Below are 72,089 nucleotides of genomic sequence, written 5' to 3'. Positions count from 1 at the left end.
GGACTTCTGGCTGTCCAGAAATAAGGCTGATTGTCCCTCGCTCTTTCCTTCGAGCTCGTGAACGCTTTTTTCCCCAGCACCCTGGAGGTCTCAGATGCATCGTTTACGTTTTACTGGCCCCCAAAGAAAAACGGCGAGCATCTGTGTCCTTATTAAACCCTGTCGCCACTAGCACCGCCATTATTATAAGCTTCTCAGTAAAAAAACAATGGCAGTGGCAGATTCCTAGGGCCAGATGTCCCTTGTTTTAAGGGCTGCCCCTGTGTTTCCGCTCTTAGTCCAGAACTTTGGTGCTCCATCATAGAAAGGGCGCCCTAATCAGGACACCCTCATCCCAGTGTGATGTGGGGGGAACCCAAGGGCTGTCATCGGACAATAAATCTCTATGGGGCCCTGGTCTACATCAGAATATACTGTAGTGCACAGCTCCTGTTAACACAGAACAGGGATTAGTATTCAAAAAACACCACCACCACCACCAACAACAACAATAATTTTAATAATAATAATTTATTATTTATACCCCGCCCATCTGGCTGGGTTTCCCCAGCCACTCTGGGCGGCTTCCAACTGAATATTATAAACAGTACAGCATCAAACATTAAAAACTTCCCTAAACAGGGCCACCTTCAGTTGTCTTTTAAAAGTAAAATAGTTACTTATTGCCTTGACATCTGGTGGGAGGGCGTTCCACAGGGCGGGTGCCACTACCGAGAAGGCCCTCTGTCTGGTTCCCTGTAACCTCACTTCTTGCAATGAGGGAACCGCCAGAAGGCCCTCGGTGCTGGATCTCAGTGTCCGGGCTGAATGGTGGGGGTGGAGACGCTCCTTCAGGTATACAGGACCAAGGCCGTTTAGGGCTTTAAAGGTCAGTACCAACACTTTGAATTGTGCTCGGAAACGTACTGGGAGCCAGTGTAGATCTCTCAGGACCAATGTTACATGGTCCCAGCGGCCACTCCCAGTCACTAGTCTAGCTGCCACTATCTGGATTAATTGCAGTTTCTGGGTCACCTTCAAAGGTAGCCCCACGTAGAGCGCATTGCAGTAGTCCAAGCAGGAGATAACCAGAGCATGCACCACTCTGGCGAGACAGTCTGCGGGCAGGTAGGGTCTCAGCCTGCGTACCAGATGGAGCTGGTAGACAGCCGCCCTGGACACAGAATTAACCTGTGCTTCCATGGACAGCTGTGAGTCCAAAATGACTCCCAGGCTGTGCACCTGGTCCTTCAGGGGCACAGTTACCCCATTCAAGACCAGGGAGTCCTCCACACCTGCCCGCCTCCTGTCCCCCAAAAACAGTACTTCTGTCTTGTCAACTTCAATCCATTAGCCGCCGAGTTACAATAGGTAAGAAAACCTTCAGCCACTCAGCAATTCTAGTGCCAGGCAACCTGGGATCTGAAGCGACTACACCAGCCTTCTGTGCCAAGTTATTTTTAAGCAACACTGATATGACTGGAGGCCTGGGAACATGTTGAGAGGACACCTGCCTCTGCTCTGACTTCATATTCCCAGTGCTCAAAAGCTACTATCCTCATTCATGGGGAATGTCAGCCAAGCAACCCTTCTCGGCCACCGCAGTCAGTGCAGGGCTGCAGGCAGAAATCTGGTGTAAGCCAGGAGGAGTCATGGAACTAGTAGCCAGTGGTCAGGACTGAACACTACATCCGGGCCAACCAGTAGGCAGGATCCAGCATGGAAGCAGAAGTCAGGAGCGAGAATAACAAGAGCTCGAGAGACACAGTGGAGATTGGGAGTACTGTATGGCTTTGCTAGAACAGGAAGGCTTTATATTCCTTCCTGCCTAGAAGGATGCAATGGCCAACCCAGGTACTGTAGGTGGGGCAGTCCATGCCTGAAGGTTCCCCCCCCCGGGGGGGTGCTTCCTGACTGTTGCTATTTTCGGATGGGAGTCAGTCACCTGCCCCACCCACCACCCACCCCCGCCAAAAGCAGACTTTTAGAGGTACGCAAAGTGAGAAGGAAGTGTCTTGAAAAACATGGGGTGGCAAGTTCTTGATTCAACGTCATTATAAGCACTCTGTAAACGAGTCAGAGTGAATGGTCAGTAAGGGATTGGGGCTAGGTGTCAAATTTCACCACATTTCCAAGCTCCGCTCCTGTGCCAGTTAGAATAACTATAGGATAGCCATCCGACCCAAGTTTGGTTTAAAGAGGAAGAAACAAAGTGAGAGCAGCCAGGGGCCTGGAAGTTGTGCACCAAGATTAAACTGGCACAATAAGTCACTTGGTCATTTTGGTGAGGTGGATTGCATTTCTGTTTAAATTATAGTCATTATTTCTAAATTTCTAAATTTGCATCTAGACACATAAATTACCGCAGGGATTTTTTTTTTAAAAAAATGCAAAATTCAAAAACCATTGCATTTTGGAATTTAATTATTTGTTTAAAAAGGTAAAGGTAAAGGGACCCCTGACCATTAGGTCCAGTCGTGACCGACTCTGGGGTTGCGCGCTCATCTCGCATTATTGGCCAAGGGAGCCGGCGTATAGCTTCCAGGTCATGTGGCCAGCATGACAAAGCTACTTCTGGCGAATCAGAGCAGCACACGGAAACGCCGTTTACCTTCCCGCTGTAGCGGTTCCTATTTATCTACTTGCATTTTGACGTGCTTTCAAACTGCTAGGTTGGCAGGAGCTGGGACCGAGCAACGGGAGCTCACCCCGTCACAGGGATTCGAACCACTGACCTTCTGATCAGCAAGCCCTCTGTGGTTTAACCCACAGCGCCACCTGGGTCCCTAGCGCCACCCGGGTCCCTATTATTTGTTAAGTTCAGGCAATTTGTTAATGCAAATCCATGTCCTCTTGGGTCATCTTCTTGGGTGATGCACTGCTCTTTTCTTTCTTTCTTTCTTTCTTTCTTTCTTTCTTTCTTTCTTTCTTTCTTTCTTTCTTTCTTTCTTTCTTTCTTCTTGATGCATAATTGGCCACCCTAAATCCCAGAGAGCTGATCCTGCCAGCTAACATGCTGTTCCAGAGCAGCCTGGTCATTAGTTCCTACCCTGCGATTTATTAGATCAGCTGTTCCCAAGCTTTTCACTCAAGGCGAGCCACAGATGGAACGTATCTGGCACTGAAAATATGCCCACTCTCAACCCAGAAGGCCCCACTGCCTATCCAAGGGGCTGGGGGAGTGGGTACTCAGGGTGAGGTCCTGATTGCTGCTTCTCACAAGCCTCACTGCTTGTAGCGCATCGGACTTCACTGCTATCCATCTAGCATCTCACACTCATCTCTCACCAGAGACGCAAACAGAGCCCACGCACCCAGGGCCCTCCTTCCTCTCGCCGGCTGCCAGCAGCATTTCTTCCCTCTGAAAGTGTAAGTGCTCGGCATGCATGGATTGGAACCAAGGGCCATTCCAGGCGGGAACATCAAATGCAGCAAATAACCCTGCCAAGGAGAGACAAAAAAAGGCAGCTCACGAGGGATCAGTTTTTAGCAACCCTGTATTTATAGCAAGGCAGGCAGGGAAGCTAAATCCGTGCTGATTCATAATGGAGGCTCACACAGCCCTTGCGAAAGGGATTTTCACCACATAATCAGGGCCCAGTCGTCAAAACAGACCATCAAGGGTGGCTTATGGTGGAACAGTTCCTGCCTGCATCCTCAGCAGCAAGCTGATGCCAGGGATGTTAAATCTGCCTTTCGCTATCATCATCATCATCCTTGGAAGATGGCAATGTTTATAGGAAAGGGAGTGACGGGAAAAGTGAGCCGGGACATTGGAAAGGCACTGTGGCAACCATGTGCGCATGTGTGTTTGCACACACAGGTTTCCGCACGCCTGGTTTGGGTTAAGGGAGTGATGACTTACACCCCAACCCCCACCCCAACCCCCAAAACACTGCCTGAATCCTGAATCCTGGATCTTAATTGATGAGAGGTTACAGGACACATGGAAGGGTGCCCACAGACATAGCAAGGTGGGGGTTCAGACAGGCAAGTAGCTGCAGTTAGTGTCACCAACTTAACTATCTGCATGTCAGGGAGAAAAGCAGGGATTTCAAAATAAACAGTGGTAGCCATATATATCTGTTTCGAGGAGTACTCTCTGTTTGTTCAATGTGATATCTAGTCTTCATAGGCCTCTCTGGAGTCCAGGACCAGCCGAGTGCACAGAACAAAATCCTCTGATAAAGAGTGCTTCCATGACTGTATGAAATCTGAAAGCCAATTATCTGGGCCTGGCTTTCTCCCAGGGTGCTTTGGGATGCTGATGCTGCCATTGGTAGCATTGTAGGGCTGAATCAGGTAGATGATGGCACCTTAGCAAACATTCCTCTTGAAAATTAGAAGTTAACCAGGAGGACCTGCAACAAAATGTTAGAGTGAAGTGCTCTTGTTCCCTGTTTCAATAAGTCTGCCAGTGTTGGGACCATGCTGAGGAGGGCTGCTCTGAGGAAGAATGATGGGAGCCTCCCCCTCCCCCTCCCCCTGCTCCTGCTCAGAATCATGAATTTTCCCAGGAGCAGAAGGACAGTATAGATTTGGAACAGTGGCTTGCAGAGGGACATAGTTCAGAAGGCAGAAGCTGGGAAGTACTGGATGGGAAACAGCTAGGAGGAGAAGCACTGGGAGAGAGAGGGTTAGCAGACTCACTTTCTCTAGAAAGCGTCCATCCGCTCAGCCCAAGGTCAAGGAGAGCAGATAAGCTGGCTGCTCAGAAACCACAGTGCGAGATCAGGTTACAAGACATGGTAGTGACATGGTTGACTAGGGAGGAAATGGGTGGAACCCTTAATTGGGAGCACCGCCTTTCCTAGGAATGGATTCTTTGTTCTCTCGCTGTGATCCTTAAAGTTTCTAACTGGTAAGAAGACTCCTTTCTTTTTGTTCTGCTTATCTATTGCCAAAGGAGGGAGGAAGCCGATTCTCTGAAGCCTGACAGGCGGCCAGTCAGTTATGACCCCTCTCCACGATATTTAATTGCATTTCCTGATCTTTCTTTTTTCACTCCCCACCAGCACCTCCTGTTCGGGTTACTCCATTCCATTTCCCCACCCCAACAGTGAGGGCTCATCCACACATCTGCCTAGAAAGCATGGGTCCAAGTGTTTTTCATTTGCCCCACCCACCACTTTAGCATGGAATCGGAAAAATGTCAAACTGCAGAAAACCCAATTGACATTTACTCCAATTCAACCCTAAAGAGCAGGTTTTCTGAGAGGGCAAGCAGCAGGGCAAGCTGGATGAGCCCTGATGAGTCAGCACTCTGTGGTCACTGAACACACTCTGTCCTTATTGGGAACACCCCCTGATGTTTAACCCAGGGTGGATTCACACATTTGTATTTTCAAGTGTAGACCTAAAAATGCTGCAATGTGCAAATGAGACAGACTCATGCCAGGAAATGCATTGTTAGAATGTGTCAAGGCTGATGGTTCATCTGCAGAAGGTGCCCTCTGTGGAAAGTCTGGATTTGTGTGGAACTGCTTGATGATGTTGCTTGAATGTCTACGTTTGAATGAAGTCTTCGAGTTAAAGCTCAAATGCACACAGCAGAGGCATTCAAGTTTGCTATGCATGGTCTCCCCCCAACTCATGTGTAAAGCAGGGTTTGTGGAGTTTTGCATCACTTTTTGCTGCACTTTCTGAAACAATCGCTTGTCCCCGGGAAGCACCATTCTCTGGTGCTCATTAGGAGCAAATGGCAATCGGGGGTTTTGCCTAATGTTTGCTACGGTTGAGCACTAATGAGCAGGGTTTCATTGGGAAAGGAGTAGGGCAAGTGGGAAACTGCTCTGACCATAGGAGCCGACTCCTAGGGGCCAAGGTCCCTTCAGCCCGTCCCCCAATAAAATATTTGAGGGGGTCTGCCTCCCACACTGGGCATAAATTGCCATTCAAATGGTATTCTTTGATGCAGGGCAAGGCTTACCTGCTTCCTCCCCAGATCCACGCTTTGTAGGCATGGCACAAGTGGGAGTGTAGATGAGTCCAATATGTGCACCGAAACAACAGCCATCCTTCTAAATTCACGCTTCTTCTTCATTTTGCAGTGCAGTTCTCGAGCCAAATAATGTGTAAAAACTGCATATAGTAGGTCAAAGTGTGCCTAAAAGCACACAAATTAGTGAAAAGAACATATAAGAAAAGCATTATATTAGGGGAAATGATTTGCAAAAACGTGTATACTGTATTAGGAAAAATTCCATCCAGACATGGGTACGGTTAGAGAAATTCATGGACGAAGACTTTAAAAAACAACATCCTCAAACTGATTTGGAAATGTGGACATCTGAACTTAAAACTGGAAAAATGAGAAACTCAGAAAAAATGAAATGGGTGCATTTGCCCATCCACTGGTGGAGTTTTAGCTGGTGCCCTTTTATTTTATTTATTTTTATGTATTGCATTTACATACTGCCCTATACCTGCAAGTCTTTTGTACCCAGGTAAAAATCTGATCCCCTCCCTCCCTTTATATATGAACAGAGCAAACATGTGAATAAACAAGCATGGCTGCCCTGTAACATCGAGTGAACGTGTGTGAGAAAGCATCGTTTCACGTGCCTTTAAGTGCTGTGTTTGTGCCTGCATCTGAACAAAATGTGTACATTTCAGATTAGGAGCTGGCACGCCACTTTCCCTTAACTGATCCCAAATGCGTTTGCTCCGAGGTTGGAGACACTTAAGAGAGTGTGGTTTCCTCCGCTTTAACTTTCCAAAAAGGCTCTTTTTAAATTTTTTACCTCCAGCTTTTATCATCTGCGGAGCAACAGGAAGCGATCCTTATGGAGCCTTCCAGATGTTTTGGGGAACGGACACAGCTGGACCGACCGCACAGCCTGTGATGTCTAGGTAGAGCCCCTGGAAGCATGAAAGCCTCAGATTTCGCCTGTCTGACCAGGGGTATTTTTAGAAATTAAGGTCACCCAAGCCTCACGAGCTGGAGCTGAAACTGTTCCCCCTTGCGAGTGACGATGAGTTCCCTCCAGCTTCTCTTAACTGGCGAGGAAAACATGGCAACCCACGGCACAGAAACAACCAAACAAAAGCAAAACGGGGAAGCTGTCTGGAGCATCATCACCCACTGAGAAGCAGTGAGTCACCACCATGTGAAATTCTCCTCTCCCACAGATATCCTTCCCCGGTCATCTGGTCTGCTAAGCCTTACTGGGGACTCGTAGCATCAAGGGGACAAACAAAACTACCCTTTCCTTTAGGTTATGAGTTTCATGCCTGTCTTCCTTCATATTCCGCTCCCCACCCCACCCCTGTTGCAGCTTGCAGATTGCAGAGGAAAACAAACGGAACCACACCCTGCTGGGATTATTATTATTTTCTACCATTCGAAAACCAGGCGGATTGTTGTTGTTGTTTAGTCGTTTAGTCGTGTCCGACTCTTCGTGACCCCATGGACCATAGCACGCCAGGCACTCCTGTCTTGCACTGCCTCCCGCAGTTTGGTCAAACTCATGTTCGTAGCTTCGAGAACACTGTCCAACCATCTTGTCCTCTGATGTCCCCTTCTCCTAGTGCCCTCAATCTTTCCCAACATCAGGGTCTTTTCCAAGGATTCTTCTCTTCTCATGAGGTGGCCAAAGTATTGGAGCCTCAGCTTCACGATCTGTCCTTCCAGGGAGCACTCAGGGCTGATTTCCTTAAGAATGGATAGGTTTGATCTTCTTGCAGTCCATGGGACTCTCAAGAGTCTCCTCCAGCACCACAATTCAAAAGCATCAATTCTTGGGCGATTAGCCTTCTTTATGGTCCAGCTCTCACTTCCATACATCACTACTGGGAAAACCATAGCTTTAACTATACGGACCTTTGTCGGCAAGGTGATGTCTCTGCTTTTTAAGATGCTGTCTAGGTTTGTCATTGCTTTTCTCCCAAGAAGCAGGCGTCTTTTAATTTCGTGACTGCTGTCACCATCTGCAGTGATCAAGGAGCCCAAGAAGGTGAAATCTCTCACTGCCTCCATTTCTTCCCCTTCTATTTGCCAGGAGGTGATGGGACCAGTGGCCATGATCTTGGTTTTTTTGATGTTGAGCTTCAGACCATATTTTGCGCTCGAATCCTCCAAACATAAAACATAACTACACCACTGTCATACGTAAATCAAGCACTTAATGTAAGAGGTGTTTTAGGCAACAGAAGTCATTCCCAGGTGACCTGCTTAATGAGCATTTATCCTGATTTGTTTGCACAAAGTTTGCAGGGAGGTTAGACTGTGGCAACTCTTTATTGAGCATTCATTCTGATTTGCTTGCAAAGAAAATATACAACAGCTGCATACACAACATACATTTAAAGAACTCCCCCCCCAAAAAAATCCCAAGAATTGGACCTTAGTTTGCCCATCAAAGAGCTACAGTGCCCAGCACCCATAGCAAACTACAGTTCCCAGGATTATTTGGGGGAAGTCATATATGGTGTGTACACAACCAATTGTTTTCCTGCATTTTTGGGGGGTGGGGTGGGGAGCAGGTTAGTTGCACAAGAACGCTAGATCACCTATAGTTGCACAACCTGAAATTGGCAGTATGGGATTGAGTTCCAGCTCGAAAAATAGTCACAGTCTGGAAGCACCAGAGAGAAAGGTTGGAGAGGAATCAGAGGGCGGTTCTGGAAGGCAGTTTATTGTGGGCTCGTGAAAGCAAATTTTACACACTGCCCGCACAACATTGCTGCCACCTAAATGCTGCTGCGTATTATTTCCCCACTTAATCAAGATTTATCGTTTCCATGGAAAATCCAGTAAGTTTAATAAAGCCACAGAAACAGTAAATCCAGACTGGGGTGGGGAGGGGAAGGAACATGGGGTGGCATTTGGATGAGGGTGATTTGTGGACGGTGTGCAAAACTTTTTTAAAAAAATTAAATCACTGTTTAGCTCTAACTATGTATTCTTTAAAATGCATCGTTGAATCCATGCTTGGTAATCCCCATTTTAATTTATTTTTAGCCCCAAGCAGCCATGAAGTCCTCAATCCAGATCATGATTACGGTGCAGGGGAGGAGACTTAACCCTTTCGACGGTGCCATTGACCCCACTCCAGCTACTATTTGCTCCCGAAGCTGCTGTTGGCTACTATTAGCTGCTTTGGAACAAACAGCAATTTGCAGGGAGGGCAGGAAAATGGTGCAGAGGAAAGATATTTTAAACCCTCACCGGTTAAGCTAATGTCACCATATCTTGTGGCAGTTAATTATGTGTTGCACAAAGAAGTACTTTCTCTCTGTCCAGAAATTACTAAAGGTAAACTACCTTAAGCAGGGGCGAACAAAGGCGTCATTACACCTGGGGCGGGGCTTTGCTACATAGGGTGCATGTGTGGCGTCACTACCTATGACGCATGTGCCGTACAAACAGTGCCGGGATCCTCTGCTCGCAGCTGCAGCCTCGAACAGAAGATCCTCCGCATGCGGTTGCGGCGGCAGAATGGCTGCTTGCGCCGCCCATAGCTGCCAAGTCTCCCGTATTCCCCGGGAAATCCCCATTTTTCCAGCTGTTCCTAGCTGGAAAAACGGATTTTTTTGTTTCCCCCCGGTTTATTCTGGCACGGCGGCCATTTTGGAACTGGGCGGAGCATGCTCAGAAACGACTTTTGATGCTGCTCTGCCCAGTTCCAAAATGGCTGCAGTGCGACTTCTGGCGCGGTGGCCATTTTGGAACTGGGCAAAGCAGCATCAAAAGTCACTTCTGAACATGCTCCGCCCAGTTCCAAAATGGCGGCAGTGCTACTTCCGGTCTGCTACATCCAGCCCGGTCCCTTATTTCTCCGACAGCAACTTGGCAGGTTTGGCGCCGCCGCGAGCCCCCGCTGGGTGCCTTCTTGTCATCCCCACCAGCATGGCACCCAGGGTGAACCACCCCATCCCCTCCCCACCCCGTTGCAACGCCACTGACTTGATAAGATTTATTCAGAGTAGGCCCATTGAAATGAATGGGCACGACTAAGTTAGGTCCATAAATTCCAGTGGGTTTACTCAGAGTAAAACTTAGTTGACCATTACCCCATATCTCCCAGGATGGATCTTCACATTCTGTAGCAAATTCCCTGCTGGGAATGCTGCCTGGGTCTTCTCTGCAAACATCCTGGGGAAGAAGGAGGAACATTCTGGTCGAAGGAGCAACAGGCAAGAGCATGGGTAGGCAAACTAAGGCCCGGGAGCCGGATCCAGCCCAATCACCTTCTCAATCCAGCCCACAGACGGTCCGCGAATTAGCGTGTTTTTACATAAGTAGAATGTGTCCTTTTATTTAAAATGCATCTCTGGGTTATTTGTGGGGCATAGGAATTCGTTCATTCCCCCCCCCCCCAAAAAATAGTCTGGCACCCCACAAGGTCTGAGGGACAGTGGACCGGCTCCCTGCTTGAAAAGTTTCCTGACCCCTGGACAAGAGGGTGCTAAACCCTTCTCCTGGCCATCCGATTCCTCTCTAGCTGTTTTTCCCTACTTGACATGGGCAAACATGCCTGGGAAGCACAGCTGGGGGTGGGTGGGAATAGTAGGTTTGCAAGTGGAAAATAGTAAAAGGAAAAGGCTTTAGCACGAGGGTTGCCATATTTCGAAAAGTGAAGAACAACTTGGGTCAATGTTGAGCTTTTTTGAGGTTTGCAAAATCTCAAAGGAAAAAAAAAGAGTTTTGGAGCTATGTTTTAGGAGATTGATTTTCCCGGACACTTCAGCGATTTCTGCCCGGATGCTGTTTGCAAGGGCTGAATACCGGCTAAGATATTCTGTACGTATGGCTACCCTGTTGTTGTTGTACTCTATTAAATTTTGTATGTCACCTTGAAGGGGCAATTGCACTCAAAAAGGCAGTGCATTAGGTAAATAAAGGTAAAGGGACCCCTGACCATTAGGTCCAGTCATGAGCAACTCTGGGGTTGCGCGCTCATCTGGCATTATTGGCCGAGGGAGCCGGCGTATAGCTTCCAGGTCATGGGGCCAGCATGACAAAGCCGCTTCTGGCAAACCAGAGCAGCACATGGAAATGCTGTTTACCTTCCCGCTGTAGCGGTTCCTATTTATTTACTTGCACTTTAACGTGCTTTCGAACTGCTAGGTTGGCAGGAGCTGGGACCAAGCAACGGGAGCTCACCCCGTCACAGGCATTCGAACCGCTGACCTTCTGATCAGCAAGCCCTAGGCTCAGTGGTTTAACCACAGCGCTGTACATTAAAATAAATATAACTTTTAAAACAAGAATGCTGGATGCAATGAACCTTTGGTCCAGTCCTCCTCCTCCTCTTCTTCTTCGAGGCATGCAGCAGACGGTTCTTGCAAGTTCAACGAGGAACTGAAGCACAGAAAGGAACGTTTCCCCAGAAGAGGTTGTTCCTGTTGGACAAGGCTGGGATGTCTACCCATGGCAACCAGAACCGAGTTCAGCCCTGTAATTACAGAAGCTATAGCCAGCCTCTCAGCTATTCCCAGAGTTTCTTGCAAATGTGCTGATCCTGAGCTTCCACCCGCTTAACCATTTTGGCTAACGGTTGTTTATGAGCCTGACTGTTCTACCTGGCAGAGTTACTGTGCAAACTCACAAAAATTCTGCCAGCGAACTGGCCCCACTATGAGGCAGCTATAGATTTTGGTTAGGACTCGCTAATGATTATAATCATTATGAATAATAATTATCATGAATAATACTTCTATCAAAATTATTACACACCAGCATAAGAAAAAGAAGAAGACCCACCTGGCCTCTCCTGGAGAATAGACCCATTTTTCATGTGGTTTCCTGGCCCATTTACACTTTTGGTCTTCAGAATCCTGCATGGCAAAGATGAGTCATATTCTGGTTAAGATTAACTCCTTTCTGTTTGTTCTAACTAACCCCATCATCCCATTGGATACCGACATTCTTGTACCATGAGAAAAGTTTCCTAGAAACTTTCCTTGTGCCGTTCCTTTTCTTACACATAAGAAATGATCTGATGTTGCAGAAAAAGCAAGAACTTTGAACTTTGGGGAGTTTGCTTACTAACTAGAGATGTGATCCTGCTACTGAGAAACAGTTCTAAACGATTGATTTCCATTGGAGAGCTTTAAGCACATGCCATTTTGAAATGGACAGACTTTTTTAAAAAAGTGGGGTGGGGAGAAGTGTTTAATTTTAGCTGGTCCATTTCAGGAGTTCTGCAAGGATTTGATCTTCGGATGCATCTGGTGGCTGGGCCAAGCGGGTGGGACCTGGCTACCTAAGCTTATTATTTTTATTTATTAAATTTATATACCGCCCATCAGCCAAAGATCTAAGCATGATGGCTCTGGCTGACATGGAGCCTAACGAACACATGTTCAGCTAATGGAAAAGAAAGCTCTCATCAAGGCAGACAGCAAAATAGGCCAGTCTCCTCACATCCTGATATTTTATTTCTTCCCCTACAGACCCAGAGAAAGATCAGGTTATAAAATCCTGAAACTTTGGGGTCAGCTCACGAATATCCTGCATCACCTCCAGCTCTCAGTTTCCGAGAAGGATGTCTCTGTTTGCTTTTTGGTTGGACTCCCTATGTCTATGTGTACAATTGGGGTGCGGGTGGAATATATAATATTCTGACTTTTCAGATGATGTTTTGGAATGTGCCAACGTACAAGCAACAATAAAAACTTTTGAAGCGGAAATGCATGTGTATGAAAACATAGAATGCCATGAAGTGTGCCAGGCAATGTGGAATGTAGCAGACAGAATGAATTAAAAATAAGAAAAGTTATTGGAGGTGGGAATGATTGAAATTTTCGTAATGTAATGATGTTGCAAATAGTGGCAAGTTTATCAGGGCATTTAAAGCACACACACCATATGGTGTAGTGGTTAAGAGTGGTAGACTCATATTCTGGGGATCTGGGTCCTCCACATGCAGCTGCTGGGTGACCTTGGGCTAATCACACTAAGTTCTCTGAAGTCTCTCAGCCCCACTCACCTCACAGAGTGTTTGTTGTGGGGGAGGAAGGGAAAGGAGAATGTTAGCTGCTTTGAGACTCCTTCGGCTAGTGATAAAGCGGGATAACAAATCCAAACTCTTCTTCTTTTTCCTGGGAACTGTAGTTTGCCCCCACAGAGCTGCAGTTCCCAGCACCCTTAACAAAACTACAGTTTCCAAGATTCTTTGAAGGGGAAATGTGTTTTAAATGTATGGTGTGTGCACAGGAAACATTTTAAAGATTGTGCTAACTGAAAATGTTATTTTATTTTAAAATTAATCTTTATTGGTTTAAAATCAACACTTATATGCACAACAAAAGCTTGAAAAAAGAAAAACCGAAAATGAAAATGAAACGAAAAAAGCACAATACATCTCATTCAAACAATACACAACAGAACAAGACATCACAAATTCACAAAAAAATGTACCATCAACGTCCGACTTCCTTGATATGGGTTCTTTGTTTTCTTAATTACTTGCCTCTATTTTTCAATTTTAGCCTTATTAAATCATGTTCGACTTCTTTATACCTTTATCAATCCTGAGAGTTATTTGAAGCATTCTAAAGTTTTTATATGGGAACACTGTTCTCTTATATATTGTCTATAGATTTTCCATTCCCTTTTGAACTTTTGGGTTGAACGATCTCTGCTCTTTTCCGTCATATATGCCAATTCCATGTATTCCAGCATTTTTACTTGCCATTCATCTTTTGATGGAGTTTTATCTCCTTTCCATCCCCTGCCAATCAGCACCCTCGTTGCCGTTGTTGCATACAAAAAGATCCTTCTTTTCTCCCTTGGGATGTCTGACACCAATATGCCTAAGAGGAAGGCTTCCGTTTTTTTATTAAACGTTATTTCGAACAGTTTTTTAAAAATTCACTGGCAATTTTAATGTATCTAAGAGCATTCAAAACATTGTTTCACTACATGAACATTGGGTGAAAACAGGCCAAACCCTACGCCAAAGGATAAATGGACATAAATCTGACATCAGGAACCAGAAGACAGAGAAACCAGTAGGAGAACACTTCAATCTCCCAGGACATTCTATACAAGATCTCAAAGTAGCTGTCTTACTACAAAATAATTTCAGAAATAGACTGGAAAGAGAAGTTGCTGAATTACAACTTATCACCAAGCTCAAAACCATGGAGGGACCTGGTTTGAACAGAGACATAGGATTCTTATCTCATTATACATGATAAAGCGATCTTCAGCCATCTCAACCCTTGCTTTTTCATGCAAAACCATTTGCAGTCGTTTTCAGTCATCAACAGCTATCAGTCAGTCAATCACCCACTTCCACCACCCTTCTGAGTGATACCCCCTCCCCACCCCACCCCTTCCCCACCCCTTCTCTACATAAGCGCCTGGGGACTCCTATTTCAGTGTATCTGAAGAAGTGTGCATGCACACGAAAGCTCATACCAAAATAAAAACTTAGTTGGTCTTTAAGGTGCTACTGAAGGAATTTTTTTATTTTATTGGGTGAAAAAGTTACTTTTCCATGTCACAAAAAGTAACTTGTGAATTGGGCCATCAAATACGGGTGCAAATGAGGCTGCGTCATCAACGGGGAAGCCAGAAAGGGAGAGTAAGACTAGATCTCCCTTTGCATGTGCTCAGCACATTGGTTCCCCTCTATTCTTGGCTATGCTGATTTGGAGCACGGAGGAAATATAAAACCTTCCAATAATTGTATTTAGGAATGTAGAAGCATCACCATAGCAACCCTTTGGGACGACAAAAAGCCCACCATAGAGAGATGGCAATATTTAGTCAGAACAACTCCAGAGAAGGCTTAACCCTTTGTGTACATATGGCAGCCACAGTTTTATGACAGCATACTGCTCCTTAATTCCTACATCCAAGTACCGTAATTCATGAAAGCTGAACACCATTTACTACCTCCTCTCATTTCGATAGTGGGCCATTAATTACTTTTTGTTGAAAAAATACTTTAACATGTCCAATACATTACAATGCAAGCTTCCAGATTACATTTTTCCATCAGATATAAATGCTCCGGGAAGAACGAAATAATTCTACATGTTATATGTTGCTTTTTAGAGGCAAGAGCAGCCAATTTGATATCAGACCAGAAGTTTGCTTTGCTTCTGTTAACACCGTTCTAATGGTAGTAGTCTGAGAAACAGAATTAAAGGTTGTCTTGTTCAAATAGTGGTTAATGTTCTTCCCCAATCTAGTTGTCCGCCTCGGTTTGTTGTTTTTTAAATGAAACAAAAAATTTCAAGGGCTAGGGCAGGTGTCGTATGTTAGCATGACAAGGAATCTGAAGGTGAGGAGAGATGAATGCTCCCCCGCCCTGGGAACGCCCCACAATTTTTTCCCTCAGGCGCTTTTCTCACCCCAATAACAGAAGTGAGCCAGGAAGGGTGAGTGAAGTGTAGGGTTGCCATATTTCAAAAACTGAAAACCCACACACCAAAGTTATTGAGCAAAGCGCATGAAGTGAAGTGAGAGGGTCCGAGAAGGAAAGGCTGGGCAGTGGGGAGAATTCAAATCCCCTTTCCTGTGTGCCCCCTTGATGTTTAAAAGCATGCCTGAGGTGAAAAGGGAACCCGTGAAAATAAGTCAACATGGCTGCCATCATCATGGCATCTAGTGTTTGATCTGCAGCAGGACACGACAAGACAATGAGCCCACCCTTGTCCTCTCCTGCTTGCGCCCCTGGAAGCATGTGCGGGTTTTTTTTTTAGTTGTTGACCTTTTTTTAGTTGTTGAGCTTTTGTTTTTGAGCTATTTTTAAGGAAATTCACCAAAAACTAGACTTCTGACATGGGTCACCAGATGTCCACATTTTCCCACATATTGATCCAAAGTGAATCAAACAAAACTAATATCATTTAGATTGCAGACGTGAGGCCACTTCTTTGCTGGCCAGGGTCCCTCCTTCCAGGAAAAAAGGGGGCGATAGTTAAGAAGCAATGACACCCCTTGCATTCCCAATCTGGCATATGGAACATAGCTGCCAAGTTTTCCCTTTTCTCGCGAGGAAGCCTATTCAGCATAAGGGAAAATCCCTTTAAAAAAGGGATAACTTGGCAGCTATGATCGGAAGGTGGTGGGAGTTTAGGAAATCCAGGGCAAGGGGCAGATGTGGCCCAGTATGACCCACCACTTGGTCATCTCTGTTATAAAGGGGTTGCCATGAACTGCATGTTATGTATTGCTACGGGGTGATAGTGGAAGGGAGAATCTCACATGATGAAAGATACTTGGAGCAATGAAATGGCAGGTGGGGCAAAAGCTAAGTCCCCCCTCCCTTTGCCTGCATCATTTCTCTGCTCTCAGTTCTCTCCTTCCACAGCAGCTTTTAAAAGAAAAGAACCACAGCCTTGGGGGGACTGTTAACATGTAATAAATAGCCCCTAAGAATCATCATGCGATAACAGCATTCCTGAATATTTCTACAATGAGTGCAAAACTACAATGAGTGCCAGTAACAGCAGTCAATTGCATATTGTATTTCATTTCCACAATATGGGTCTCGGTATTATTTACACAGGTGACTTACTGTGTTGAAGGATCCATCAATAATGATAAAACACAACAACAAAGGGTTTTGTGGCAGCAAGTCCCAGCAGTTTTATTACGGCACAAGCTTTCAAAGACAACAGCCCTCTTCTTCAGATGCTTACCCTCCAACATAGGGACACTTGGAGGGGTCTGCAGATGTGTAATAAAGTGTCTGAAAGAAAGACCCAGCAAAGACTCCATGGCAAAGCAATGCAACTCTTCCAATCCAAATTCTGAGGGTTCCAAGCTCAGCTCTATGAGTTGCTCATCAGCTGAGACATTTTGATTCAGCCACAGTCACATTTATGAGCTCCTTCAAATGGATATCATAGTCAGTTCCCAAATGAGATAAGGAGATACCGGTAGATGCACACCCTGGACAGATAAGTAGCATTCTCATAACAGGGAAAAGCATGCTAGGATCCTTTAAAAAGAAAAAGAAAAAAGCAAACCCACATTTTCTCTTCGCATGCTCAACTCCCATAGCCAACTGAGAATTTGTGGCTGGGAGCTCACTAAAGTATATCTACACAACAATATACACCAGCTTTATACCAGAATGCCGAGATAATGCTGAGAATTGCAGACCCTCCAAGTGTCCCTATTTTCCAGGGATGTCCCTGATTTAAGGAAGCCATTGTGGTTTCTGATTTGATCCCAGAATGTCCCACTTTTCCAGGGCCGGCTCTAAGGCAAGCCCGGGTGGCGCAGGGCGCCAGGGCGCCGGGCCACCAAGGGGGCGCCACTGCGCGCTGTGCCTGCCCACCCACTGCGGTGAGAAACGGGGTGGGGGGCACCGGAGCGATCATCGCACCACGGTGCCAGGGCGCCTGACATGTTTAGACGGCCCTGCACTTTTCCTTAGGATGTCCTTATTTTCACTGGAGAAATGTTGGAGGGTGTGGAGTTATCCGACCCCCGAGCTGTCTAAAGGCAAACCTGTATAGAGAAGTTATTTTTTTTAAGTGCCTGATGCTTTATTATGTTTTTATATATGTTGGAAGCTGCCCTGAGTGGCTGGGGTAACCCGGTAAGATGTGTGAGGTATAAATAGTAAAAATTTCATTATGGGACGGGATGTCCCTATTTTCATTGGAGAAATGTTGGAGGCTATGGAATTGAACAGAAAGTTGTGACTGTAGAGCACATATGTCTTAAGGGTCTTGTTCTCTAGGTCTGTATAAGAGTCTCCCCACATACTTGGACCCATTTACCTCCACACTTCCCCCATAAAAAGGCCGCAAAGCTCTTCACAATTGGGGACGGGTTGGTTTGCTGCATGCAGTTAATCTTTTTGCTGTCGTTGCGCAAGGTTCCCAACAAGAGACAAAGGAGCAAAACTACAACGTTTGCCATTGTAGGGACGTGACAAACAGCGGGGAATACCCAGTCAACAACATGACTTGTTGCCATGGAAGTGACCAAAAACACACACACGGCCCTCTTAGGGTTTTGGGGGCTGGGTGGCGGCAGCAGCAGCAGCAGCAGCCAGGAAGTTTGCTCAAATTACAGAGATTTGCATTTAGGAGGGAAAAAATAGCCCCTGCTACTCCTCGCCAGACAACCTGTACTGAATTAAGTGTTATATTATAGGCCTCACATAACTGCAGCAACCACAGTGACGTCCTGCGGCTTTGCAGACTTCCGAAGTAAAACACTGTTTAATGTCTGTGTGTGTAGTGTTGCCATGGCGAGGAGTGTGTGTGTGTGTGTGTGTGCCTGTGTGTGCGTGCATGCGCAGCCTGCTTATCACAGGGAAGGAAATCTGAGCTCAGCCAGGGTTTGACGCAAGCCAGGGACGATTGGGTGGCTGACAAAAACACGCAGAGGAAGTAATTCCTGGGTTTGCCTCAATCTTCTGCTGGGAAAAGGTGCAGCCGGACAGTGGAGGAATGGATGGGAGGCTTTCCAGCCATGGACTTTACTATTCGGGATTGCCACTGGGAACAAGAGGAAAAAACAAAACCAAGCCACAAGCCACCGGTGCAAATGAATATAGAGAGGGCAGGGGAAATCTGACCCAAAACAAGTTGAAATGGCACTGGCTTGCCTTCTCACTAATTCTCACAGGGCACCCTCCAACATTTTTCTGATGAAAATAGGGACGTCCCATTCCATAATGATAATTTTACTATTTATACCTGACACATCGTACTGGGTTGCCCCAGCCACTCTGGGAAGCTTCCAACATATATATAAAAAAATCAATAAAACATTAAACTTTGAACAACTTTTCTATACAGGACTGCCTTCAGATGGCTCATGCGTCAGATAACTCCATACCCTCCAATATTTCTCCAATGAAAATAGAGACATCCTAAGGAAAAGTGGGATATTCCAGGATCGAACCGGGACGGCTTCTCCAAATCTAGAGACACTTGGACAGTGCATTTTTTCGGGGGGGCACAGGGGTACTCATACCCCTAAACATTTTGTGAATCTAAGTTTGGCCTCATTGAGGGGCAGTATTTCAATATGAATGGGAAAATGAGAGTACCCCTAAACATTTTTAAGGGGGGAGGGAAAGCACTCGGACGGTCTGTGTGCAGTTCATGTTCATTCACACTGAGACCGCTGCAGGGAAACCTCTTGGTGGATGGCTGTGGCCACCCAGCCCAAATTCAGCAGAGTTCATGAAAGCATTGTTATTATTATTCATTCATGCATCTACCCCACTCACTTATTAAGTGGAGGGCGGGGAGGGGTTATAACATCACAATGGGTGCGAAGGTGAGAAGAGCTGAGGCTTCCCCCTCCGATCTCACTGGGCCACATTCCGTGGCTCCAGGCACTCACCTCCCCAGCCTGGTCCACTTCTGGTACTATAGCTGAGCTGAGCTCTGGAAAACGTGCTCGAGGGAACACAGCATACAAGCGGGGTTCTGATGTGGTAGAGGGAAGAGAATTATTATTATTATTATTATTATTATTATTATTATTATTATTATACCCCACCCATCTGGCCGGGTCTCCCCAGCCACTCTGGGCGGCTTCCAACAGAAGAATAAAACACAATAATCTATTAAACATTAAAAGCCTCCCTGAACAGGGCTGCCTTCAGATGTCTTCTAAAAGTCTGGTAGTTGTTTTCCTTTTTGACATCTGTTGGGAGGGCGTTCCACAGGGTAGGCGCCACCACCGAGAAGGCCCTATTATTATTATTATTAGATATGCAACAGTTACATAAAATGAGAATTAAAAGAAAACAACAGTATATGTTCAGGAGACAAACGTTTCTGAATATATTAGCAAAGTTGTGTGTCGTTTCTATTAAAGCCATAAACATTTTGTCCTAAAAATGAGACACCCCTCTCGCTGCTTAATCACGGACCAAAACGAAAACACCCGGCAGCTTCTACCACATCTAGCTTGGCCCTTATTGGAGCTTTAACCCACTGCTTGGGTCAGTCGCCTCACCGGTTCGCACATCATGCTAAACCAAACCATGGTTTCTTGGGAACGAGCAACTGCATGAGTGAAGATCGCAGCTGTTCTGCTCCTCCGCCAATCCTGATGCCATGTTTTGGCTTAGAGTTCCGCCGCGTCCCATGGACAGGAACAGTCCCAAACAGCTGCTTAATCTGAACCGAGCTCAACCTCTGTCTGTGTGATAAGCACATTCTTTCATCTACCAGCGCTTCACTTCCCAGCTGTGATGTACCCAGTGCTATTTTTCTAGAAAAAGAAGCGCCAGAACTCACCACGAACACCTCCCTTATTCTCTTACAATGGCAATGGCGCTCACCTGAATGGAGTTCTGGTGAATTCTGACTGAAAAAAAGCCCTGGTTGTACCCATGCCTTCTGTGGGAAAGTGTGTACTGTAACATAGTGGGGGGGGGGGGTTAAAGAACACTGTCACTATTCCTTGTGCCAATTTTGTTTGTGTGTGGCAGTGGGATTGTTTGAGAGCAATATATTTTGTGGTTTTATATTTTGATATTGTTCTGTGAACCGCCCTGAGACCTCCAGGTATAGGGCAGTTCATATATAAATTCAATGATAAAATAATATAAAGTTTATAAACAAACAAACAAACAAACAAATGCTGCTCTAGACAAGCAGAAGCCCTTACGAGTTGCTTCCATTTCTAGAATTGGCACATGCCTACAAGGTGACGCCTGCAGAAAAACAAAGAATTGTTTTATTTAATTTATTTTATTCATTTTTAAATTCTGAACTTCCTGCCATCCTCATCCTCCAAGGTGGGAAACAATGGGGATGGGAAGCCGAACCCAGAGCAGCCTCCCCGCAGAAGTACATGTTGGCACAAATAACTTTGCCATTCAAGAAATGGCCGCACCCAAAGTAAGGGGAGAAGTTGGTAGCAGGGTGGAGTGAGCTAAGCAAAGGCCTGGGGCCCCGGGGGGGGGGGAGGATGATGTGTCTCTTCTGGGGATACGCAGATGGCTTCTGTGCTTTGTGGAGAAGAGAGGAAGCAGGGCAGGGGTAGGCTGAAAGTGCACTGGTCCTCTGGTTAACTACTGGAAACTGCTAGTTTCCGAGATTCTTGCAAAAAAAATGCTGCAACGGATAGCTCTTACGCTCTTAAGAAAGAGTGTTTGGTACTCAGGATAACTTAAAACAGAGAATAAAGGTAGTTCTGCTGGCCCATAAGGGGGGAAAAAATCCAAGGTCCATGTTAGAGCAAGGCCTTTGTTAGACCAACCAAAATGCCATAAAGTAATGTGTCAGCTTTGGATTTCCCCAGAACTCTTTTGGTTGGCTTAATGAAGGCATTGCCCCAATATGGACTTTGGAATTAATACAGGGGGAACTATGCACTAACCGTTAAAAGAGCCCAAGTACAGTACAGTCACTTCCCTTGCAAAATTAGAATACAGCGGTGCATTTGAACAGGACAAAGTGGGCACATGAAGTGCACCACACATGCCTGAAATTAGCCCTCTTTCTCTCGCATGCGAACACCATAAATCTTTGATCTTCACAGGAACACACTTTGGGGAAGGCAACTACTGCGAAAAGGATTTATGACTGAGGTCCAGGACTGCTGGGCAGCACAGAGTATGTGACTCAGCACTGGACTGAAAGACCAAAGGAGGCACCTACGGGACGGGGCTCAAGGCAGCCTCTGAAGACTCTGGCTCTTTGCAGCCGGCCCCAAGCCTGCGCAAGGCCCTTCAAGATGCTGTCCATAAATAGAGAGCGTTCGGTGAAGGAATTGCAGGGAGGCCGATGGGGGCAACGGTGCAGGTAGGGGTGTAAAGAGAGAGGCACCAGAAGTTGGACAGAACAAGTGACATTTCATGCGCATTTTGAAATATTTGGTACTCATCCTAAAGGCGATGGCCACAGTTTTATCCTTGGTGTGGGAACACAGCACTTTTGGCACTGAACTTGGGTTCCTCTGTGCTGTTTTCAATGGATGTTTTAACAGGAGGTTGGGGTGGGAAATGGCATGGTGGAGAGACACAGGATTTGGGGTAGGGGTTGAACATACCGTAGAGGTGCACCAACACACTTTTTGCTCTGATTCTGTTTTTGTTTATACGGTAAAAGGTAAAGGTAAAGGGGCCCCTGACCATCAGGTCCAGTCGTGTCCGACTCTGGGGTTGCGACGCTCATCTCGCTCTATAGGCCAAGGGAGCCGGCGTTTGTCTGCAGACAGCTTCCGGGTCATGTAGCCAGCATGACAAAGCTACTTCTGGTGAACCAGAGCAGCGCATGGAAACGCCGTTTACCTTCCCGCCGGAGTGGTCTCTATTTATCTACTTGCACTTTGATGTGCTTTCGAACTGCTAGGCGGGCAGGAGCTGGGACCGAGCAACGGCAGCTCACCCCGTTGCAGGGATTCGAACCGCCAACCTTCTGATCAGCAAGCCCTAGACTCTGTGGTTTAACCCACAGTGCCACCTGGGTCCCTTTGTTTATACGGTACATCAGTTTAACTCCCCCGGCTTCCCTCAAAGAATCCTGAGAATTGTAGTTTGGTGATGGTGCTGAAAATTATCTGTTTGAGATCCCAGCCTTTCAATGGCCTGCACATCCCAGAACAGGCCTCTAGTACTGTAGAGATTTGTAAGGAAGAGAAATTTCTGCAAGTGTAGCCTCATCATTCTACAGGGCTGAGAAAAGCTGCATTTGCTGAAACTCTTGTTGTTAGCCAGGCTAGTGGTTCTTTTTGCTGTCCTGCATGAACCAACACACTGCATGAACCTCCCCTTGTATCTAATTCTATAGTGAGAAGCATAACAATATAGCACATTGTCTGACCTGAGAATTAACTAGTTGGTTGGCATCCATCTGTCTCCGGAGACAATGGAGGAGTGTGCCTTTGGAGGTGAAGTCAAACCATTGGAGAGTTACCAGGCCTGCTGTGCCTGTACACACCAATAAGGGAGAGACATGTTTTGTTGCAGGTGAGGCAGATGAAGGCATTGGATTGTGCCGATACATGTTACCAAGGCATTTCTTCTTTCTGTACTCCTTCCATGGTCATTCCCCCTCTGGTCATTGTTGTGGCTACATGACCTGCCTGTGTCCAGGCACTGCAGATGTCTGCAAGGTATTTCCACAAGGCAGGGTTAATGTTACCAGCCTTCATGGCATCTTTGTAATTTAGACTAGGTGTCTGCCAACAGGCCTGGGGCCTGAAGCCAGCACATCCTTTGGGTCCTGCCATCTTCCCTTCTGTGGACATGACCAAGCCAGCAGAGACATCACTGAGACAGGGGTGTGAACATGCTGGAAATGTGGCTTGGGACAGCACATCTTTGTTTGAGACTCTGTCCTGTTGTGTGATGCAGCACATGTGAAAGCCGTTGAAGCATTGCTCCAGGCAGGTATAAGTTGCCCACATCTCATTCCCATAAAGCAGCATGTTCAATACACAAGACTGGTAGATCTTCATTGTGGTCGATAGCATCACAGTCTCCCATACCGTTTTGGAGAGGCAAGTCATTGCTGTAGCTGCCTTGCCAACATGCTTGTCCAGCTCAGAGTCGATGGATAGGTTGCTAGTTATGGTGGAGCCCAGGTAGACAAGATCACCTACCACCTCAAGCATGTGGTCACCAATGCTGATGCGTGGAGTGATGGTGACATCTTGACCCAGGATGTTGGTCTTCATCAAGCTGATGGTGAGGCCAAACTCCATGCAGGCTTGGGCAGAACAGCTGGTGAGTCTCTGTAGAGCTTCCTCAGAGCACGCTGTCAAGGCTGCATCATCTGCAGACAACATCTCACAGGGCCCACCGCACTTTTGTCTTGGGTGGAGACGTGCCAGGTTGAACAGGCCTCCATTGCTCTTCGAATGGATGTACACACTGTCTTCTGTTGAGCTGAAGGCATCTGAGAGCAACAGGGAGAAGAACATGCCAAAGAGAGTTGGAGTGAGAACACAGCTCTTTATAAGGAAGGCGTCCAAGGATGAGCCATTATACTTGGTGCCGTGCATGTTTTCGTGGAAGGGCATGATCATCTCATGGGGTTTAGGTGGGCATCCTATCTTATTGAGCAGGAGCAGTGTGAAGAGTCTTTTTCAGCTGATGAGGTCAAAGCCCTGTGTCAGGTCTATGAAGGTGATTTGCAAGGGGCGTCTCTGCTCTTGGCACTTCTCCTGCAGCTGATACAGTGATCAAATCATGTCAACTGTTGACCTCAGAGCTCAAAAGCTGCCTTGTGACTTGCACAGGAGCCAACTCCTAGGAGCCAAGGTCCCTTCGCCCCCCCCATAAAATATTTGAGGGACCCTGCCCCCCAAAGTTAATGGCCATGGCCATTCAAATTGTGTGTGTGACATATTGTGATTAATTATTTTTATTATTATTGATATTTTATTCAAGTTGGCACCCCTGGTGACTCAGGATAGACCCTGTCAGCGAGTGAATGTAATCTGTTGAGAACTACATGGGTTAAGGCTTTCCCCACAGTACTCAGCAGGGAGATTCCATAGTGGTTGTTACATGCTAGTAACCTTTCTTCTGGAAGAGGACCACAAGCTGGAGTCGAGCATGTCTTGTGGCATGGATTTTGCCTCTCAACACTGTAAGAGAAGGCTGTGGAGCTGAGAATTGACTGGAATATTATTTTCTCATTTTCATTTTAAACTTCCTTCCCTTTTGCAGCTGAGTTTGGGCTCCGGGTGGAGATCAGAAGGTTCTTGGCGATGACCCTTGAAATATGGGAAGAGGCGCTGTGAATTTGTCACAATCACAGCTTGCCAGACCCTGGGAGACCTTTGAAATTCCTGACACGAGGGATACTGGGATGCAAGACTCACAACTTTGTCAAAAACTATCAATTTGTGACGGTTTCATTTGGTAACGACCACAAGGAAACAGCAGTTCACAACTTTTCTCAGACTTGCTACTGATGTCTTGGAACGAAACTAGGGGTGCTGCCTCCAAGCTGTGGGCCCTACAAACTGATTCTGAAGCAACACAACAGAGCTCTCAGGGTCAAAGGCAGAAAAGATTGTTCACGAAGATCCGTATCTGACTCATGAACCTGAACTTGTTTCAGCTCTACATCCTCTTGTCTGTACCCAACCCCAAAAGTACATGCCAGATGGCTTCAACCAAAGGCGGCTCTTTGGATTGACTCTCTGAACAGCCAAAATACGTACAACCAAGGGAGCACATAATCCAGTAAGAACTGGTTCTGCGCAAGCTTCTTTGAAATGACTCAGAGGTGGGGCTGCACCCATAATTAGCGCCAATCCTTAACTTTGCATCTTGATGACCCAGAAGAGCAGTAAATTCCACGAAATATGAACTGGTTTTGTTCATATTGCAGCTGCTGAGTCCTGGGGAGCAAATTAGTCTTGCTACACTGGACCATACCAGGGGAAGCATGTCTTGGTTACCTCTAGCCTTCCTTATCTACACAATACTGAGGCTCTGGTAGGAATTCAGTATGGGCTGGAAAATGTCTTTAACCGTCATTAGAAAACAATCAGACCAAGTAAAGTCAAAAACTGGAAAACTTAACTTTTTGACAATCTACTCGCAGAGTTCCTCAGGACAAGCAAGCAAGGCATATTAAACACACATTTCTCAGGACGCACCAATCATATGTAGGGTTCATTGGTCCCAGAAGTGGCTGAGACCTGGTTCTCACAGAAATGGTAAACCAGTAGCTAATCTTTATTCCCTTTAGATTGTCCAGATGGCAGAATTATTTTTGTATTGACACACACAGTCCTTGCACATGGAGAACTAACATGTCAGGGAGGAGGTTAGGCTAGAAGTGAACCGTTTCCTCTCACATCAAATTTTGTACATGCAGACAATTTTTTGAACAGTGAAACCATTTGAGGCATGTGAACCCCCAATGGCAGCCAAAAGTGCAGGCCAGGCCCAGATCGACGGCCTCTGTGAGAACCAGGCCTGAAAGACAGGATACGCAAAATTGCATTTCTGTCCCAGGTCAAAAACGATCCTTTCTGGGTTTCAAAAGGAAACACGGTGGAAAAGAGAAAACAATACAGTCGGCACCCAGTCGTTTTGGGATGAGAATCCAGCTCCAAACAGCATATGCTACGTTCCAGCAGTCCACCCTAGAGACCGGCAAGTCTCCGTGTGTCCTAGAATAACCTTGATTTCCCCCTCCCCTTGAAACCCAGAATCATTTTGACTCCCTAAATACCGACGGCCTCAGCCCCAAATACCATGAAGCAGGAATGTTGGCTGCCAGTTTGCAGACATGAAAGGGTGTTATTCCTATTCCACACACACATTACAGTAAAGAGGCCCCTCCTACGTCCTGTCTCATCTGTCTGCCCTCACAATAACTGGCCTGGGAGGGGCTAAGGTTTTAAAAAGGATTTCCCTTCTTTGACTAAAAGTCAGTGACTTTCGGTGGTAAGTTCCCAGCTCAGACTCTTGGCAGCTAGATACTCTCTCTCTCCCTCTCTCCCTCTCCCTCTCTCTTATCTTCTTGCCCTTTTTCTCTCTCTCTCTCTTTCAAGGAGGAATTATACAGCAACTGGGACCTTCCTACCAGGAACATTCAGATTGCTAGGTAAGCGCTAACTTTTTTGTGGTTTTTCTCTGTGTCTTGCAAACTGGCTCTTCAGCTACAATTTTTTTAAAAAAAGTATTTCAGCATGTGTTGTGTGTCATCTAGAAATTGCTCCCCACGGCGGCAAAATGTTCTTGGATGGTGTTTGGTTTCATAATGAAGGGGATTTGCGTCATAAATCTCATTCACTTTCTTTAAAAACTGTAATTCAGAAGGCAGCTCGGGGAAAATACGGTGGGGGAATTCTTCTACTGGGGGCCACGTTTAGGACTTGCTGCTGGTGAAAAGCGGGAGTTTATCACAGTTCTGGGGTCTTCCTTTGACCGTGGACTGGCGTAGTTGAGAACCATGCCTGACACACCCCAAATCCCCTTGAAGTGTTTCACTAGGGAGAAAGAAAGAAAGAAAGAAAGAAAGAAAGAAAGAAAGAAAGAAAGAAAGAAAGAAAGAAAGAAAGAAAGTTGGTTAAACTGCATTCTTGATCTTTAAATCCTAACAGAAGCCCCTTCAGGAAGAAAGACTTTAGCAAGTGCAAGTTTCCTCTGCTAGGCGCATACGTGAATTTGCTTAACCCCACATTGTCAATAGCAAGTACAGCTGGTATAGGCAGAAGGCACCTGCCCCTTTTTACAGCAGGCCTTTCTGGCCACTTCCAAGTGTGCTCTGGCTTTTGTAAGGCTTTTGTAAGTGCCTGTCCAGAGAAGGCATGCAGCAGAATGTTCGTCCTGCAGGAAGATTCTGCCTGGGCGGAAATCTGCATTGATGATATGATTGATACGGTACAATTTCCCCTTAACCCGGCGTGGCAAAATACAGTGGGGGGGTTGATGCGGACGTTCCAGACACCGCTTGAGAGGACAGACCTTCTCCTGGAACATGCTAGTTCCCAGACGCGCATGGTCCTTGTCTCCGTGATAAGCTCCTTTCCCGTGCGTATGTGTATGAGATGTGGGGAATTGTGGTATGTTGAGACAACTTCATTCGGGTTGAAATGAAGAGCGTCCCCACACAAGCAGCAGGGTGCAGGTAAACAATTCTTGATGAATCTGGCAAACAAAGACAAAAGAGAGAGAGAGAGAGACATAACTTTGGCTGGGAATGTTGAGTGGCTTCCCCCTCTGTTGAGTCTCCTTTGAGGTTGTATAACCGCCCACAGCTAAGTTATATAAGGACAACTGGAACATGATGAGACATCATTTTTGGGTGGGGACACTTCCTCGTCAGTGGTACCCTCAAAATGGCACCAGTAGCACACTCTGCCTGGCTCACACACATCGGGGGGGAATGATTCATTCTTTCCCTTGTAGATTTTACTTCTCCATTTTCCGCGTGAAATCGCTTCTGCCGGGACGGACGTTCCTTTGCAAATTTCAGGGCCACTCCCTTTCATATTTTCCATTCTTGAAGCCCAGACATGCTTGTTGATAGTAGACTTGTGGCATTGCTGGTGTTTGCCCGGGGACAGGCAGAGAAGTTTCACAGAATGGCGAGTTTATATATCGACGCTTTTCTTCCTTTCGTTTTGGTCTGCAGTTAGTCACATAACGAGGATCCCCCAACTTTTCACTATTAAGGGTGGCCAAAGACATTTGGTGCCTGGAGGGAGGAATTGCAAGCTTGAGCAAAATGACTTCCCATCAGGCTTGCGTAGGGGAAAGTGTGCCCCATTGGGAGACAGATGTGTATCAGATCTTTCTGCCACCCCCCACTTGCCTCATTGAAAGACTCCATTTGTTCCGTTTAAGATTATTTCATTACCCCTCTCTCTCTTATTTATATAAAAGCTGCCTTCCTTTATATAAAAAAGCCTTCCTTTGCACAAATTCAGTTTGGGGTAGAGTAGCTGTACTGGAGGGGAGGGCTGTTTAACCCTTTCCCTCTGGGCTAGCATCCCTAGGCAAATATATATATACAAGTACGTTTTAAATTGTGAGCTTTAAAACGATGGCGGGACATCCATTCATGGCTCTTACTGCGTCACATGCGTTCTGGCCCTAAGCATCTTGGAGATGATTCCTGGCCGCTCGGGTCACTTCTTACCGCTAATTCACATTCCTAGGGAGTCTAGTTTCAGAGGTAGAAGCTACAGCCAGGTTGGAATATGGAAGAAATCTAGGATTCCCCTCCTAAAAGAGGGGGAAAGGAATAGGTGAAACCCTACAAGCCCTTGTGGAAACTTGTGAGCATGTCAGGATGTGAGCATGATGTACTTCGATGGAGGCTGAAGCGAGGAAGCGGATTTTAGCAGTGGGGACACCTGCCATGCCGTCCCTTTTCCAATTGATCGGCCCTCCTCCCATCACCACTGCTAATCGAATAACACAACATTGTGACCGGCCGGATCCTTGTCTTCTGAGCTGCATGTGTTTAATGTCTCTTGAGTTTTCCGATCATGGGGGAATTATTAATGGACAGTATATGTGAAGGGCCTTCTCTTTTGCAAGAGGGTAAGGATTCAGGCATCAACACAAGAGGTGCCGTTCCTCTCTCAAGGCACAACACTTTATAAAAGGAGGAAGGGAGGGGGATAAGTGTTTGCCCCCTGGTTGCCCATTCCTTTCCCCTGATGGTTAACAAGTAAAGTGTAGCACTATTATTCTTACTATTGCCAACAATTACTTACTTATTGATTCGTCCATTTATTTTCAAGTGCCCATACCCACAAGGCACTATGCAAAGTTCTTTTTGCATTTTATATAGTGTTAAACTCCAGTGCAATGCTGTGGCAAACGCGACACCCGTATAATTCTAAAGCGGCATATCCTCAAAGTTTCAGGCTAGAGGAACAATTGCTAGCCAATGAATGCAAGGCAGGGCTGCAAGCTTTGCTCAGGTTAATTGGTAGCTTCCCCGTCAGCTTGAGCTTTTGTCAATTAACTGGTGGAGGACAATTTACATTGGTGAGGGTCAAATTTTAATTGGCGGGGCAAAGGATTATTGGCAATTCTCCCCCCCCAAAAAGCCCCACACTTTTTATTTTTCAAGTTTTACACTACAGCTTGGACAAATAAATACATTGCAAACTGTACAAAGAGATGAAAAATTACTATATATAGGTTCGGAGTGGTGGGAAATTACAGCAATTATATTTAAAATGACATTGTTCACAATTTTAAACTGATTAAAAAGATTTCAGAATAATGTTTTTGAGATTTTGATTCTGGTGTATTAATGTAATAGGGCATAAAAAAATTGGTCTTTGTCTGGTTGATTACATTGTAAATTATGTCACAATTCCTTCAAAATCCCCAAAGGAAGATTTTATTAAAATACAAGTTGATTTGAATTTACTGAATCGATTGGTTTTAAATGACAAATAAACAGTCATCTACAAATTCTTTTAATGACTGGACAGCCCCCATACAAGGGTACCGACCACATTGTCATGCCGAAGGATGGAAGTCCGGCCCCTGCTGGCAAAGGGCTCGCGTTTGCCACCCCAAATTGTTTCTGCTCTTGGGAACAGAATTTTCACGTCCCGCCCTGCTTGCTAACATCAAAGTGTCGAAACAAGCATGTACGTCGAGAACCCAGGCCGCGGCTGTTGCGGAATCACCATGTATGGGTGTGTTGCACATGGCGGAACGGCTTGTGTGCGTTGTGGTGCCGTTGTTGTTGATGATGTTTGATTCCAGACACCATGTGGAACCATAGTGGGACAGCATTTCTGTCATCTGTTTGATGCCACCCTAAATACCTTATATGGTATTGAATATTACAAGAAAAACATGGACTTGAGAATATGCCTTTCCTCCCAATAATTCCCCTTCCCTTTGCCCTGCTCCTAACCTCTCCAACGTATCCCCTCTTCTCTTGATGCCTGGGAGGTGTTTGCAAGATAAGCTACTCATTCACCTATTTGCTCTGGAAGCTAGGGTGTTACCTTGAGATACCACAGCGACTGGCACCATTAATAACATATAGGTCAGCGTACCAAGATCATTTGCCCGCATTTGTCTGCATTTCTTCCTCTGACCCTCTCCTCCGGCCATAACCTTTCTCTGCAGTCCGTTAGATGGGCTGTGTGTGTGTGTGTGTAGACTGCTTTTTGACACGGGTGCTTCATATTTAGAACCAGGGCCTCTCTGTGTGAAGGGGGACAAAGGAACCCCTGCATAGACCTTCAGATCGTGTTGGAAAGTTGATCCAGTAGGCTGACAATTGGTGCTTTTAATATACCACTGCCCAGCTTATGTGTCTGTCTTATTGCTAAAATCTTCAAATTGGGCATGCCAATCAGAGAGGGGAAAACCAGGCATGGGTGCAAAGAAGGAAGCTAGTGGAGGAGAGCTGTACATGCGTGACCCAAGTAGTACTCGATGACTGTAGAGAATCTTTCAACGGCCCTTATCCATGGCAGAGATGGGCCATTGCAGAGACGCCAGGATTAACTGAGCATTCACAGATGTACAGGCCGGTTCCTGCAACTGGCCAGCCTTGGGTTGCAGAGGTAGTACAGTATAGGCAATAGGCAAAATGAGGTTTCAAAATCAGGGCAGGCTGGGAGGCAGGTTTCAGTGGGAAAATAAACCACAGGGAAAATTTCTTGCAAGCTCCATAGAAGTAGACCGCAGCTGGGCAAGAGCACAGCAGTTCACTCCAGTGGGGCTTGGGAAGGAGAACTCCGCCATGGTTTCTACCCCATTGTCAGTTCGTGGGAAGGGATTTTTTTGGATTTGGATTTTTTTGTTCCAGGCACTTAAACGCTTTCGCTTGTCCTTGTGCATATGAAGTGGCCTAGTGGTCTCTATGCAGACCTTGGGTGTGGCAGATCTGGTATTTTCCACTGGCTTTGGCACTCAGCGAGAGCATGAATGAATCACCACGGCCCTGCCTTCGATGGCTGTTTCCCCCTCCCTACTCCCAGTTAATTCCTGCTTTGCATAATATCATTGAGAACGGGTGTTATACAACACGCTATAGACGCAGACTTGCCCATGTAAGGTTCACAGCCCAAGGGCTCGGGGTGGGCAAAAACTAGCAGCGCCCCACCGAAGCCATGCTCAAGTCTACAGCAGCACCAGAGGTGTGGCTCTCCATGTTGGCATCCATCTGTCTCAAGAGACAATGGAGTGCGCCTCCGGAGATGCAGTCAAACGGCAGTGTGTATGGAGGTCCTGGGCTGCCCAGGGGACAATACCCAACTCTCGGCGTTGTTGATGTGGTCCAAAGGCAAGTGTCGAGTTTTGCTGCTTTTCTTTTGAGGAAAATTTATGTTGGTGGATCCTCACCCCCTTCCCAAGTCAGTTTCGACAAGACCCTCTCTCCCTAACACCCATCATTTTGTTAGCAATGGTAGAGCAAATTCCTTCCCTTTTCTACTACTTAATGACTGCATTCAGCCAAAATCTGGGCAAAATCTTTAAGGGATCTTCAGAAGTCCAGGAAAGGGTGGGAAGAATGGTGGGAAGACCTTCTTTGTGCTGAGCTCTGTGTGTCTTTGCTTACTGTTGTACATTGCTGCTGGCACAGATTTGTGGGGTTGTTTTTTTGGGGGGAGGGTGTAAGATAGCCGCCACCATCTTAGCTGATATCTGCTTGTTGAAAAATGATGGAGGTTATCGGAGTTTTGAATCTGTTTTTATTTTCACGAATTTTGTTTATTTGTTGGTTTTAGTAATACCATTTTTAAAAATATACTTACGGTTTTTATTGTTGTTAAGTCACTTTGTGAGGCTTTCCTCGGAGCAGCGGCACATAGATATTTTAAGATAAATGCAAAATAAAAATAGGCAAAGGGAAGCACAAATCATTGACTCGCTTGTCCCTTGCCGAGTCCCTTTTGGGCTCAGCGGGGATTGTAACTTGAAGAGGGTGATCGTCTCATCTGCTAAAAAAATGTCAAAAAAAATGTCCTTTTCTGGTTTCCCATTCATCCCAGCATTTGCCGATTGCCCAAGCGTGTGCACCCCCACCCCGACCCCCAAAGCTGGACACCTCACAGCCACCAACCAGGCTATTAGAAATACAGGGAAGTCCCAGAGAGAGTTTGGGTAAAGATTAGGGTTGCCAGACTCAATAGAGGACAGGACTTCTGTGCCTTTAATTGCCCTGCTCTCTTTTGAGTCTGGAAACCTTAAAGAGAAACCAGCAGACCCTTTGCATGGAAATTAAACAAAGGGTCTGCTGGTTTCTCTTTAAGGTTTCCAGACTCAAAAGAGAGCAGGGCAATGAAAGGCACAGAAGTCCTGTCCTCTATTGAGTCTGGCAACCCTACTAAAGATTGGGAAAATGTGGGGATGAGCAAACAGCTCTCGTTTGGGAGATCCCAATTGTGTGGCCCTGAACACCTCAGACAAGCACGTGGTGCTGCTCATACAGCTGTTAGGGGTTTAGAGAGGGGTTGTAGCATATCAGTCGAGTGCAGGCTTTGTGTGCAGAACGCCCTGGGGCTCACCCCCCCCCCGCTGGCTCCAGCTGAAAGGATCTCAGGCAGCAAGGCTGGAAAGACCCCTAAAGAATAATAGCTGCCAGTCAGAACAGACAGTACTGGGCTTGATGGCATAATGGCATCTGTCCATGTGCACAGGACCAGCCAGTTCTATTTAGTATACAAAGCTGGCTCTCTGCACCCTTGGTTGTGAGTTTTAGTGCCCAGCTCTAGTAAACGCCACTCGTAGTTAGGGGTGCGGGCTGAATAATTTGCACTTTCAAAAAACAACGCAGGAACTGAAGCACAACCAACCCTTCTCTCGCCTCCAGATTTTGCTGTGCAGTTCTTCATCCATTTAATCAATAAACTAGGGGAAAGTGTCCATAAAAGAAATCCACATTAAATGCTAATGCAGTTTCATTAGGACTTTAAAAACAACAGCAACTAACTCACAAACTGATTTGGAGGAAGGAATTTAAGATTGGAGAAGGGAGTAGCGGAATGAGAACTGACAGATCGGTTCCTCCCTCTTCTCAATGTCCCTGAATCTGCTTTGGGGGTGATTTATGGCTTCCAGTCTCTTGCCCCCGCATGCTTGGTGCTTCACTGGTTGCTACGTCTAAAATAAGGTCTGTCCTTACGGTTGCCAGACCCAATTTCAGGTGGCTTTTCAAGATTCAGAATAGCACAGGAAATTCAGAAATGAATCATTCGAGACATTTTCGGCCTTCTTTTTGATCATGTCAGTAGTTTTCTCTGCCTTGCCCTGTTTGTGAAAGGAGAACATTAAAGATAATACTTGAGATAAACGTTGGCAAGAGGGACTAAGAGCCAGGGTTCCATCCTTCCTTCTTTTCAATAATGAGGCTACTTCTGACTTGTGAAGAAATGTCTGAAGATGTAAAACCCAAAAGCTGTAAGACACATCCAAAAAAAACCCCAAAAACTGAAATGGACAAAAATGAAAAAGAATGTAGGTTATAAAATTAAAAGGGTTTTTTTTTTAATAGTTCCATAATATTTGGAAGCAAGAAGAGCTTGTGTATGCGAGCCTCATTAAGCATTATAATGAAAGCACGTTTAGTTCCTGCCATTTCAGCAGCTATGTCTTAGAAGCCCCACCTAAAATGGCGTGTCTTGTGTGTGAGCGACTACAATTATTTATTTCTCGAATGATTCAAAGCAGGGGCTGGATTCGGCTGAATGTGCGCAAGCGTGCAAGTGCGCCATGCGAGATTGACCGCTTGAAGAAATCAAGAGGTCAAGTTCATGGGGGAATTCGGGCATTTTATGGCAGTTTTGTGGTGAAAGTGAAAAACAATGAGTTGGTTCCTTGGGCGATGCGGCAGACGGATCTAGCAAATAAATGCTCCAACATGAGGGCGGTGACTCACTATAGCCTGGAAAACCTGCAAAGTGTGGCTTGAAGCAGGAGGAAGCCAGTGGAAGCACATGTTGAAGTTTGTCTGAGCTTTCATAACTGTCCTAGGGTGAAAAACAACACCCTCAACCACTGCATAACCATGGGTCAGGTGACAGTCTAGGAGAAAAATGTGGGGGAGAAGGAAAGCAAGAAGAAAATATGGTTTGTTCCCAAACTGTAAAACAGAAGGCATTGCATTTAAATGGAAGAAGGGGTTTAAAATGCTGACCTGCTGTCAATGAATTTCTTCTAAAAGTGGGTGGCTGTTTGTGAGTCCTGTAGATGGTTGTGCTCTTTCAAGAAAAAGATGTGATTTTCCTAGTAAGCATTATCCTTTATACATGCACACATAATTTTATTTGTGTGCCGTCTTTCCACACTTCAAACCATGTTCAAGGCGGCTTACAGCACAAGAAGAATAGCATAGCTACAACATAGTGAAAGTAGTTACAAACAATAAATGAAACATTTAAAAATGCACAACCAAACTGAACAATTTCCACATAAATCCCAACAAGATCTAAAATAAAGATACCAAAAAAACCCAACAGCAACAATCCCTCACCCCAATACCCCAGCTCAAGAAATATAAGAAATAGTCTCTGCTTTGGTGATATATAGCTCATCCGCAGCCTCCTATCTCTCTGTTCTCTCAATTCACTGCATAGCCTGAAATTGGGGAGTAATCAGTTTAAAAGCTGGTTTCGGGTGAACATGGCGATTGGTCAGTTTTCTTCACTGTAGTCAAATGCCAAAAGGTGACAGCAGTCGTCACCACAATGGCTTTCTTATGTATCGGCTCATAAAGTGTCTCTCTGTGGTGTTGGTGACGGCGTATGAGGCAGGAAAGAAAGAAAAGTATCCAATGGGAAAGAACATGGGATTTGAAGATGAGTCGTTTCACTCCGCTTCTCCCACACATGTCCTGTGCTGTAAAAATTAGATGCCACCCCCTCACTTAGTAGATTAACTGGACAGGTGCATTTCAGACCCTCCAAGTGCCCCTATTTTCCAGGGACGCCCCTGATTTAGAGAAGCCGTCCTGGTTTCTGATTTGATCCCACTTTTCCTTAGCCTGTCCTTATTTTCAATGGAGAAATGTTGGAGGGTATGGTGTTAACCGACCCCCTGAGCCGTCTGAAGGCAATCCTGTATAGGGAAGGGTGGTTTTTTTAACGTTTTATGGTGTTTTTATATATGTTGGAAGCTGCCCAGAGTGCCTGAGGCAACCCAAGAAAGATGTGTGGGGTATAAATAGTGAAATTATCATTTTGGAAGGGGAGAAATGTTGGAGGGTATGGCATTTACATGGCTGCTGTCGCTGTTAGATCTTATTTTGACCCTCGGATGCTAGGCACAGGAAGAATTGACACTGACAAAAGCCTCTGCGCTAACTGGAGAGTGTGGCGTACGGAAACAGGCAAATTCACATGCCCTTTGCATATGTGGAAGCCTCCATTTTGATAAGCTGTTTGTGCCCGTGGGTCTCGGAAGTAAAAAGGTAAAGGTAAAGGACCCCTGAAAGTTAAGTCCAGTTGCTAAAGACTCTGGGGTTGCGGAGATAATCTTGCTTTACAGGCTGAGGGAGCTGGCGTTTGTCCACAGTTTTTCTGGGTCATGTGGCCAGCATGACTAAGCCGCTTCTGGCAAAACCAGAGCAGCACACGGAAATGCTGTTTACCTTCCCACCGGAGCAGTCCCTATTTATCTACTTGCATTTTGACGTGCTTTCGAACTGCTAGGTTGGCAGGAGCTGGGACCGAGCAACGGGAGCTCACCCTGTTGCGGGGATTCGAACCGCCGGCCTTCCGACCAGCAAGCCCAAGAGGCTCAGTGGTTTAGACCACAGCACCACCCGCTTTTAAGCAAATGTACCAGGTGGCGCTGTGGGTTAAACCACTAAGCCTAGAGCTTGCTGATCAGAAGGTCGGCGGTTCGAATCCCTGTGACGGGGTGAGCTCCCGTTGCTTGGTCCCAGCTCCTGCCAACCTAGCAGTTCGAAAGCACGTCAAAATGCAAGTAGATAAATAGGAACCGCTACAGCGGGAAGGTAAACGGCGTTTCCATGTGCTGCTCTGGTTTGCCAGAAGCGGCTTTGTCATGCTGGCCACATGACCTGGAAGCTGTACGCCGGCTCCCTTGGCCAATAATGCGAGATGAGCGCGCAACCCCAGAGTCGGTCACGACTGGACCTAATGGTCAGGGGTCCCTTTACCTTTACCTAGCAGTGGCAAAAGCTAGAGTTGGGCAGGGAAAGTATTTGCGGGAAACTTATCAGTGGCTTTTCAACTGTACAGCCAGGTTCTAGAAGTGTGTGCCGAACTTGTAGCAGGAATCAGATCTCCAGCCAGGTCACTAAGCAGCAGCATTCACCTTGTGGTTCAGGGCTAGGGATGGGGCAGGAATCGTTTCTGTTTTCATTTAAATTAGAGACCACCTAATTCACACTTTGTGAACCCGTATGAATGTGTCTGCCTGTGAATTTTGTACTGCAGTTCTCCCAAATATGTACGAATATGCATAAAATGCATAAAAATGCATGTATTGCTGAAAATAAAAGTAAAAGGCACCTGGGGAAGTTGCTGCAAAATGATGTACAGCTGTCAAAATTGCATACGAAAGTGGTGTATGTTAGGGGGGGGAATGTACTAAAATGTTGAGGAATTTTCATGAGGATTTTTTAAAATTGCCAACAACTGTGGAAATGTGAACAGCTGAATTTGAGATTGGGAAACTGATTGGAAACTGAAAAGGACATAGTTGTCCATCCCTATTCAGCGCCCTCCTGAAGTGCCCCTCCCCCCATCTTCACCTCATTGCTTGCCCTTTTGTGCAATCGCCATTCATTGCAGCCAGGTACATGCAAGGGCATTGCTACTAGCTGTTTGCACTTCTGATTGGGATGAAACCTTTCTCCCTAGTCATCCTTTCCAGAGACTTTGGGAGGCTGGCAGGAATTGGGTAGCATTGTTTTCAGCTCCCAGGTCCTAGAGTGGGAGGACCCATGGAACTATGCATAAGAATCACACATCTGATTCTCACTTGGCATACTCCAGCTTTGTGGTGTGTCACTTTTTATATATATATAAAAAAGCAACTCAAATGTATTTAAAATAACCAGGAACAATCGGCAAGGCTGATCATCCTATCACGCATGCAGTTTGTAGAATTAAGGTGACAGATCTGAAATGAAGCATATTGACTGTGCAGTTGGCACACTACACACTATCCCAGGGGTCCCCAAACTACGGCCCCCGGGCCGGATGCGGCCCAATCGGCCTTCCAATCCGGCCCGCGACGACTCCCGCCGCCCGCTGCCACCGCCCGCTCTCACGGCGCGCGGCGCAGCGACGATCTAAAAAATCGGCAAAAAATCGCCGAAAATCCTTTGTGCGCATGCGTATGGGCCTCTCCCGACCCGGAAGAGGTCATTTCTGGTGCACTTCCGGGTCGGGGGAGGCCCATACGCATGCGCACAAGCGATTTTTGGCGATTTTTTCCCGCCCATGTGCGTGTGCGCATGCGCACGGGCGCGCACTCCCCCGCCCTCCGGCCCGCTGCGCGCGCACTCCCCTGCCCTCCGGCCCACCGCGCGGCCGGCGCGGCGGGCACTGGCCCGCCGCGCAGAAAGTCTGGGGACCCCTGCACTATCCAAACCTGGGGTTACGGTTAAAGATCTGTCCACCTTAACTACAACCTAAACCATAGAACCCCTATTATCCCTGATTTGGACAACATGCTAAGTCAAAGTCCGGCTTAGCTGCCATGGTGTGCTGACTTTGGGAGCCAGTGTGTTCACACTAAGCCAATGGTTCCCAAACTTCTTCTCTGGGTCACACTTTCAGAATAAAAATTTGCTCGCACCACACTGGTTGATGATGATGATTATGATGATGATGAAGAAGAAGAAATACATTGGAAAACAAAAAGAAACAACTTCTAGCAGTGCTTGAATTATAACATAGAACACAACTACAGTACTTTGTAATATGTAATGTGACATCCAGAAAGTGTAAAAAAACAACACAGCTACATAAGAACATGAATCATTCCTAAAATATAATTATAAATGAGTCTTCTCCAGCACTCTGTTTGAATGGTGATTCTGGATCTCAACTAGGATTGTCCTCAGTATCACTAGATGCTCTTGCTGTCATTTTGAAAAGGTATCTGTAAACACAGGGACCCAGGTGGCACTGTGGGTTGAACCACAGAGCCTAGGGCTTGCTGATCAGGAGGTCGGCGGTTCGAATCCCTGCAACGGGGTGAGCTCCCGTTGCTCGGTCCCAGCTCCTGCCCACCTAGCAGTTCGAAAGCACATCAAAAAAGTGCAAGTAGATAAATAGGGACCGCTCTGGCGGGAAGGTAAACGGCGTTTCCGTGCGCTGCTCTGGTTCGCCAGAAGCAGCTTTGTCATGCTGGCCACATGACCCAGAAGCTGTCTGCGGACAAACGCCGGCTCCCTCGGCCTATAGAGCGAGATGAGCGCCGCAACCCGAGAGTCAGACACGACTGGACCTGATGGTCAGGGGCCCCTTTACCTTTACCTTTTATCTGTAAACAACAACAACAATTTATACTATAATATACTACACTGAAATGTTTAGACGTTTCTTTGTCTTTGAATCTTCCCACAAAACTCGCCATCCTCTCCTGCCGCACCACCCTTGAGAACCGCACCACAAAACCATGACTTGGGTTAGTTTAACGCTATGTGCAAATGGGCCAAGGTCAGAATCTGACTGTTGCCCAGTCCAGTGTGTGTAGCTAGGCCATCCCACAATGGGTTGTCTTGATGGGTTGGTGCAAGAGAGAGAGAGAGAGAGAGAGAGAGAGAGAGAGAGAGAGAGAGAGAGAGAGAGAGAGAGAACAAATTATTGGAGAGCAATACAGTTGTTTTGGCCTTCTCTCTCCATCTCAGACTGGCTTGCAGTCAGGAGCAATAGAAAATAAATCAAGACACCCCAGCTCTAGTTCCCTTGCTTGGATTGATGTGAATTTAACACGTATCTGTTCTGGGCTGTGATATTTCCCCAGTCTGCATTCAGTTACTAGGCCAGCCCCTGAATTTTTGTAATTAAAACCTTCCAATGCTGAAAAGAGCTTTGCTTCTTCTGGCGTAAAAGGTGTCGCAGGCAGAAATGTTGTATTAACTGCAGGGCTCTGGCCGCTGTGGTTGTTGCATGTGCACAATCTTGTGGATTGGTTTAAGGCTTAAACCATTTCACAGCGTTGGGTGTAGTAAGGCTTTTACAAAGGGTTTCCAAATGTGTTTCTAGAATGAATGTGATGGAAGCCAGTGAGCAGGGGCTCACTTAAGGACTTTAAAGAGAGAGCACTCTCTGTGGGCAGAGAGGGAGAGGGAGTTGATTGAGAAAGTCTTGCCAGCAGCCTGGACAAAGCAAGTCCAAATATTCCTAAATGTATGTGTTGGGACATGTTTCTGTGAGGTTTTCCCCTAGCCGTGCAATCTGTCTGGAGAAGAGTAATTAATGTAACATTTTTAAAAGATGGCAGTGTCTGGGCAGAAATCGCTGAAATGTCTGGGGAAATCCGGACGTACGGCAGCCCATGTTGGTAGTGTAGATTTTGACGATTTCCATTAAAAATAGCTCAAAAACTTTTGTTGTTGCTGCTGTTGAGATTTCACCAACTTTTGTGTCCGGATTTCCACATTTTGAAATATGGCAACCCTAGTTAAAACAGCTCCACTAGCTACCAGTATGTTTCCAGACACAATTCAAAGGGCTGGTTATGAGCTATAAAGCCCTGCATGGCTTACATCCAATCTATTTGAAAGAGCGTATTCTCTTCTTTGAAACTGCCCGGTTCTTGAGGCCCTTCTCAGTCCTGCCACCCTCTCTCCAGGAGACGACCTACTCGGTGGCTGCTCCCAAGCTTTGGAAGTCCCTCCCTAGAGAAGTTAGACTGGCTCCCTCTTTGTTGTCCTCCACTGGCCAGTGAAGAGCTTCTTATTCTAACAGGTTATTGGGAATTGACTGCTTTATAATGAAAGGGTTGGTGTCGTGCTGGTTTTTTATTGTAATTTTTTTCTCTGTTTTAAACAGATTTTATATATGTACATAATTTTAATTCTGTTAATGCATTTTAATGATTGGTTTTTCTATTATTTTAGTGGCCGTCTTAGCCACCTTGAGTCCCGTCAGAGTAAAAGGCAGGGTATAAATTGCCTTAATCCTACTAATATTAAGAATAATAACACTGGAGCACAACTTCATTTGTCCAAACTGAAAAACCGCCCATGCCACTGTGAGCTGTTTAGTTCTATAAATGTATCTATAATAAAGTCATACATACACAGTTCTAACAATTAATTAAATCAAATACCTAATCTGAAAAGGAGGCCGACCCGACACTCTCAGTGGGGGTGGTGATTGTTCCAATTTGTTCCTCTTTAAACACACACACACACACACACACACACACACACACACACACTTTTCCCTTCTGAGAATAAAGAGTTTGCTAGTGTATACCACATGTGGATTGATAGAGAAGGAAGCATAGTTCCAAGATGTTCAGACAATCCCTTTAGCGACTCAGATGCTTATTAAAGGAAGTGGGGGGAAACCTTGTATCCATATCCCAAGAGTAGCTTTAGACATTTTTAAATTGCAAAATATCAAAAGCATTACAAAAAAATACACTTTTAAATAATGGACATAATGCGCATAATGCGCATTGGACACTTCAGTGAGTGAGGAATGGCCATCAAACCCTTCAGCACCAGACTCGCTTCTAGAGGGCCAGCCTAGTATGGTCATTATTTGCTTCTTGGCAGGGAAGCCTAAGACAAGTGACACACACACAACCAGAGAGTGAGTGAGTTAACAATCTGCGCTACTTAATATGAGTGACAATCCGGGAGGAGGATAAATTCAATTCGGTTCACATTTAAAGGTGAATCCACCGGATTTGCAGTTTTCTGAAACAACAGAAGAACTAAAACACAGTTCTCTTGGGGAAATTCCTGCTTCTCTGAATTTTGCATTGCAGTTCGCACGCCAAATAACGTGTGCAAAAATGCATGAACTTGGGGGAAGTGTGGCTAAAAACGCACGTATTACAGAAAGCAGGCAAAAACGTGTTATGTTAGGGAGAAATGCTTTGCGAAAATGTGTGTTGCCTCCAAATAGGTATATGGTAGGAGAAATTGGCACTGATGAATTTTCGTGAGGGTGTTTTTTAAAAAAAATAGATTGGAAACTGAGGCGGACATTTGGAGAATTGAATAGAAGATTGGAAAATGAGAAACAGAGAAAAACTGAAATGTACCCCCCCCTCCCTACTGACAACATACTCTGCTGCAGCTCTTGTTTGTTTGTTTCAGTGGGGTGGGGGGCACCCACAAGAGACTTTCCTGACTGGTTGTGCCTTGTATTAATTAGTTAGAGGAGGGGCCTGACATTTTAATTTTCTTCCGCAGGCACCAAAATGTCTTGGGCCAGCTGTAGACAAGCCACATTTATATTTCACCGGCTCACTTCCTCTATGCCTTTAACTTTGTTTCCAGTCCTGCAGACAACTGCCGTTCTCTTCCATTTACAGCTCCCCTCCTCTCCTAATTCCCTGCTCCGTCTCGTCCTTGATCTCAGCCCCTCTTTTTTTTAGTGTAATGCCATAACCCCCTTTTTTCCCATATACAACTATAATACAAAACGCCTTTTGTGTGCTAGACAGCCCAGGGCAAGCGTGGGAAGCTGTAAGCCAGCTGGATCCATTACCACTGAGCAGAGCGTGCAAGATCTGAAAGTCCCAAAAGCAGAGACTGCTTTGAATCCGACCCAGTCTGAATTGGGTGTGTGCTGCTGCCTTGGGGAAGGGGGGGGGACTACTGAAGCAGGCCCCCTCCGACCAGCCTGCCATGCTCACAAGGAGGAGAGGGGCTGGCAAGCTGCTCCCAAAGCTCCCTCAGCAGAGGTTTCTCAGTCCTTCGCATGGCGCACTCGTGTCTCCAGTTCCAGGCTTCCACATTTCCTCCTGGGACTTCTTCTTTCCTGTGCTGCTATATGTAGGAACAGTCTCTGAATATCCCTTCAAAGATTCCATAGTCAACGTAAACTGTAGCTGTAGTTTGAGTGAGATAGGATTGCCGGACAGTGCAGGCTGTAGAGCAGGCACCCCCAAACTTCGGCCCTCCAGATGTTTTGGACTACAATTCCCATCTTTCCCGGCCACTGGTCCTCTTAGCGAGGGATCATGGGAGTTGTAGGCCAAAACATCTGGAGGACCGCAGTTTGGGGATGCCTGCTGTAGAAGCTGGGGAGATGGAATACTACCTAGAGCAGGCATCCCCAAACTTCGGCCCTCCAGATGTTTTGAACTACAATTCCCATCTTCCCCAACCACTGGCCCTGTTAGCTAGGGATCATGGGAGTTGTAGGCCAAAACATCTGGAGGGCCGCAGTTTGGGGGTGCCTGACCTAGAGCCTCAACATTGGACTCCTTGCCCAGCAAACCCTACTGTCCTGGTCTCCTTTGGGAGGGAAGGTGTGATGTAAATTCAATTAATAGTAATAATTTACTATTTCTGTCCCGCCCATTTGGCTGGGTTTTCCCAGCCACTCTGGGCGGCTTTCAACAGAGCATTAAAAACAGAATAAAACTTCAAACGTTAAAAAACTTCCCTAAACAGGGCTGCCATCAGATGTCTTCTAAAAGTCGGATAGTTGTTTATTTCCTTGACATTGGTTAAGTTAATAACCAAAAAAATAAAATGCTTTCCAACCAGACGCACCACTGTAACTTGCGTGGAGCATCCAAGAAAATCAGAGTCGATGCGAGGGAAGATTTCTCCATCTGTGCATCCCAATGGATCCACTCAAGGGGATCCACTGCGGGTGCTTTTGCTTAGCCTTATCCTCCCATTCCGCCGCACCCAAATTCTACAGCTGGTGTTGCCAGTTTGCAACCTGGGGAGCATGTCTTTACCTTTCCTCCCTGTCTTGTGGAACTGCAAGGGGAAGAGATCCAACAAAAGAACCTGGAAAGAAAGGGAGGGAGCAGGCACCACCCCCTGGACTCCTGCTTGGTTGCAGCATCTAAAGGTAACCACCTGGTCATCCAAGTTGCAGCCTGGCAGCTCTAGCCTGGGAGCATCTTAGGGCAAAACTACACATTATATCAAGTATAAAGGGACATGCCACTGAAAGCATTGCTGTGCCAAAGCTGATTTCATTCGTAACTTGCCCTTCCAAGTCTTTTGCAACTCATTGCTTTTGGTGGGACAGTAACTAGACTAACATTTACAAAGAGGCAGAGCGTGACATCCAACCTGGATGGAGCAAACGTGTGTGAGCATCGAGGGTTGAAGGGATTGTCTGGCATTACAGGATGCAGAAAAGCTGGAGATCCTGTGGGTCCATAGCTGCCAAGTCTCCCGTATTCCCCGGGAAACCCCCGTTTTTCCAGCTGTCCCCAGCCGAAAAAAATGGATTTTTTTTTGTTTTTTCCCGGTTTATTCTGGCGCGACGGCCATTTTGGAACTGGGCGGACGATGCTCAGAAGCGACTTTTGATGCTGCTTTGCCCAGTTCCAAAATGGCTGCAGTGTGACTTCTGGTGTGGCGGCCATTTTGGAACAAGGCAGAGCAGCATCAAAAGTAGCTTCTGAGCATGCTCCGCCCAGTTCCAAAATGGCGGCAGCGCTACTTCTGGTCTGCTACTTCCGTTCCAGTCTCTTATTTCTCAGGCCGGAACTTGGCAGCTATGTGTGGGTCAGGCATGGCTTTGGAGAAGAGCTGGGACTTTTAAGATGTTGCGGGGGCTGATAAAGAGGAGCTGGGAGGAACCAAGAAGACTGGACCAGCAAAAGGGAAGAGGTGTCCCTTCCAGATTTATTAGGGTCCCTTTGGGTGCTGCCTCAGCAATGCTCTGTCACAGAACCTCTTTCAGGACCAGGACTTGTGAAGTAAATAAATAAGACCTTCTGTAGCTCCTGTTCATTTTAATGGAACTTGCACAGGCAAATTCCCAGACGGATTGTGCCCCCGTGGGGGTCAGAACTGGCACTTTTAATCTGCCAGCGGAGGCAGCTGCTGCGCTGTGTCTTGCCTGTGACCATGACTGGGATAGCTGCCATCTAGAACAGTCCTAAATATATACATATAAAAAAGGAGGGAATCCCTTGGTGTCTAGATGGGGCCTTTGGGTTTATACCACAGCTTCAATGTTTGGTGTGTTGTTTTTCTCTATTAAAAAAGGTTAATAAGCTAAAAAGACAAATACCATCTTAAAATAGGCTTTCCCCCTTTTCTCCAGTGACTCTGGACTTCATAGTCTTAGACCCCCCCCCCACAACTTCTTTCAAAATATGGTGAGCCAGCTGTGTTGTGTTGGTTGACCCCGTCAGGCTGCTTCTGCTGGCTGGGCCCCCCAATGTCTGCCTCAAAGTCCTGCTCACACACCAGAAGAACGTGTCTTCTAAGAAGATGCCTCATGACGTCATCTAAAAATAGTGTGCCTCTTGCTACAGGAATATAGTTTTCCCCATATGCAGATTTCAGCAGTGCAATCCTATACGTAAGCATGTCTAGGATTGCAACCTGAGACTTATATGGTTAATCAGTTTACATGCAGGTTGCAGCTCTAGTTGGGGTTGCTTGGTCCTAGGGCAGGTGTTATTTGGAGATGCATGGACAGAAATATCGTATGGTGGTGGTGGTGGTTGTTTTCAAACCAAAAGACCAGCTGCCAAGCTAATAGTCCTGTGATACTTCTGTGCTGGTTAGGTCTAAGTAGGAGCCCTCCCTTCCACGCTTTAAGAATGATACAAATAAGCTAAAGAAGATTTAGAAGAGGGGGAAGGATAAATAAGAAAATGGATTGGAACAAATCAAATGTAAAGCAAAGAGGAAGGAACTGAACTCTGGAGTATTCTTATATTACTGTGATGATGTAGTTGCCACTTCTGTGTGGTCTCTTCCCAAGCTTCCCATGATGTTTGAGATGGGTTAGGGTCATGCACGAGGACTTCCCTCTTGACAGCAGCCCTCCCCCTTGGGACAAGAGGTGCCCAAGCAGAAAATACAGTGGTACCCCTACTTACGAATAACTCTACTTACGAATGTTTCTACTTACGAACGGAGCTCCATCCGCCATCTTGGATGCGGTTTAGATAGGATTTTTTCTACTTACGAATTTTTAGATAGGGTTGCTTCTACTTACGAATTTTTTTCTCCCAACGCATTCCTATGGGATTCGACTTACAATTTTTTTCGGCTTATGAATGTGCGTTCGGAACGCATTAAATTCGTAAGTAGAGGTACCACTGTACTCCTAAACCTCATTGCTTCCATCATTCAACATACCTTGATGCAGTATGCTATCACACAGATACAGCAGGGACTAGGCTAAAGTTGTATCAGAACAGGCCCTTAGAGAAGACTTGTGGAGGACAGGATAATAGGGTTTTTTGGAGGGAGGGGACCAAACATCTTCCAGTGTTGCAATTAAGGAAAACAGTTGTATTTAACAAAGTGTATGTCAAGAAACGTTTCCAAACAGTGAAAAGAGCTGGGTGATAAAAGACCATGTGGCAAGGGACGGTCGAGATGTCTAAAATATACTGTATATTCATCATGCTGGTTCAGAAGGGTTCGGGGGGGGGATTGGTGCTCCTAGAAATGCTTTCAAGTGACGACCCTGAAATTCGTAATTACCAGGTTGAGCACACAAATTGGTCCAGCTCCCAGTGCTTGGCTTTCTCACGAATTCAGCACCGTTAATCAGATGCTCAAAATCATGTGCTTTGTAGCTGCTCCCTCTTGATGAAGATTGGGTTGACTACTTGTGGGCCAGGTGGACAGGCTACCTGACAAAGCCGCCGTTTGTCCAGTGATTTGTCTTCTCTCTTTGGGTCAGTTCACTTGCTTATTTTTATGTGATGGTCTTCTTCCATCTGGGTCCGAAACCCTGGTTGTGTTTCTGCGAGATCAAATGTCCAAATGGCTGTCATGGCTGCTGCTGCACGGTGACTACAAGGCTGTGCTAAATAATCTCCACCTTGAGCTTCGAGATGGCAACTGGTGATTTCATTGGGGTGTTCTCTTGTGTGGATGAATATTCACTCTTTTAAAGCACCGTCTCGTTTCCTCCGGCCACTGCTACTGCTTCTTTCCTGCGTTAGTCACATGAGTGAACCCACCCAAAAGGGAATCATGCAGTAAATGGGGTGATATCATGACGCTGTTTCAATCAGATTTGGCTGCACATTAGTCTCACTGAAGGCAAATGAGGGTAATTTAATAAATAATGATTCTTTTTTCACAAGGTCGCTGAAGAAAACATTATATACAGATGTTTTTGACTGCTTAAAATGTTGCTGAAAAAATGGCAAGTAGTTTTGGTTCTCTGCCCATTCATTTTGTCCTATACAGTGGTGCCTCGCTAGACGAATTTAATTCGTTCCACGGGTCTTTTCTTATAACGAAAAATTCATCTAGCGAATCCCATAGGAATGCATTGAATTTATATATATATATATATATATATATATATATATATATATATATATATATATATATTGCCCATAGGAACACATTAATTGAATTTCAATGCATTCCTATGGGAAACTGTGATTCGCTAGACGAATTTTTCATAAAATGAATTTGTCTAGCGAGGCAACCTCCGCTCGAAAAATCCTTTCGTTAAGCAGGGCATTCGTTAAGCGAGGCACCACTGTACTGTAAAATGCTCAGTGCTGGGATGAATGGCTTTTCAGAACAGGAAAGAGAAGACCCCCACTCATATTGGTCAAGGCATGAACATATACGAAAAATTAAGTCATATGAATGGCTCTCAGTTTTGGTCCCAAGACAACCACATCACATGCCTCAAGGTTGGTATGCTATGATTATGGGGTGGGTGGTGCTGTGGTCTAAACCACTTAGCCTCTTGGGCTTGCCAATCAGAAGGTCTGCGGTTTGAATCCCCGCGACAGGATGAGCTCCCGTTGCTCTGTCCCAGCTCCTGCCAACCTAGCAGTTCAAAAGCACGCCAGTGCGAGTAGATAAATAGGTACCGCTGGAGCGGGAAGGTAAATAGCATTTCCGTGTGCTCTGGTTTCCGTCATGGTGTTCTGTTGCGCCAGAAGCGGTTTAGTCATGCTGGCCACATGACCCAGAAAGCTGCCTGTGGACAAATGCCGGCTCCCTCAGCCTGAAAGCGAGATGAGCGCCGCAACCCCATAGTCGCCTTCGACTGTCCAGGGGTCCTTTACCTTTTTTTACCTTGCTATGATTAAGATCATCATGAAGTTGATACACTTAACAGTTTCAGAATAACACTGGCATGGATCTGAAGGCATAAAATGCAATGTTTTAGGAGGTGGAGAATTAGAATCCATTCTTTGTGGTTTGCCAAAAGTCCTGTACTTTTTGCTTTTTGCTTTTTTTTTTTAAACTGCCCAACCCAAAACTCATTACTTGGAATCAACCCTCCCTGATTATAACAAAACCTGTCTGAATCCTCCATTGCCCTAGGACAAAATGTTTTGGTGGCTGAGTTGGCTAATCCAAATGTCACACACCCGCCCACTCATCAACATGATGTGCGACTCACTGGAAAGTTCTTCTACATGAAACCTTGTTGGAATTAATGGGAGTTCCGTATAAACATTACTTTGCTTTTGGGCATCTCACATTCATTTCAGTGGGTCTTGGGCAGAAAAATGTCACGGTGGATTATATCCCATAGGGTGGTTCTGTCACTTCCCCACTTTGCTGCTTCTGATGACATTCTGAAAGCCACCCAAAGGAGCCACTCCACCTTGCCTCACGAAAAGGCCATTTATATCTTGCTCTCTACCTGATTCTCCTTTTTGGAGATCTGGAATCTCACCTGGAAGAAACTGGTGTCAGCCAGTGCTCAGTGAGTGATCCTAACAACTCCTTTCAAAGAGGCTTTTCAGGGCAATATTTGCACAATGGGGTGCTTTAGGAGCACTGTCTAGATCAGTGTTTCCCAACCTTGTGCCTCCAGATGTTTTGGGACTACAACTCCCATCATCCCTAGCTAGCAAGACCAGTGGTCAGGAATGATGGGAATTGTAGTCCGAAAACAGCTGGAGGCACAAGGTTGGGAAACACTGGTCTAGATTATCCCTCCCAACTCTATGATCCCCATCTGCCTGCCAGTGAAGGGAATGAGAATCTTCCTCCTTGTTTCACATTCTTGTCTGGAGTAAGGATCTTCCTCTCCTGCCCCTGCATCAGTGACACTCTTCGTAATTGCTCTCTGTTCTCTTCCTGACAGTCACTCATGAAAGCTAATGCCACAGCAATACAGTTGTTGGTCTTTAAGGTGCCACAGGTCTCTTTGTATTGCTCCAGAAGATTAACATAGCTACCTTTCTGAAGAGATCATCACTGCTGGTTTCTGCTTACTTGCCCACTATTGGAATGCTAGCATGTTTGCCATACATCCAGATATTACTGGGATTCCTAAGGCGGAATTGACATCTGTGAGGGTTTTCCTTAAAAAGCAACCCTGGGTAAAGGAGAAGCACATGGGTTCACCACCATGGTTGCCATCCTTGATTGGAGAGGTCATTATCCACACTTGGTCTTCCATGTCCTTCCCAAGCAATGTCTCCAGACCATTAAAGGGCACATATTATTAAATTATTATTTTTTTCTTGGCCTGTAAATCACTTTCAGATCCTATAGCAGTGCAAATTGGAATATTTAGTAGTACAAGATGGGAAATTATTTAAATCATAAGAAGTGGGGGTTGGCATTAAAGCACTGAAGTATTTCGGGGAGAACTTGGGGGTTTGTGTAAAAAAAAAGCGCCACAGTTTTGAGGTCTTCTTTTAAAAATTCTCAAGAACTTTCAGGGTGTCCTGGCTTTTACTTTTTGAAATATGGCAACCCTAAGTACCAGGTTTCTAAACTGTGAACCAGGTGTGTGTTTGTGTGGGTGTGTGTCCAACCAGCCTCAACCCCAGTTAGGCCCATCATTGCTATCCAGTCTCCCTTTTCTAAGGTCATCTCTACCACTATGAATTGTGATACCTGAAAAGATTTAATCACATCTGATTATATCCGTTGGATTTGGTCTTTGTAAATGCAACTCATGAAGAGCCAGGGCTATGTTGGTTGCCACCATCTTTATGGCTCCACTGAGCCTCACCACTCCAGCCTCTCCTCAGATGTCTTTTCTCTAGAAGGTGACAACGCAACCTTTCCAGTTTCCCCCGGAACACCAACTCACAATGTCTTTGTGTTCCCAAGCTTATTCGTTGTTAAGCCACATATTGTTTGGTCTCCTTCTGCCCTTCCACTCTGAAGAACAGTTGCCCATAATTACCATGGATACAGTGGTGCCATTGAGGAGGGTGGGTCTTAGTGGTCTCCACAAGACAAAAATCAAGCCAGTTTATCTGGAATTAAGCCATATCTGTGGAATAAAAGAGTATTTGTGACTGACAAGGTTCTGGGGCTTGGGAATTCAAGCAATATTTGAAGAGGAACTGGCAATCAGGGTGGGTGGGTTCCTTTCCTGGTAAAGGGAATGGAGGGGAAGTGGGGCAAAACATGCGAACTTGGACCCAGAAGTCCTGTGTAGAACTGGATTCAGTTGATTTCTGGGCCATGGAAGAAAACCCACTTAACTATTTTGAGATGGGGTAGATGTATAGTTATGTATAAGGTCCGTATAGTTAAAGCTATGGTTTTCCCAGTAGTGATGTATGGAAGTGAGAGCTGGACCATAAAGAAGGCTGATCGCCGAAGAATTGATGCTTTTGAATTATGGTGCTGGAGGAGACTCTTGAGAGTCCCATGGACTGCAAGAAGGTCAAACCTATCCATTCTGAAGGAAATCAGCCCTGAGAGCTCACTGGAAGGACAGATCGTGAAGCTGAGGCTCCAATACTTTGGCCACCTCATGAGAAGAGAAGACTCCCTGGAAAAGACCCTGATGTTGGGAAAGATGGAGGGCACAAGGAGAAGGGGACGACAGAGGACAAGATGGTTGGACAGTGTTCTCGAAGCTACGAACATGAGTTTGACCAAACTGCGGGAGGCAGTGCAAGACAGGAGTGCCTGGCGTGCTATGGTCCATGGGGTCACGAAGAGTCGGACACGACTAAACGACTAAACAACAACAAAGATGTATAGATTTTGAGGCATGAGAACTGAGAGAGTACCTTAGAGTTCATGCTCTCTTAGGATGTGGTTTCTAGTCAAGCCCAGTAAGGGGTCAGGAACTACCCGCTTCTGTAGCATTTTTGAAGCTAAGCAGAGCTTGGGTGGAGACCACTGGGCATCCCTGTAGGCTTACTAAAAAGGGGACGGCTGGCGGCCTTTGACTCCCGGTGGGTTCCTTAATGGATCTAGGCTTTGGCGAGTGCCCAGCCCCACCCAGTGATTGTGCCACTTCTGTCATCACGTGGCTGTGGCCGTCATCAAACAGCCACAGCATACGGGTGGCCACTTCTTTCCAGCCTGAACTGAATCACCGCTTTGGCAAACCACTTTGAAGGTATTTAATTTTGATCCTGTCCTCCTTCCAAAGGAGCACAAAGTGGCATTTTTAACCTCGCAGCATCTGTGAGCAAGATTAAAAGCAGAGAGGGTAACTTGCTCAAGACCACCCAGAGAGTGCCGCACGCTAACCACTGCACCAGTCAGTCTGGTGCTCAGAACATCACTGCGTGCGAATTAGACCAGTCACCTAAGGATTCTCCCCGGGGCATGTCTAGAATAACACAGACTTCCATCGGCTTAACAGTCATTCCCTTTCCCCAGGGATGCTGGGAGATCTGAGAGGGAGGGAGCTTAAAAGGAGAATCCACAGCCCTTCTCACCAAATTACAATTCCCAAGATTCTTTGAGGGAAGCCATGACAGTTAAAGTGGTACAAACCCCAAATAAGTTTTCAGCGCAGTGTTGCCCTTCATTAACACTGCCCATTTGTCTGCTGGGCCAGCCAAGCCATCAAAGCGTCATTTGAAGTGTTCGTCATGGGTACGGCATGCATATTTATTTTATGACCGCTTAGCCAACTTCAGAAAGTTCGAGCTGGCACATCAAATTGCACATAGTTATATGACAAACACGTCAGGTGTCCCGGTTGTGTGAATTGGTCATGAAAGCTGATCTGGCTCTTAAGGCAGTAGGACAATGGTATTTATATAATAGCAGGAATTTCATTCCCCCCCCCACTCCACTTCTATGCAAAATCCAAGCCCTACTCCCCCCAAAAGAAGTTTTTGCTCTAGGGACAGAGACTAGCGCCAGAAAGACTTTGCTAGAGAAGATGTTTTTGAATGCCAAAGTCAGAAGCAACTGGATTTACTCTTTTTAGAGAGGAAATTAAATAGCTGCACATTCCTATAAATATTGCCGGTTTTAACCAGTGTTTGTGTGTGTGCCTATGTTACACATGTGGGCCAAGACTATATCTGCAGTAAATATAGCTCCGAAAGATGTATTTTTAATGCATCTAAGGCAGGGGTAAGCAATCTAAGGCCCAGGGGCCGGATGCAGCCCAAACGCCTTCTCGATCTGGCCCACGGATGGTCCTGGAATCAGTGTGTGTTTTATATGAGTAGAATGTGCCCTTTTATTTAAAATGCATCTCTGAGTTATTTGTGGGGCATAGGAATTCGTTCATTCCCCCCCCCCCCAAAAAAAATATAGACCAGCCCACCACATGGGCTGAGGGACGGTGGACTGGCCCACAGCAGAAAAAGTTTGCTGACCCCTGATCTAAGGCGTTAAAGGCATGCTTGACTGGAAGTAAGCCCTGTTGGATATAATTGGACAGACATAGGATTGTGCTGCACATCCTATTGAATTAGCAATTAAATCAGTGGCTCAAGCACACCCTGAGGGAACTGAAAAAAGCTTTGATTTTCAACAAGATCTCACCCATCCTTTTGCACTGACTGCTCAGGACAGGTGTTGTATTTGCAAGCCAAGAATGTCCCAGATTTTTGTATATATATATATTTAATTTGGAGGGGGGTGTCTTCAAACTGGGAAAGTATGAGAACTTGTGGCAGAACATAACTTTGAAAACCTAGAATTCAAGAAAGCATGTGAAAGAAATACAGTAAACTTAAAGTCTTGGTCCTCAGACAAGCACACCTGTAATTAAAACTGAGACGGTACACAAACGAAGGACATATTGCTCACGTCCTATAAAGCAGCGTGTGTAATTAGATCTGATGCTTTGTATACCTGTTCATCCAGCTGAAGAAACCTTAGGGCAAGAGATGTCTCTTTCTTCGTTGTTGTTGTGGGGTGGGTGGGGGGGTTGTATCATGATGAGAGCCCCAACTTGCATTGTGAAGGTTTACGTAGGTCAATATAGGTTTACCACCTCAGTGACAACTAATCAGTGTTTCTGACTATGAGTGCATTTCGCCAAGAGACCATCTAATTGTCTTCTAATGCCCTTTTGCACATTGCAGTCAGCACACTCCTTATAGAGCAGAGTGATGTGCTAGTCATAAGCACAGGACCGTGAAGAGGTCACTTTTTTAGGATTGCCCCTACAGGAACAGGCCAAGGTCAGTCTGGCTCAGCAACCTGTTTCCAACCAGAGAGCACTTGGGAATGGAATTAATGGCCTTCCCCCTGACTAATATTTGTTGGTAGCTATGGCCCAAATCCTTTCCCAAGGCCATCACAACCACATATTGTCGATTAGGCATGATGGAGCCAGTGGCAGAGGAAGCCGCTTGGGCGCCTGGGGCAGCGCACCCAAGGACAGGGTGAGCTGCTCATAGGGGTGGGGTGAGGGTGGGGCGCACCGCAGGGCCTCCTGCCCTACAGCTGGGGGGGGTAGCAGGCAGGCCCTTTGGGCAGTGCGGAGCCTGTGCACACCCAAGCCACCATGTCACTCCCAAGAGAGACACGTGGCTCGGGCGTGCTGCAGGCCCCACGGTGAGTGCCGCCCAGCATTTTTTCCACCCCCTCAGTGGTGACACTCGGGGCGGCCCGCATCCACTACACCCCCCCTTCCTCCACCCCCGGAATGAATCACTTCTGCACTGTGTGGGGAAATGTCCTTTCTTTAGTCTGGCCTCCTGAGCCTACTGCCAGTTGCCTTCGGTGGGCGACTCTGGGTTTGAAGAGCGAGAAAGAGGACACATTTGCCAACTTCTACTTTTAACTATGGATCTCTATGGCGGCTCTCATTTTACATATGTATGAAAAAGAGGGCATGTCCTGGAAAAAGAGGACATGTGGCAACCCTGCTCCGAGTCCCAGGATTAAGAAAACGTTCACTAAAGGATGTTGCGAGTGAGGAATGTTTTAGCCTCATTTGTTTTCAAGCAGGCTGCCAGGGCTAGGATTAAGGAACAGGACTGTTTTATGTAAAACAACAAAATGGGAGTCATTCTAGGGCTAAGCATTCTGAATGTAGGAACAGTCATTGTTTTCTTTGTGGAAACGATGAGGGATGTACCGTTGTGTTTCTGTTACATCCTCTGGCACTGTGAGGTTGTGGCAGAAGGAAATGCATCACTGAGGCACTTTTTTAAAAATAAAATAAAAATAAAAGTTATGTTTCTTAGAAGGAGGGCAGAGGTGGACCTCACTTTGGTTTTGGTGGGATTGCTGCAGGACTCTGACAAGGCAGGCCCAAACAGAATTAGGTGGCTGAGGTGAGGGGCTGTGTTAATACCAATTATATGTGCAGCCGTTCCCATTAAACTACAAGTGGTTTGTAAACAGAGAGCATCTGAACGGATTGTCCCCTGGTCTCTGTCTCCCACAGACTGAAGGACATCTTGTTTGCTTCAGTCACCCCAGTTTGATTCCCACCTTGGTCCCCTGCCTCTCCCTCATGGGCATAACATTTAAACTTTTAATACTCAAAAATCTACATGCCAGCATTAGGCAGGCTACACCTCTCACCCTCCCTGATCATTGCCCATCCTGTCTGGGGTGGATGGGAGCTGGGAGTCCAACAACATTGAGAAGGTCCCAGGCTCTCCATCCCTGCCCGGGTTTTCTGGGCTGTCCTCCTCTTGTCCAAGGCTTCCAGGGGCTTCCTCATTATGGCCATGCTGCTTGAGGAGTCACTTTGAAAATATCTCCTTCTCCACCCCTAATCGCCCTCCCCATACTGGGCCGGGCACCTGGTGAAAATCTGACAGGAGCCCCCTGGATTTACGCCACAGTAACTGAGCGCCTTATGCTGGCTGTGCCTCAATATTTGTACAAGCGATTTTCTCCCGTGCAGGTCACCTGCATCTCTTAACTGCTGGGTGGAGTTTGGCACAAGGGGAGCAGCGCACACTTGCTCTTGTTGCTTTGCCATGGCAACAGCGCACAACAGTCGCCGTTGCTAAGTCATCACCTGCCTCTCCCTGAAGGCATCTGGTTGCTCAAGCTGTGAGAGGCCCACCTAGTGGAGAAGCGTGAGCCTGCATAGGGGATGGAATGGCTGAAGCCTGTTCAGCCAGTCCTTGTCGAGTGTGAGGAAGGAGGTCAGCGTTGCACCTGCTGACCCTGACTTTTGCGTGTTCATCTGAACCTCTGTGCTTCTGTGCTCTACGCTTCCTGCCTGCGTGTGAACAGGCTTCCGTCAGCGCTGTTTGTACCCCGGCAGAAACACAGGATACAGCTTGTACGCACGTAGGCTCTGTGTAGAACATTGGTGATGAACATTGGGGTGGGGTGGGGCCAGGAGAAGGAATCCCACCCTCCTCCCTCCATGTGTTCATTGTCTGCAGATCTGGCCAGTTGGACATAGTTTTAACAGCACACTTGCTGGAGGACGCGGGGAGTGTTTGGGGGCACACAGAGGAAACAGATTGGCCTGGAAAATGGCAGGTGATCAAAAATGTACGTGGACAAAAAAACCGTGGATAAGTACACCATGCCACTTCCCAAGCAAGAGCCCTGTTTTTGAAGGGTGCCAATAAAGGGAGAGGCTCTATAACTGGGCCCAAGTTGGATACCCTGCTGGGTTAAGACAGCGTTGCCCAGTCCCTGTGCCAAGACCTGGCAGGGCCCTGAAAATGTGTGCCATGTTTTCTGTCTGCCATGCAGCACAAAAGCGATCAACCCCAGAGTTATTTTTACTCAGGCAGCTCCATCGACACCGTACAGAGAGGCGCCTGGGATGAGGCCCTACTGCACAATCAGGCTGCAGAGGAAAATTGTATTTCCCAGCCTTGCTACCCGATATCATTTTTGCTGGAGATTTTGCCAGTGATTGAACCGTTTGGTTCTTCTCAGAACAAGTCGTGTGCTTGACTGCTGAGCTGTGATTCCACATTGTGAGAAATCTTGGGGCACACCTCTTTAGATTGGGCCAGCCCTGGCCTCAGGGCAACAGCCAGGTGCCTGAGTTGGCTGAAGAGGAATGCTTAGAGAAGCAGGAAGCTGTTGCAGAAGCAACCAGGCTGATCTCTCTCTCTCGCTCTCTTCACTTCCACCAGATGCTGGAAAGAGAGTTTGGGCTCATCCATACTGCCGTTTAATGGGGATGATGAGCTTCCTGTGCCTCCATTTATTCTCCATTTTCCATATGGCATTCTTCTCCAAATGAGGGATACTCTGAAAAGGGGTGTGTGAGATGAAAATCTGGATTGAGGGAGGGGGAGGTATGGGAAGGCAGTGATTTGGAGAATACTGTTATGCAGACAATGGAGGGGGGCCTTTGCTCTGAACCAGCAGGTCTCGTCTTATGAACAGAATACCTGGGAGGTGGTTGTCTGATCAGAGCAGGAAGAGTTTCCCGGAAGGGATGCAAGGCCTATGTGGCCGGGTTCCCAGGTATTCATGGGAGAAATGGGAGCCAGGTGGACGGGGTTTGGCTCCCAGTCCTGCAGGGAAAGGCAGTGGCTTCCAGAGAGACCTAGAAACTCCGCAAGCTCCCCCAACTGTGAGATGATATCTGATCATTTTGCCCACTTGCAGTCACCGCTCGCTGCATGCAGAGGGCAGGTCCACTGCAAAACCAGCGTCTGCAAACTCAGATCACACAGACAAATCAGCCAAGCTAGATGCTACAGGGAAAGGGGCGCAGCCCGATCTACTAGCTAATCCTGGACTGGCAAGAAAAGGGGTTTTCAAAGAGATCTGAAGGTGTTGTGCAAGATGCGACATTTTCAATTATTTATTTTGTAGCATTGTTGTTCTCTGGCTAGACAGTTCTTGCGAGTTTTTCAAGCGCGCACAAACAAAACCAACTTGCAGAAACAGAGGAGAGTGGGGGAGAAGAATGCATACCCCAGGCAATCCCTTCTTCCCGACTACAAAAATGGCATTCAGAACCTGGATACATAAAAATCCACCCACAGAGCCAACCTTCCTAAGGGGAATTCCACAGGGGTGCCTCAGGTTGGCCGCATTCCACATTCTGTCCCTGAAATGAGCAATCCTGCAACACCTTGAGTTTCTTTCTGATCTTACGAGGGCTCTTCCAGACAACCTGTATATTCAGCATTGATCCTGATTCATTTCCGCAAAAAAAAAAAAATGTGCAGAGTTTATTTGGCATCACAGTTTATATTGAGCATTCATTTTAATTGGTTTGGACAAAATTTTGCACGGGTGTGGTGCAATGTTGTTGCTTATTGTGCATTCACTCTCGGAGGTTGTATGACATCACCTGGCATGGTTGTTATCTCACACTAGAACACATCTCAGTCCACTTTCCCATCGCTTTTCTTACCATAACAATTCCACGGTGGTGGCTGCACAACCTAAATTTGCTGGCATGTGATTTATGTCTACCTGGGGGGGGGGGAACAGTGACAGTTTGGAAGCGGCTGCAGTCACAATCCTTCCGCCTTGTCGAACAGTGCCCCACATAGATCTCGGAGAGCATAACCACAGGGCTGCTCCGTAGGCAGGGACCAACAGAACTGGGGGGTTTGTGGCAGGGGGCCCAGCATCCTGTAGGGAGGAGCAGGCTTTCGGGGCTGGGGAGGGGAAGGAGGGGAGAGCTGGCTGTGCAACCCTCAGGCAAGAGGGAGCAAAAACTATGTGCTCACACAAACACACCACAGTCAGTCTCTCCCTCCCTCTCTCTCTCTCCTTCCCGGACGGACGTGGTTTCCCTATTTATCCACAATGACTCAACCCTCCTTCGGCCCTTGTGACTCTCTTCCGTAACCTTCAAGGAAGGGAGAAGCAGAAGCAATGCAACCGCAGAAGCTGCCAGCTTTGATCTGCCAATTCTTTGCGCACGACCCAGGGGTGGGGCAGTGGAGGGATAGGTGCGATTTTATGCTCCTTAGATCAGATGCTCCTCTCCCACCCCCACCCCACTTGTTTTCTGGGGGAGACCTGGTTTAAAAATATGTGCTTGTTGTTGCTATCATAGTTTTTTGTTTACTTTATTCATAGGCTTCTGTTTAGGACACTCCACTCCATCTTCCCTCTCCCCTCCAAGTTTTCTTTCCTTCTTTCTTTCTTTCTTTCTTTCTTTCTTTCTGTCTGTCTGTCTGTCTGTCTGTCTTTCTAAATACATTTACAGTGGTGCCTCGCTAGACGAAATTATTTTGTTCCAGGGGTCCTTTCTTATAGCGAAAAGTTCGTCTAGCGAATCCCATAAGAATGCACTGAATTTTTTTCGACTTTTTTTTTTGCCCATAGGAACGCATTAATTGAATTTCAATGCATTCCTATGGGAAACCGCGATTCGCCAGACGAATTTTTCGTAAAACGCATTAGTCTAGCGAGGAAAGCTCCGCTCGAAAAATCATTTCGTTAAGCGGAAATTTCGTTAAGCAGGGCATTCGTTAAGCGAGGCACCACTTTATATCAAACTTCTTTACCCCAAGGAGTTTGAGGTGGCATATGCGAGTCTCTCCCTTTCCCGTTTTTATCTTCACAACAACCCTGTGAGGTAGCTTCACTTCAAGGCCTGGATTTGAATCTGGATCTCCTCGGTCCGAGTCCAACACTCTGATCAGTAAACCAGAGTGGAATAACACTTGCTTTAACACAGCAACATCTAACCTCCCTGCAGGTAATTGCTCTTTAAATAGCCAATGTCATCTAATCCCCCTGCAAAGGAATTAGGATGAATGCTCAATAAACAGTCCGCCTGGAAATGCTCTGCTTTTTCTAGCTGCACCTACGTAGTTTGTAAAACGCGGTGAAATGTTTTTCCCCCCGCATGAGATCTCACAGTTTTTCTTGACAACATTTGTTTATTCTTGTTTAGCACGATCTCAATTTAGGATGTAGCTCTGTATTACATGATGTGGGGAAATGTACAGATTTGCACTTACATAAATAGAAGCGACGGCATATTGCAGTACAGTGGTACCTCGGTTTATGAACACAATTGGTTCCGGAAGTCTGTTCATAAACTGAAGCGTTCATAAACTGAAGCGAACTTTCCCATTGAAAGTAATGGAAAGTGGATTAATCCGTTCCAGACGGTCTGCGGAGTAACCGTTCATAAACTGAAGCGAACTTTCCCATTGAAAGTAATGGAAAGTGGATTAATCCGTTCCAGACGGGTCCGCGGAGTACTTAAACTGAAGCGTTCATAAACTGAAACATGGGTGTAATTGGTTCCGGAAGTCTGTTCATAAACTGAAGCGTTCATAAACTGAAGCGAACTTTCCCATTAAAAGTAATGGAAAGTGAATTAATCCGTTCCAGATGGGTCCGCGGCGTTCATAAACTGAAAATTCATAAACCGAGGTGTTCATAAACCGAGGTTCCACTGTATGAAAATGTTACGTCCGGGTGACTCTGCCGCACTCACGTTCCCTGTCTCCTTCCACCATGGGAAGGCCAGTGCCTGCTGTGAGCTTCTCTCACTGAAAGCTGGAGCCAGAGCCAGCTTAGCTGCACAGGCAACTGAAGTGGTGAGCAGTACTTTTAGGGCGCCCGTGGGAAAATGCAGGATGCCTACACACACCTGGATCCCTTGCTCACCCTCGACCAACTGCTCAGTGGCAAATGGGCAGCAAAATGCTTGGAGCTTCCTCTGCCGTGTCTGGGATGATGCCGTTGATGTTTGTCCTTCCTTAACCTGCATCCCCTAAAGTAATTATGGTCAGCGGAAGGGGGTAGCCAGTTCTGACACCCCATAACCCTGATTTTAAAATAGTGGGGTATTTATGCCGTTACTAGCAACAACTTGCTCTGGGCCTTTTGATTATACAAGAACATAATACGTAAAGGTAAAAGGTTAAGTCGGTTAATTCCAGTCAAAAGCGACTTTGGGGTGTGCCACTCACCTTCCTTCAGGCAAAGGGAGCCACTGTTTTTCCACAGACAGCTTTCTAAACAGCTTCTGGCACAACGGGACACCGTGATGGAAGCCAGAGCACACGGAAACGCCATTTACTTTCCCGCCACAGCGGTACCTATTTATCTACTTGCACTGGCATGCTTTCTAACTGCTAGGTTGGCAGGAGCTGGGACAGAGCAATGGGACCTCATGGGGATTCAAACCACCGACCTTCCAATCGGCAAGCCCATGAGGCTCTGTGGTTTAGACCACAGCACCACCCGCATTCCCACGAGAACATAATACCCTGCTGAATCAGGCCAGTGGCCATCTAGTCCAGTGTCCTATTCTCCACACAGAGAGAGAGATATATGCCTTCAAAAATGCTGGCGCTCCTGGCAGACTGCGCCTGAGCAAAAGAAAACTGAGCTAAGACACTCCTCTGAACGTATCCAAAATGCCTTACTGTCTCTGAGAATTCTCATTTGTGGAGGGAGAGCAGGAAGCAGACACTTTTTATAGTCTTTGTAGTCTTAAGAACTACAGGTGGACATTGTAATCAGTAGACCTTTCCAGCCACAACTTGGGGTGGTCCTGCTTCAATTTCATCATGAGCTGTTGGGCAGCAACCCTTAAGGCATGTTTCAGAGTGCCCCTCCCTACATATTTATGAGACACAGCCTTCATGCTCTGGGGGCAAATGAAATACAAAATGTGATAAGGGACCTTTCCTCCATCACTGCTCAGGCTGCCTCTTCTGCTGCCGTCTTTCCCTTAACACAGTGGTTTTCAACGAGTGTGCTGTGGCACCCTGGGGTGCCTTGAATGATGGTCAGGGGTGCTGTGGGCTACGCTGGCTTCTGTCCCTCTTTCCTTCCATTCCTCCTCTGATGCCCCCTTGAGTCCCTGCCTCCCAAAGGCTTGCATGGCTGTTTGTTGCAGCAGCCCTGGCTACAAGCTCCGCAGGCGAACGGTGCCTCTGGGGCTGGCCAGGGGGTGCTGGTTGCCAGGAGCTGAGGTGGCCTCAGAGTAAGCAGCCAGCAGGTGAGGGAGTCCAGCCAGCCTGTCCTTCAGCTCTTGCTGTTGGGAAGTCCTAGGCCCCTGTGGGGCAGTGTGAGGCGGCACCTCTCTTTGGGGCAGGGGGCGCAGCTCGGGGACCATGGATGGCGGCAGCAGCTAGAGGACTCCCAAGGAGAGGGGAGAGGGGAGGAGGATGAGGGAACCCTCCACAAGGGAGGGTGTTCAGAAAAGGGCGAGAGGCTGCCAGCTCTGCAGGCAAAGGGTGACAGAACTGGGCTCCTGAGCCCCACTGAGTTGCTGCAGAAAGAAGGTACTGTACTTGATCAAGGGAGCCGTGGACACAAAAAGGTTGAAAACCTCTGCCTTAGCACATTTAATTTGCAAAGGGCCTCTGTCAGCAACCTTCATGGCGTGAGGCCCTCTGAGGCAGGGTGGAAATGTGACTTTGGAATGCAGGCTGCAGGGAGTCCTGCGACATTTTTATCCTTTAAAAGGAAATCTTCCAGCCTGGACTGAGTTCTGCTTCTCTGCTGTCCCCTAAAAGATGACCAGTCCAAGCAGCTGCTTGAGCAGCCAACCTCTGTCCTCTGCAGTTGCTGCTCCATCTTTGGCTGCCCACCTCTTTCCTATCTCTCTCCCACCTGGAGTCTCTTTTCCTAGGTGTGCACCTCCACCTCTGCCTCTCGCCAGAACTCTCCCCAGACAAGCTTAGCAGAGGCAGATTGATGATAGGAGGGCACTCTGGGCTTTTGGATGACTCAGGTGGGCTGAGAGGATCTTTCTCTAAGACACCCCCATCCATAATAATAATAATAATAATAATAATAATTTATTATTTACCGGTGAAACTCGGAAAATTAGAATATTGTCGAAAAGTGCATTTATTTCAGAAATGCAACTTATTATTATTCATTTTTCTTTTAATTTTTACAAACACTTTCTTTTGGAAATTCCACAGTAATAAAACAAATAGTTACAAAAATAAACAAAAATAAACATTGCTATTACATTTCATTAATTACATTCCATTTATAATTGACCCACCTAATGACAAATAATTACAATTACAACAAATAAAGGCTTGACATATCTTGCTTTGCATGTCCTGCATCTATCTCATATACTGTATTGGTTTCACCTTTTAAGTTGTATTACTGAAATAAATGCACTTTTCGACGATATTCTAATTTTCCAAGTTTCACCTGTATACCCTGCACATCTGGCTGGGTTTCCCCAGCCACTCTAGGCAGCTCCCAACATCATCATCATCGTAGTAGTAGTAGTAGTAGTAGTAATAATAATAATAATAATAATAATAATAATAATAATAATAATAATTTAAAAAGCGACAAAACACCAAACATTAAAAACTTCCCTAATCAGGGCTGCCTTCAGATGCCTTCTAAAAGTCAGATACCGTAGTTGTTTATTTCCTTGACATATGATGGGAGGATGTTCCACAGGGAGGGCGCCACCACCGAAAAGGCCCTGTGCCTGGTTCCCTGTAACTTTACTTCTCGCAGTGAGGGAACCGCCAGAAGGCCCTCGGAGTTGGATCTCAATGTCTGGGCTGAATGATGGGGGTGGAGACGCTTCTTCAGGTATACTGGGCTGAGGCCGTTTAGAGTTAGGAAGCCCACAATGTTCCAGCTGACTGAGGCCCAAAAACAGTTGTGGCATTGGAGGTCTGTGATCAGATCACCCTACTTTAAAAGAGCACAAGAACCTAAAAGCAAATTAACACCCCAGCTTCCCCAGCAGGACTAAGAGCAGCTTAAGAGGGCAATCTAAACTGGTCAACTGCCCCCCCTCCCCTAACCTCTTAAGATTGAAAACTTGGTGTGGTGGAACTAGCCTTCCTTCTGAAGGTTTAGTTGTCCAAGCGCAGGGTTTTGTTTGTTTATTGGGGGGGGCGGGCAAGCATTTCATTATGTGAGCCTTTACTTGTAGTGCGATCCCTTTTTGCCCATAAGCAGTCCTGATTTTGCAAGGAGTTGGGTGGTACCTGTTCTGGGGCAAATCACTATCTCCGTTTCGACTTTTGGAAAAAAAATTGGTGGCTGCCTTTAAAAATAAAAATCCGGTCTGATTTTTAGGTTGCTCTTCTTTTGATTTCTACTTCCTTGCCAAGGGTGTATCATGTCCGCAATACACAAGGAGGTAAAAAAATGTCCCTGTGTATGAGGAACCAGCCTTCTGTGGCCCATTGGAGGGGAGAAGTCAGCAACTGCACAAATGACCTTTTAAAATTGATGTATCAGGCCACTGAAACAAATAGGGGTCCTGGTGGGTGAGGGGGGGTTCAATACATTGCCCCCTGCTGAGATCCTGATCCCAGCTGGACGCCCAAGACCTTTTACAAGCCGATTTTGTCTAGTTTGGCTCTCGATGGTTGTAGCTGGCGAACGTCACATTCAATGTTGCGTTTGACGTTTTTCTTCCTTTATGTACAGAATTTGTAGTCCATCTTCGAAAAGTTATCAAAGCAGACAAAGAGAAAAAAAACAGCACACCACGTATTCAATCATCCAAAATAATTATAAGATGGTTATGTGGTAATAGTGTATCTTTCACAAACGCTCTCTGTGGGGGGGGGGGCTGTTGGAGTAAATCAGGGGTCAGCAAACTTTTTCAGCAGGGGGCCGGTCCACTGTCCCTCAGACCTTGTGGGGGGCCGGACTATATTTTGGGGAAAAAATATGAACGAATTCCTATGCCCCACAAATAATCCAGAGATGCATTTTAAATAAAAGGGCACATTCTACTCATGTAAAAACACCAGGCAGGCCCCACAAATAACCCAGAGATGCATTTTAAATAAAAGGACACATTCTACTCATGTAAAAACAAGCTGATTCCCGGACCGTCTGCGGGCCGGATTTAGAAGGCGATTGGGCTGCATCCGGCCCCCGGGCCTTAGTTTGGGAACCCCTGGAGTAAATGAATTCTGTTGTACAGCAGGAATAAAATTTAAGAGCCATATATAAAGGGGGGGCAGTGAAGCCACTCAGACAGTCATTCTGAATATGGGAGGAGGGGTTTCTACACATACAGAAGATTGTTCCTTTTTTTTTCATTTGTGAAAAGGTTGCGAATAAGCTTTCCGAGTAAGAGCAAGCACAGATTCATTTGGGGGCCTGGTTTCGTGATGTTTTCCCCTCCCTCCTTCCCCCTTTGGGACTCCATTTCTTCTTTTGGCAACTGCTTTGAGAAAAATGGTTCTGCTTCAATCGAGTGATAATCTTCCCGTCTTCCCCGCACTTTTGCACTGCTGGAAGAGATACACTCAGCAATGTGAGCTCTCAGCCTCCAGGGAAGCTGGGAGGGATATATAAAAACTTCTGGAAAAAAAGTTGAATTATTTATGGGCAGCCTCTCCTCTCCTCAGATCCATCCCAGAGGCCTAATGAAAGGCAATTGTGTCTAAACCAAGAATAATCTTTCCCTTTATATGACATCTCTACCCCACAATGAGATGAGGCAGGTTTGTCCCCTGTGGTATTTAAGGGTTCCAGCCTGAGGCCTCTTGTGGTTTCTATGGCTGCCTCAGCTACAGGAGCAAATCCTTCGCTCCCATTGAGAGACTGTTTTGCAAATGAGTCAAAGGAAGGGCCCAAAGGCCTGCTCTTGGATCAGTTCAGAATTTTAAACCTTTTTGTATGTTATCTACTAGGACCTATGGCAGGTATCCCCAGACTTCGGCCCTCCAGATGTTTTGGACTACAATTCCCATCTTCCCCGACCACTGGTCCTGTTAGCTAGGGATCATGGGAGTTGTAGGCCAAAACATCTGGAAGGCCGCAGTTTGGGGATGCCTGACCTATGGGAAAATTAACAGCCCAAGGCAAAAAAGATGACCTGTTCAGCCAGAAATAGGAGTGCTCTTGATAAATTATCACAGGTGGTCCAAAATACCAGAGACTAGGGTGGTTGGTGAGGAAAACTGAGTGTTCATGTTTGGCTGTAGGACTGTCATGTCCTTGAGGTCTACGCTGAAGGTTTAAATGGCTAATGCTGCAAAAAAAAACAAAAAACAGTTGCAACTTCTCCTGCCTCTTGTTGCCCCAACCCCGACCATCCTGCTGTGTAGCACAGATGGAGTCAATGGGACAGGGTAGAAAAAAGCTGCAGCCTGTCTTATGCCTTGCTGCTCTGGGCTATTTCAACGTACAGCCTGGCAAATGTGCTCTGGCGCGTTCAACGAACCTCAGAAGGCTGAGACCGTGTGTCTTGGGGTTAAACCCTCCCCGTGGGTTCATGGCGTGGGCAGGATTTGAACTCGGTCCCGTAGCTGCAATACAGTTGGAAATTTGGGGGTGCTGCTAGGTGTCTGGGGAGAGCTTCAGTGCTGCGACTTGAGCCAGAGTCTGTGGCTTTTAGGAGCAGACATTTAGCATGCATGTCTCCACGCTACAGGGCTGCCTCCTTGCGAATCAGCTACTGAAAATACCTAAAGAGCTAGGAGCAGGCAAGCCATCGCGCGCAGTTGTGGGTGTACCCACTGAACCCGTATGCCTATCTCTGCGTTTTATCACAGATAACTAATTGAAAGAGGTACAGAGCATTTTCAAAAGTAAAACCTGTGGGAACAAAAGGTGTGTGTTTTCAATAGGCTAAACTAGCCTTCCCTAACCTGGTGCCCTCCAGATAATAATAATAATAATAATAATAATAATAATAATAATAATAATAAATTTTTATTTATACCCCGCCCTCCCCAGTCAAAACCGGGCTCAGGGCGGCTAACACCAATAAAATTACAATAAGACATAAAAGAAAAGAAAGCAATTAATTAAAATGCAGATTAAAATACAATTTTAAAATTTAAAATGCAGCCTCATTTTAAGTAGTCCATAAATCCAAACCATGAGGGAGGAAACCACAGGGGTCAGACTGAATCCAACCAAAAGGCCAGGCGGGACAGCTCTGTCTTGCAGGCCCTGCGGAAAGATGACAAATCCCACAGGGCCCTGTGAGAGAGCGTTCCACCAAGTTGGGGCCAATACTGAAAAGGCCCTGGCCCTAGTTGAGGCCAATCTAGCCACCTTATGGCTCGGGATCTCCAGAATATTGTTGTTTGTGGACCTTAAGGTCCTCCGCGGGGCATGCCAGGAGAGGCGGTCCCGTAGGTACGAGGGTCCCAAGATGTTGTTGTACTGCAGCTCCTATCATCCATATCCTCTGGTCATACTGGCTGGGGCTGATGGGACTTGTAGTCCAAAGCATGTGGAAGGCACCACATTGGGTGGGCAAGGCTGGATTAAAACCAAGAGGATTCTTGCCAGTGAAATAGTATAAGCAAGTTCAGGCAGTGGCAGACTCCACCAGGGAGTTATCTAGTGGCTCATTTCAGGGGGCTAAACTCCCCGGGTCAGTTCTCAGTGGGCTGTACGCTCCGTTTTCATTCTGGTGTGCCTGGCTAGCAGCACCTGAAGACTAAAGGCTGCGTGGGCAGGGGTAGGATGGGAAATAAGGTTGGAATGAGCCCGTTGCGTAAGTTCTGTGCGGTTGGGGTTTTGCAACGTTTTCTGAACTCCCTGCCTTGTCTCTTTAGCCCTGATGGCTGCTGGTTCACTTCGACTCAATGCAAACAAATGTCCCTCTCCACCCCCTGGCCTAGGGCACCCCCCATTCTGAACATTTGCCCCTCTCTCTCTCGACGCAGAGCGCTTTAGCATTTAGGGCTGCCCTGTCTGCTGCCTTGTGCCCAAAGAAACTCCGGTACCGGGCACTGCCCCACTCAGGAGGAGCTTTGCCCAACCAGCTGGTGGTGGCAGAGCCAGAAAGCAGCCTTCTGCCCCTGGTGTGCCAGGCCTGGCTTGAGGCTGCAGTGGAACAATTTGTACAAAACGAATTAGCAGCAGCAGCGGCAGGCAGGCCTGGAGGGAATATTCAGGCTGGTAAATGTGCCGAACCCTGTGGGCCCCACCCAGCTGGGAAGTGAGTTTCCGGAGCTGCCACATAATCTTGGTTCCCTTGAATGCTCTATTTTTAGGGCTGCTTTCAACTGATTTTGGAGCTGCAGCGCTTGCCCTTGGCCTCGCTGTCTCAGCGGGTCAGAGGAATGGGCAGGCCCACCTCCCCCAATTCTCTCCCCCCCCCACCCCCCAGCCCAGCAAGGATTTTTCAATCTGCAATCTCAGAAGCGAATGTCGGAGCAGGGGACTAATCACTCCATCACCTTCCTTGTTTTTCTGCAGAGACGCTCTCTGGCGACAGGACTGGGCCCCTCGAGGCATCGCAGACCCCAAATCTCCTGGGCCTCTCTCTCTACTTCTGGTGAGTCTCATCCTGCTTCTTCAGCTGCACATACACACCTTGCGTTTAAAGCACCAGCTGCACCAAAAATCCCGGAGAACTGTAGGTTGCTGGGAATTGTAGAACTACACTTCCCAGAATTCTTTGGGGAGGGAAAAGGTGCTTTAAATGTATGGTATGGACACACTCTTGGTCTCCCTTTGCCTATCAATCCTGAACACAAACGTTAAGGAACAAGTAGGTAGCCGTGTTGGTCTGAGTCGAAACAAAATTAAAAAAATTCCTTCAGTAGCACCTTAAAGACCAACTAAGTTTTTATTTTGGTATGAGCTTTCGTGTGCATGCACACTTCATCAGATTGCATGGCACACTTGTGTTTCAGTGTATCTGATGAAGTGTGCATGCACATGGAAGCTCATACCAAAATAAAAACTTAGTTGGTCTTTAAGGTGCTACTGAAGGAATTTTTTTATTTTGTTAAGAAACAAGACAGGCTCTGAGGCGGAGGAGGTGCTCTGCTGCCGCTCTGGCCTTTCTCGCCAAGCCAGCATGGTCAGCGGTCAGGGATTTTGGGAACTATGAAAATATCTGTAGGGCACCATGTGACAGAAAGCTGGTCTATATCCTTCTGAGTGCAAGATTGAACTGTCCCTCCAATTTTACCCCAGGGACAACCCCCCTATCTGCCCTAAATATCAAAAGATTAGAGAAATGCTGAATTATTTACAATAGCCCTCTAAGGTAGGCCAATATTATCATTCCCTCTTCAGCTCATCCTCATTCTTGCTCCAAAGACATAGAAACTGGCAGAGGACAGAGCTTGGGGAAAGCCCTAAACGTTACAGGTTAAAATGTTATAGACCTGCTGTCCTGCCTCAGGCTTGCTTTTAAGTGCCACAAACAAGATCCTAGTAGTACATGGAGCAGGCCTCCGGTCCTGAGGTGACTGAGACTCAGAATTGAGTCATGTATACACGCAGCTCCCACTTTGCAAGGGTTCACAATGTGAAAATTCACTTATCTGAACACGAAGAATTAGTACCCAGACCCCACTGTATGGACCGTAGATTCAGATATCCAAACAGGAACCATTTCCCCTTTTTGCCATTCCAGTATGGAAAGAGAAGTTGCTGAATTGGAACTCATTACCAAGCTTAAAACCATGGAGCCACCTGGGATGAACAAAGACATTGGATTCTTATCTCATTATGCATGATCAAGCTTTCTTTAGCGCCTCAGCCCTTGCTTTTCCCCCGCAGGACCAATTGCAGTCATCAGCAGTCGTTAACAGCCATCTACAGGTTTACCACTCCCATGAGCCCATCACCCATTCCCACCCACCCCACCCACCCTCTGTATATACATAAGGGTCTAACTCTTCTGTTTCAAGTGTATCTGAAGAAGTGTGCACGCACACGAAAGCTCATACCAAAATAAAAACTTAGTTGGTCTTTAACGTGCTACTGAAGGAATTTTTTAATTTCCAGGGAGCGCATCATGTTCGTAAAGTGGGACCTGTGTGGGAAAATGAACATGTCTTTCAGTGTTCCAACTCTTCTCTCCTGGCTGGGTCCCACTCCTGCGAACTCACTTCGCCTCTCCCCACTCGCATATCTCAACATTCAGATGACTCTTTGCTGAATGGGTGGGCTGCCTCCCTAGAAATGTCTTGCTTTTGAGCCGGCATCGAGGAATATGAAAAGCTGTCAGCGGTGCTTGTTATCTGCGATAGCTCATTCCCACATGCAGGTCGAGAGCCAGTGCTGCAGTCATCACATGCTAAGTGTGCATGTGAGAACAAAATCTAACACCGTTGGGGATAAGGGGTCCAGTTTTGGCTGGGTGGAAGCAAAAGGAAAAGGCTGGCTCTGGCAAAGTGGGGTTAGCTCTGGTTAGAGGGCCCCAGTATTGGCCCCAGTTTAGGCCAGGTTCTCTTCCTTTGCAGCCAGTTTGTGGGCCCTCCCACAAAGCTCTGAGGCACAGAGGATAATAATAATAATAATAATAATAATAATAATAATAATAATAATAATAATAATAATAATAATAATAATTTATTATTCATACCCTGCCCATCTGGCTGGGTTTCCCCAGCCACTCTGGGTGGCTTCCAACAGAAAAATGAAATAAAATAATCGATTAAACATTAAAAGCCTCCCTAAACAGGGCTGCCTTCAGATGTCTTCTAAAAATCTGGTAGTTGTTTTTTCTCTTTGACATCTGATGGGAGGGCATTCCACAGGGTGGGCGCCACCACCGAGAAGGCCCTGTGCAGTCCCATAGCCCTGCTTTCTGAGAATGAGGCCCAAAGGGCACGCTACTTTAGATGTGTTGCTGCATTTGAAGTGGATTGGGAGGGGGGTTGGCATCAGGGTCGTGTGAGGTGTTCCTGACTAAAACTGCTCCCTCAAAGCTGTGGGGGGTTTTTTTGCCTCCGCAGGAGCTTCCCTTCCAGTGCAGGGGGCATTTTTGTTAGGAGCGTAGCAAGAGAAGAAAGCGCCCCCGCCCCCCCCCCTGCTTGTGCCCACCACAATCCCCATCCTGATGCCCCACCCGCCTTTAATGCAATGGTACATTTCGTTTGACGTGTGTGCCCTTTTGGTCCCCAGCAGTCCCCTTCTCGCCACATGACATGTTTCTAGTAGGCACTTAGAGGTCTTTTTAAGCATACATGTAAAAAATAAAAAGTGACATGTAAGGCACATCAAACATCTTGTGTCGTAGCGGCACCCTCACCAGGGAGCTGCAAAATGCCCCCCTCCCATGCCCATTTCCTGGTCCGGCCATTTTGTATGACAAATAGTGAGCTGGGGGGGGGCTCTACTTGTGTGTCTTGCTGCTTCTACTCCCCTCTTCCTGCAGCCGGCTCACAGCTGGATGCAGGGGGTGAGGTTTTCAAGGAGTGAAAAGCTCTCTCACCTTGTGACCTGCTACTTCTGCTGCTGCCCCTTGATTCATGGCTCTCTTTTCTCTTCCAGCTCATGCCCCAAGGTCTCTCCCAGATGCCTCCCCTCTCCTGCCGCCGCCACCGCTGCTGCCGCCAGTTGGGGTTCCTGGTGATGTGATTTTATCTTGATGCTCAGAATCACATTGCCAGGGATTTCCAACCGTCGGTGAGCGAGAGAGACCACAAACAACTGACTTGGATGGGAGGCAGCAGAGGCTCGCCAGCGGTTGTGGGAAGGTGAGAAGTCTGCCCAAAGCGTGGCAAAAGCGCCACCCGCCTCGTGCATTGGCTGCTGTACCTGAGGAGTGGGGGGGGGGCGCATGCACTCATGTGTGAGTGGGGGTTGGGGGCTTAAGCGAGGGGCACGGGGTTCACCAGGAAAGACCTCCTGACTGCAAAGGGTAGGGCTTAGCCCACCTGTGAACAGTGTTTGGTTCCATCATGTTCACAGTGGCTAAGTTCCGCCACTTGGAGTCCATTCCCCCCACATGCAGGCGCAGGCCACATCCTCGTCCCTCGGCAAAGCCTCACCAAGAAGGGATGCCAGGGGAACCAACCAGCCAGCGTACTCTACCTTTAAAGCACCCCCAAGAATCCAGGGAACTGAAGTTTGCCGAGGGTGCTAGAAATAGTAGCTCTCTGAAGGGTAAACTACAGATCTCAGAATTCTTAACTGGGAGGGGGGGAGAGGTAGGAATGTACTATGGTGTCTACCCCCTTGAGCAGCTGATTCTGGACTTACTAGTTCATGCTGTGATTCCTGACATGGTACCTATGCTTGCTTTGGCACCCTCAGCCCCCCACTTGGAGCCTGACCCTCCCAATGTCTAATAGATGTTTTTGGGAGGGCTTGGCGTGTGGGGGTAGCCTGTTTGTGGGTTTGCTTTGGTTTGCTTTACTTTTTTGGAGAGGGGGGGTAGGCATTCCACCAGTTTGGAGCAGGGTAATGGCCCTGAACTTCATGAGTCTTTCTTCTGTTAAATGGACGCAGTGATACCTTGGTAGTCGAATGGCTTAGTTGTCAAACAAATCTGTTCCTGAACTTCGCAAACCTGGAAGTGAGCGTTCATGTTTGCAAACGGTTTTGGGAAGCCGAATGTCTGACGGGGCTTCCGTGGCTTCCAATTGAGTGCGGGAGGCTCCTGCAGCCAATCAGAAGCCGTGCCTTGGTTTTCAAACCGTTTCGGGAGTCGAACGGACTCCCGTAACAGATTAAATTCGAGAACCAAGGTACCACTGTATTTGGTTGGTGCCTACATTTCCTTAAGATTTCCAAACATGTCCCCCCGGGGCCAAAGAAGTTTGGAGACCCCCAGCCCTACTGATTTGTCCTGAGCAATTGAATATGTGACAAGCAGTGCCTGCTGTGTTTGCTCCTGTCTCTCCCCTGCCCCCCCCCCGCGCTTCTTCAGAGTGGGGCCCTGGAATCTGCCCCCAAATCCTGCCTTAAGGGCACCACGGAAGACTCTGATATGGGACAGAAAATGCAGGGTTGGGGGGGGGCGTTGAGATAGAGAAGGTCTTGCTTGTACTGAGCTGGAGAGGGAAGGTGGGGCAGGGGCAGGTTAGAGGAGGGGCATGGAGACCCCAGGGCCAGCTTCCTCCGTGGGGCTCTGCCTCCCGTGCCTACTGAGCTGATACTCAGTTGCTTTAGATAAACTGGCTCAGTTCAGCAGGAACAGGAGTCTTGCCCAGACCTTACGAAGATTCAGCTGCTGGCTGGGGAACCCCCACACCTCTGAGGACGCAGGCAATGGTCACAGCTGGATTGTCATCACCCCCAACAACACTGTGAAGGGGCACAGCCTGAGCTGCACAAGAAAACAGCTGCCTCTGCTGGATGTCAGGAGTGCCTGGCCAAAACCTTCTCCCCTTCCCCACCAGACCTCATACAACTTCACTGTTCCTCTGCATCCCTCTGTGAGAGCATCTGCGCCATCTTTGGTGCACCCATGTAAATAAACACTTGCTGTTAAAACGGTTGTCGGCTCCTTGCTTGGATTTCCGCCTGTTGAATAGAATGGAAGCAAATAGTTTAAGGCAGAGATTTTCACCCTTTTCGAGTCCACGGCTCCCTCGACCAACTACAGTGGTACCTCGACTTACGAATGACTTGACATACGAATGTTTCGAGTTACGAAGAGAGCTCCACCCGCCATTTTTGATGTGGTTTAGATAGGATTTTTTTGACTTACGGGTTTTTTTTATTTTTCTCCCCGTTGGCTTCAACTTAACGATTTTTTTCAACTTACGAAGGTGCGTTCGGAACGGATTAAATTCGTAAGTCGAGGGACCACTGTACATTCTTTCTGCAGCACCCCAGTGGGACTCAGGAGCCCAGTTCTGTCACCCCCTTGCCTGAAGAGCTGGCAGCCTCTCGCCCCTTTTCAAACACCCTCCTCTCCTCTCCCCTCTCCCTTTGGGAGTCCTCTGGGA

The 72,089-nt window shown here is 46.8% G+C and overlaps 2 long non-coding RNA genes across 2 annotated transcripts; one reads left to right on the top strand and one right to left on the bottom strand.

Annotated features, from left to right (window-relative positions):
• Positions 1–2,418: 2,418 nt before the first annotated feature.
• On the bottom strand, positions 2,419–11,452 carry LOC148683357 (uncharacterized). Its single transcript, XR_015947209.1, has 3 exons — positions 11,211–11,452; positions 5,909–6,085; positions 2,419–3,420 (listed from the first exon to the last, which is right to left on the bottom strand). It is a non-coding gene; the product is annotated as an uncharacterized LOC148683357 (long non-coding RNA).
• A 14,691-nt stretch (positions 11,453–26,143) lies between these two features.
• LOC118097724 (uncharacterized) lies at positions 26,144–71,631 on the top strand. The gene is made up of 4 exons (XR_015947147.1): positions 26,144–26,445; positions 66,649–66,727; positions 69,685–69,890; positions 71,308–71,631. It is a non-coding gene; the product is annotated as an uncharacterized LOC118097724 (long non-coding RNA).
• The last annotated feature ends 458 nt before the right edge of the window (positions 71,632–72,089 follow it).

This window comes from Zootoca vivipara, chromosome 15, assembly GCF_965207765.1.
Source record: "Zootoca vivipara chromosome 15, rZooViv2.hap1.1, whole genome shotgun sequence".
Classification (NCBI taxonomy): domain Eukaryota; kingdom Metazoa; phylum Chordata; class Lepidosauria; order Squamata; family Lacertidae; genus Zootoca; species Zootoca vivipara.
The sequence above is the reverse complement of the archived record's forward strand: the minus strand, read 5'-3'. Positions and strand labels throughout refer to the sequence as shown.